This window comes from Benincasa hispida, chromosome 6 (genome assembly GCF_027475165.1).
Source record: "Benincasa hispida cultivar pf3 chromosome 6, pf3_genome.v1.1, whole genome shotgun sequence".
Lineage (NCBI taxonomy): Eukaryota > Viridiplantae > Streptophyta > Magnoliopsida > Cucurbitales > Cucurbitaceae > Benincasa > Benincasa hispida.
The window spans coordinates 3,012,945-3,085,033 of NC_143483.1; the positions used below are offsets into that span (position 1 = coordinate 3,012,945).

Here is a 72,089-nt window from a genome sequence, read left to right on the forward strand (position 1 = left end):
CATAACTTAACAGTTTTTACTTGTTAAATGTAATTTCTTCTTGGCATCCAAAAATGAAAACTTAATGAATACTTGATATGTTTTGCTTGTCAAGTTTGTATGTGTTTTTTTATAAAAAAATTTGTACTATTAGAAATTACCTATATACACTACAAGAAATCATATTTTTTCCGATGCTTAAAAGTGCCAAAAAATGGTGGAAAACGTGTCGAAGTCGTTGGAAGTTTGGTCAGGAGAAATTCATCAGGAGTAGAACTTCCGACGCCGAAAACAAACCGTTGGGAGTTGTTTAACAACTCCAGATGCCTAATATATGGCGTCGGGAGTTATACGAACTCCCGACAGGTAATATACGTCGTCGAGAGTTCTTGTAACTCCCGACTGTCCCTTCCTTGTGTCGGGAGTTCCTATAACTCCCGACAGGTTTAGGTGTCAGGAGAGCCTCTTTTTCTTGTAGTGATAGTTGCTCCTATTTTGAGGTCCAACAATCACATTCATATATATAAGACAAACAATATTCATCAACCAAATAAACGACATTTTCAATCTTGTGAACTATATAAACAAATAATATATATTCACAATTTTATGTCTACAACATTACTAAACTAACATTTATATGAATAATTCTGAAATTACAATTCTATATTAATACTTTTAATATTATAGCACTAACAACCTCATGAATAATTTAAACATTACGAACAATCTCTCCCAACAAGTGCATAAAACTCATTTGGACACAATGCACTTAATAACATAAAACGAGTTATAATGCTTAATCTTGAAACAAAAGAGAAACATTTTAGCTATATTTTTTTTCTAATATTCTGGGATTAAATGCACTTAGTCCACAAACAAAAAAAAAAAAAATCATTCCAAACATTTTAGCTATGACCAATGGTTGAATAACAAAATAAAGAAAAAGGGGTTTAAAATGGAGTTGTTTGGTACTGCTAACCTCACTAGACAAGTTATCCAACAAGAAGAAGATATTGTTGTCCCTTCCATTGTCTCATAGGCCTTTCATCAAACACCTTGAGGCCTTTCGTTTAAGTAATCATAATCAAATCTTGTTCACTATGCTCCCGCCTCCACAAGAATAATGTAGCTCACCTTGAACTTATTGCTTTTAGCACTTACATATATTGAAATAACATATCAAAAATCCTAACATATAGATTGAAATAATTTAAAAATTACTAAAATTAAGCACCACAACCTACAATGTCCTAAAAACTTGAGAAAAAAACAAATGCAAGTTTGGATTATTCACAATTTTGTGCTAGAATCTTTCATTTTGAACTTTCGTTTTTCAAAACCAATCAGTACACAACAGTAAATAAAACATCATCAATTGTCATCTTAAAGTCGATGATCGTCTAAAGAAGAAAATAAGGTGAAAAAACGAAAATTCATGAAGCTGTAAAAACAAATCATATTTCGTCGCTTCCCAATGCAAAATTTGCTAAAAGGTCAAAAAGACGGAGAGAATCGAACTTGCAGCAAATGTAGGTAATCTTGTTAAGCACAACTATATTTTTACAAAAAAAAAAAATTATAATCAACATTGAATGGAGAATCCATTTGTTTTATTGTAAAACTGAGTCAATAGAAGGCCCCAAAATTGGTAAAGAAATAATAGAAACAACGATATGATGCGAAATACAGTAGAAAGCAAGTGAAGAAAAAAACTTTTGGAATATCTTCACCATTGACATCCACTTCAAGATTGCAACAGATTTTTATTGCCCAAAACAAAGAAAAACTCAACGGTACCCCTAACTTAAAACAAAAAGTTTCTCGTATCGAAATTAGGTTGTTTTGGATTTGGTTTTTCTGTAACCAAAAGAGGAGTGAATAAGAAGAAGAAGATGAATAACAAAATGCGTTGAGATAGGTTTTTGGTGTTGTTTCAGGTGTTGGGGGCGCGTTCCCCAATTTTTCATCTCTTTAATATATGAAATCCTAAAACAAATAAACCACAAATTACTTAATCTTTATAAAGTGTCAAGTAAAAACGAAATGAAAAAAATCCAATAATTTCTTCCAACCTCAGTTTTTTTAAATGAAACCCTAAAACAAAAAAAATCACAATTTACTTCACATTCATAAAGAATCAAATAAAAACGAAATGACAAAAAAATCAAAAATTTCTACCAACTTCTGCTTTTTTAAATGAAACTCTAAAACAAATAAACCATAAATTACTTGACGTTTATAAAGCGTCAAGTAAAAACGAAATGAAAAAAATCCAAAAATTTCTATCAACCTCCATTTTATCCATTATTCTTGATGTTTTTCATCAAATTTACATGCGTCAAGTAATAAAAACGTCAAGTACTCAAAAGTTTCATTATTCTTGATTTTTTCATCAAATCCGGAAATTTCTACCAACCTCTGCTTTATAAAAACGTCAAGTACTCAAAAGTTTCATGCGTCAAGTAATGTGATTTTTGTGGTAGTAAACTGCTTCAAGAAACACTTTCTTGATTCAAGAATGGCCGTGGCACATTATGATATTAAGAATTTGATTTGAAAGGAGATTTTTCTTTGTGGAAAGCAAAGGTAAAGGTCATTCTTAGCCAGCAAAAGGCTCTAAAGGCTATCATAAACCCAACCATACTTCCCAAATCAATAACCAAATATGAAATGGAAGAAGTGGAGAGTGCAACCTACAGTAAGTTGTCTTGAATTTAAGTGATGATGTGCTTAGAGAAGTAATTAAGAAAGAAACAACATATTAAATATGGGTGAAGCTAGATGAATTGTATCTGTCAAGGGATTTGCCTAATCGGGCATACTTTAGAGAGAAGCTTTTTTTTTTTTTTAATCTATAAAATGGATTCAAACAAATCATTAAGTGAAAACCTAATTGAATTCAAGAAGCTATCTACTTAATTCAAGAGCTTAGAGGAAAGATAGGTGATGAAACTTAGTAAACTCACCTCTATAAGAATATAAAGAGGTTAAATGACTATCAAATATGGAAGGGAGAAGATCACCACAGATGTTGTATTTCAACAATCAAGACCAAGGAGTTCAAAATTCTAGCTCCAAAGAAAGACCAAAAAAGTGGTGAATGGTTGTTCTCAAAGGGGAAATCCAAACATAATTTGAAAGATGACAAGAAGAAAAAAAGATAAGAGTAAACTCAAGTGTAATTTCTGTCACAAGATTGGCCACATAAAGAAGGATTGTTTTTTCTTTAAGAACAAGAAAACCTAGAAAGAGCAAAAGGAGAAAGAAGTTGAAGAGACTAAGGAACCTAAGGCCGAAGCATCAGTGGCAGAACAGGGGTCTTATATCTTTATTGATGCCCTCACTATTGGGATGTATGCCCTAAAGCCTCATAGTTATTTGTTATTTGAATCAATGGTTGATTAGTTTTCTATGCAATAATCCGTTAAACAAAGATCCAAGATTATCTGATATAACTTAAATATGTATGTGAAGACATAGAGATGGATCATGTTTAAGTGATAATCTAAATGATCTGTAGTATATGGATAAGGTTGGATACCTTATCTTGATAACACTACGTGGTACGACACGCTTTACAATTGTTGTAAAGTGCTACAAATGGTTTGATCCTGATCATTCATGTGGAGACATGTGAGTGGGGGTATCCTATACAAAGAGTTTATATAAGATCAGACCACAAAATGCATAGTCTCTCATTATAAGTTGCTATAAGAGACTTACATTTTGGGAAATTTGTATAGATGGCACATTTTTTGGGCCCAAAATGTCAAATAACCCATTTTAAAAAAATAATATCAATTGACCATCAGCTGACATCATCGCCATACTAGATTACGTAACTTAAATTTCCTGATTTTATGTGATTGCTCGTCAGTATACAAATGATTTGACAATTTTCACAACTGAAGCCTCAAATCAATAATACTTAAACACAATGGTGATTTCTTTAAACTCTAAACTCCATTTCAATGGTAATTACTTTCCTGATTTTCGACAGTGTTTTGTTAAATAGAGTTTTTTCGAATGGGGATTTCCAAGATGGGGCTTTTTCAGAACGGAACAGGTTTTCCATAACAGTGTTTCGTTATTTCGGTGTCTATTTCATTATTTTTGCTGTGTTATTTCTGGAAAGGTAGGAATTGAGTGTTACAAAATTTTGTATTGGGAGAGTGAGAGCGAGAGCGATAGAGTAAGAGCGAGAGATCGTTGAGGTTTAGAGTTTTGAGAGATTTAAATCGAAGATGGGAGCAAGAAAAGAAAGAGAGCGAGAGATAGAACGGGAGCGAGAAAGAGTGTGAGTAAGAGAGAGCGAGCATTCAATTGCTTGTACAACTTAATGACAAATGTTCTCTTGCTTTGTAGGATGATAGAAAACTGTCTACTTATTTGATATGGAGGTGATTGAGATGAGAATGAAAGTCCGTATGTTGAAGGCGAGCTGACAAGAATCATTGTGCCTGTTACATTGAAGTATGAAGAACTTAAATCTCACATTCACAGGGTTACAAATGTCAATTTTTAGAGTTTGATCTTATAATGAGAGTTAAATATAAGTTTGAATATGACGCCCCTCCACAATACATAAGAAACGATGATGATGTTCGCTTTTTTCTTTTCTAGAAAGAGCATAGTAGACTTCAATCATCTATAACGCTAAAATCAAATCATGATGAAAATATTATAATGGGGTTAAAAAATGTGAGTTATGATGACACAACTGTCGACAGACAATACGAGGAATCATATGAATTTCGTCGAGAAGAGGATGATATTCCATTGTCTACCAACACTGTACCATCAAAATTATCATTAAACAACGATCGCACTAATCCAACAGGATTGAATTCAATGAGTTATGGTGATACAGAATTAGGTGGTACTTCAGTTGTTGGTAATAAGAGATCATCTAGACTATATTATATGGATAGTGGTCATCCAGAGTAATGTTATGGTCCTTCGGTGGATGGTAATAAGCAACCAGCATGATTGAATGAAATGGATCATGATCGTAGAGATATGTATTATTCTACAACAGCTTCAGTGGTTCCACCATTTATGTTTTCAAGTCATATGGGAGAGTTGATTATGCCTGGTACCTCTTCATCTGAGATAGATGTTGAATTTGGTCAACTATTTTTTTAGTAAAAAGGACTTGAAAGTGCGATTATCTATTTTGTCCATCAATAAAAATTTTAAATTTAGGGTCAAGAAGTCAACCAAATCTTTGTTCATTGTAAAATGTATTGGGAAGACTTGTAAGTGGAGCCTTCGTGCAGTGAAAATGAAAGTGTGTGATATATTCAAGATCACAAAGTACTCATGTTCGTTCGCACATATGTTCCATCAAAATTCTAAATCATGACCGTAGACAATCAACTGCTAAGTTTACAGGCATAAGATGTACTTATAAACATCTTCATATCGTTGAGGATATGAGGGGAGATTACTGCATGAACATAAGTTATGATAAAGCATGGTGTGCAAGGGAAGCCCGCATATGATCTCACTAGAAGTACTCTAGAGTACTCATACGTCATACTACATGTTTATAGGGAAGCGTTAAAAATAGAGAATTCAGGTACAGTGTTTGAGATCGAACTTAAAGATGATGTACATTTCAAGTATATGTTTATGACATTAGGGACTTGTATTAGAGGTTTCGAAAGCTATCGGCCTGTGATAATTATTGATTGGTCGACTTGAAAGGAAAGGACAAAGGGACCACGTTAGTTGTAGTTTCTATGGATGGGAATAACCAATTATACCCACTAGCATAGTGGACAATGAAACTGATCGATCATGGAAATGGTTTATGTCAAATTTGAAATACACTATCAGAGAACCCGATAATCTGGGATTTGTGTCCAATCGAATGGTATGTATTAGCAATGCTATTTGTGCAGTTTTTCCCACATCATTTCATGGATTGTGTACATGGAACATAGAAATTATTCTTGAAATACTTTAAGGATAGTACGATCGTTAGGATGTTTATGTTGGGGTTGATGCCCTAAAGTCTCGTGTCATGTAGTTTGTAAACAGTTTGTACGAATGCGGTGTTGTATAATACATGATATGTTACATTACATCTTGTTTTTTGCTCAGTTGCATGTTTTATTTGCTTTACCACAAACCAACAAACATAAAATCCCTGGTTACCTTTATGTGACTCAAAAATGTATATGGTGACATAAAAGTGGATCATGTCTTGAGTGATAACCAAAAAGATCTGTAGTATATGCATATAGGAGGAAAACCTTATCCTGGTAATACTACGAATGCGGCCCGCTTTGTGGAATGATCACAAGTGTTGTGACTTGTCACTGATGTTCTGATCCTAATCATTCATGTTGGGGACATGTGAGCGGGGGCCTCGTGTACAAAGAGTTTGTATAAGATCTGACCATGAAGTGTTAACGTCTCGTTATATAACACCGTTCATGATAGAGACTTCACTTCACTAGGATAACCATAGGTAACATGACCTCAATCCTGAGTGAGTTGGGAACTCCTGCCATCGAGGATTAAATTGGCTAATAAAAGGTTAAAGTGTAGCAAATCTATCTATAAGGGACCTTTTGTCTAAAGTGGGTTCTATCTAGGCTTGGGTATTTAAGTTGACAGAAACGTAACACCCCTACCTGGGAACTTACCTAGAAAGGTGAATTAGATAGATTTGATGCATGCATGCAAGTTAAGGACAGTTCATTAAAGTGTTTAAATGCAATTACTTGAACTTGTTCATTTTTCATAGACAAACATTGTTTATGAGCAAAGATTAAAAAGTCGACTTATACTAAAATCAGTAGCCGGATTATCTAGGTTAATAAACCCCTAGGTAGAACATTCAGATGAAGGTACTTGGGGCATAGGATGTTTCACTTAAACCTTTCACGTTTCTTCTAAATAGTCGACTCCGTGAGATCTACCCTCAGCCTCGCGACACCTTTGGCGTGTCCCCCCTAACAGATGGTGTTTGGGTAGGTCAATTTCAAGGTAGATGGAGAGAGTGTTCATAGTAAGTGGGAGTAGGAAGTGCAATAGCATATCTCTCAGTCTCCTTCATTAGGTTGAATAAAGTTACTGCGCATCGCCTCGAGGCACCCTGGGAGTGTCTTCCTAAAGGATGACATTTTTGCGCGTTTCTTTATTTGATCTCCTGTAAAAGGATAAGGTAACTTAGTCTCTTGTCCTAATCTGCTTCTTCCCTACGATGGGCTCATTAGAGCAGGATTCTGGCATCGAAAGCAAGGGGTCACACTTACACAGAATTGTTAAAGGTTAACAGTTCTGGACCGAAAAATGGTGGCTGTTAGGTTTAGTTCCAAGAGTTAGTTCTGCCTAATGGTTGAAAATGTCTCATCCCAGTGAAGGGAAAACTGATCACCCTACCAGTGACGTTTGTCCTACCTCACTGGGGCATCATTGCAAAATAGAAGCCTATAACTTAGGGTACTTGAAACTGTTTTGAATAATTTATGGGTTTAAAAGTAGTTCAGCAAAATGGGGAAAAATAAGTAAATAAAAATGACATAGAAGAGCCCAAATTCCAAATGAATGAATCAAGTTATTGAAGATTTTAAATAAATCCCGAAATTCAAAACTCCCCGTTGTCCAATAAAGATCTAAAATCCTTAATAATAAACCAAAATCCCCTACGCGATTAGTTACAAATTCCCTCGGTTGGGTAGGTAGAGAATACCTAGGTGCACGAGACAACTCTCTCTAAGGAACTCGGCAAAATAGCCCCGTAACTTCGGGAGAAGGGGTGCCTCCTCACAAAGGGGTCCGCAGTGACCAGGCCCGGGCGACTGTTTACCAAAAACACAGGTCTCCGCAAAGTCGTAAGACCATGTATGGGGGCTGGCGCCTGCCCAGTGCTGGAAAGTCAAGGAAGTTGGTGACCTGATGACAGGGGAGTCAGCGATCGAAGCCCCGGTGAACGGCGGCCGTAACTATAACGTCGTATTTTCAGCAATTTTTTCAAAATGGCAACAGCCACGTTGGCATTGTTAAGCACTGAAAAACTTACTAGCGATAATTTCGCAACATGGAAACACATGATCACGAAGATCCTGATCATCGAGGATCTCATGTTCGCTCTCACGAAGGCTTTTCCTCTTATTCCAGCTCCTAATGCCGCTTAAAATGTTCAGGATGCATACGAGCGATGGACAAGGGCGAGTGAGAAGGCCCGAGCCTACATCTTGGCAAGTCTTTCTAAAGTCTTGGCCAAGAAACATGAGCTTATGGTCTCAGCATGTGAGATCATGGAGTCTCTATGGGGGATGTTTGGACAACCGTCTAAGCAACTTATGCATGAGGCTTTTAAATACATATTCAACTCCAAAATAGAAAAAGGCACCTCTGTTCGTGAACATGTGCTTAACATAATGGTCCATTTTAATGTGGCGGAGTTGAATGGGTCTACCATCAATGAAGGCAACCAAGTTAGCATAATCCGACATTCTTTGCCGGAGAGCTTCCTACACATTGATAGCAATATGATTTTTAACAAAGTGAAATAGAATCTTACAACTCTCCTCAACGAGTTGTAGACCTACCAATCTTTACTAAAAAGTAAGGAGAGGAAGAAGGATGAAGCAAACACGACATTCCATAGAGGTTCGACCTCAGGAATGAAGTATGCACCTTCTACTTCTAACTTTGGAAAGAGGAAGAAGAAGAAGGGTGGTAAGACAAAAGGGAAGACACCTGCTAACCCACTGCCTGCGGCATCAAGGAGGCGTCCACCGGTTGAAAAGGGAAAATGTTTCCACTACAACCAAGATAAACACTTGAAGAGGAACTGTCCTCGGTATTTGAAAGAGAAGAAAGCAGCCAAGGCTAAGGCCATCGCCGATAAAGGTAAATGTTATTTACTTTTACTTGAAACTTGTTTAGTAGAGAATGATGATTTAGCCTGGATAATTGATTCGGGCACCACTAACTATATTTGTTTTTCTTTTTAGGGGATTAGATCTTAGCGACAGCTAGAGGCTGGTGAGATGACAATGCGAGTAGGCACCAGACACGTCGTCTCAGCTGTGGCAGTGGGAGGGCTCCAGTTAACTTTACAGAATAGGTTTCTAGTTTTAAATGATGTATATATTATTCCCGAACTGAAAAGGAACCTCATTTCTATAAAGTGTTTATTGCAATGTAAATATACTGTCTCTTTTAATGTGGATAATGTGTTTATTCATAAAGATGGTATTTTTATTTGCATAACAAATCTGGAATCGAATTTATTTGTACTAAGGCATTTAGCCATTAATTCCCTCTATAATACTGAATTGTTTAGAACTGTCGTAACTCAATCAAAATGTTGACGAAACTCTCCACAATAAAATGCCCAACTTTTGCATCTTCATTTAGGGCATATGAATCTCAATAAGATTGAGAGATTGGTGAAGAATGGACTTCTAAGTGAGTTAGAAGAAAATTCTTTACTAGTGTGCAAATCATGCCTTGAGGGTAAGAAGGCTAAACGACCTTTTATTGGCAAAGGTTATAGAGCAGAGGAGCCTCTAGAGTTAGTACATTCTGACCTTTGTGGTCCTATGAATGTGCGAGCCCGAGGTGGCTATGAGTATTTTCTCAGTTTTACTGATGATTACTCAAGGTACGGGTATGTTTATCTTATGCAACGGAAATCTAAATCATTTGAAAAGTTCGAAGAGTTTAAGGCTGAAGTTGAAAAAGTATTGGATAAACGGATTAAAACACTTCAATCGGATCAAGGTGGAGAGTTTTTGGACTTGGCATTCCAGGACTATTTGATAGAACATGGAATCGTTTTCCAACTCTCAGTGCTGGGTACACCTCAGCAAAATGGTGTAGCGGAGAGGAGAAATAGGACCTTGTTAGACATGGTTCGCTCAATGATGAGTTACGCTTCCTTACCAGACTCATTTTGGGGTTTTACAGTGGAGACTGCGGTATATATACTCAACTATGTTTCCTCCAAAAGTGTTTCATGAACACCTCTGGAGTTGTGGAACGAGTGTAAAACTAGTTTACCTCACTTCCACATTTGGGTTTGCCCTACACATGTGCTTGAGGCTAAACCCAAGAAGTTAGAACCACGGTTGAGGTTATGCCTCTTTGTAGGCTAGTTCTAAGGTACACGAGGGGGTTATTTTTGTGATCTGATGGAAAATAAGGTGTTTGTTTCAACAAATGTTACTTTCCTGGAAGAGGATCATATAAGGAAGCACAGCCCACGAAGCAAAGTTGTGTTGCGTAAGCTTTCCAATGAAACTACTGAACCTTCAACAAGAGTTGTTGAAGAGCCTATTACATCAGCAAGAGTTGTTGATGGGAGTTCATCTAATAGGTCGGTTCCACCTCAAGAGTTGAGGGAACCTCGACATAGTGGGAGGGTTATGAACCCACCCATTCGCTATCTGGGTTTCATTAAAATCCTTGCTATGGTAGAAGATGACAACGTTGAGGATCTGTTGTCTTTTCGGAAAGCAATAGTGGATGTTGACCGAGATGAATGGGTCAAGGCCATGGATCTCGAGATGGAGCCGATGTACTTCAACTCAGTATGGGATCTTGTAGATCAGCTTGATGGGGTAAGACCTATAGGTTGTAAATGGATCTACAAGTGCAAACGGGGTGCTGATGGGAAGATACAAACCTTCAAGGCTTAACTTATGGCAAAGGGTTATACCCAGGTAGAGAGAGTCGACTATGAGGAGACTTCTCACCTATTGCCATGTTAAAGTCGATTTGCATCCTCCTGTCCATTGCAGCTTATTATAATTATGAGATCTGGAAAATGGACGTCAAGACGGCCTTTCTGAATGGAAATCTTGAGGAGACCATTTACATGGTGCAACTCAAGGGATTCATAGCCCAAGGTCAAGAGCATAAGGTTTGCAAACTAAATTGGTCCATCCATAGACTGAAACAGGCGTCTCGATCTTGGAACATACAGTTTAATATTACGATCAAGTCGTACGACTTTGACCAAAACGTTGATAAACCATGTGTTTACAAGAACATCATCAACGCTTCACTATTCTTCTTATTGTTGTACATAGACGATATCCTACTCATTGGGAATAATGTAGGTCTATTGACTGCAGTTAAGAACTGGCTAGCGATTCAATTCTAAATGAAAGAATTAGGAGAAGCTCAGTTTGTTCTAGGTATACAGATCTTTGGGATCGTAAAAACAAAGTGCTAGTACTGTCTCAAGCATCGTACATTGACAATATGTTGCTCAAGTACTCGGTGTAGGACTCCAAGAGGGGCCTACTATTGTTCAGGCATGGAGTCACTTTGTCTAAGGACATGTGTCCTAAGATGCCTCAAGAGGTTGAAGAGATGAGATGGGTCCCATATGCGTCTGCCAGTGGCAGTTTGATGTACGTGATGCTTTGCACTTGTCCAGACATCTGCCCCGCAGTGGTAACAGTAAGTAGGTATCAGTCTAACCTAGGTCAGGGTCACTGGATCGTAGTGAAGAACATCCTCAAGTATCTTCGAAGAATGAGGGACTACATGCTCGTTTATGGTTCTAAGGATTTGATCCTTATAGGATACAAGGATTTTGACTTTCATACTGATAAAGACTCTCGCAATTCCACATCAGGGTCAATCTTTACTCTTAACGGAGGAGCTATAGTGTGGCGAAATAATAAGCAGGGGTGCATCACAAACTCCACTATGGAGGCGGAGCATGTAGCGACTTGTAAAGCTACTAAGTAGGTCGTCTGGCTTAGGAAGTTCTTGACAGAACTGGAAGTTGTTCCAGATATGTCTAGGCCCATTACCCTATATTGTGATAATAGTGGGGCAGTGACAAACTCCAAAGAGTCGAGGAGTCACAGGTACTGCAAACATATAGAGCGGAAATATCATTTGATCTGCGAGATAGTGCATCAAGGGGAAGTGATCGTCACGAAGATCGCTTCGGAGTACAATGTTGCTGACCCGTTTACAAAGTCTCTCATGGCTATAATGTTTTAGGGTTACCTACGGAGCATGGGTCTATAGCATCGCCCACAGCTGAACTAGGACGTAATTATAAGCGTCTTCATATCGTTAAGGATATGAAGGGAGATTATGGTATGAACATAAGTTATGATAAAGCGTGGTGTGCAAGGGAAGCTCATATATGATCTCACTAGAAGTACTCTCGAATACTCATACGTCATACTACTTGCTTATGGGGAAATGTTAAAAATAGAGAATTCGGGTACAGTATTTGAGATAAAACTTAAAGATGATGTACATTTAAAGTATATATTTATGACATTAGGGCCTTGTATTAGAGGTTTCAAAAGTTGTCGACCTATGATAATTGTTGATGGGTCGACTTGAAAGGAAAGTACAAAGGGACCATGTTAGTTGCAGTTTCTATGGATGGTAACAATCAATTATACCCACTGGCATATGGAATAGTGGACAATGAAACCGATCGATCCTGAAAATGGATTATGTCGAATTTGAAATACACTAGCGGAGAACCCGATAATCTGGGATTTGTGTCCAATCGAATGGTATGTATTGGCAATGCTATTCGTGCAGTCTTTCCCACAACATTTCATGGATTGTGCACGTGGAACATAGAACATAGTCTTGAAACACTTTAAAGACAGTACGGTCGTTGGGATGTTTATGTTGAGGTTGATGCCCTAAAGGCTCGTGTCCTGTAGTTTGTAAACAGTTTGTACGAACACTTGTGTTGTATAATATATGATACTTTACTTCACAACTTGTTTTTTGCTTAGTTGCATGTTTTATTTGCTTTACCATAAACAAATAGACTCAAGCATGTATGTGGTGACATAAAAGTGGATCATGTCTTGAGTGATAACAAAAATGGTATGTAGTATATGGATATAGGAGGGAAACCTTATCCTAGTAACGCTACAGATGTGGCCCGCTTTGTGGAATGGTCACAAGTGTTGTGACTTGTCACAGATGGTCTGATCCTGATCATTCATGTTGGGAACATGCGAGCAGGGGCCTCGTATACATAAAGTTTGTATAAGACCTGACCACAAAGTGTTAATGTCTCGTTATATAACACCGATCATGACAGAGACTTCACTTCACTAGGATGACCATAGGTAACATGACCTCAATCCTGAGTGATGTATCGTCTAGCACAACACTTTACCGTACAATCACCTACCGCGTCGCTTAATTTCGCGCATTTGCTAGACGATCGCCTAGCTCATCATGTACCACCACTTATTTACTACACGATCGTCTAATGCACGCATCTCCAATGCCCAGCGCCCAAATACACTCGTAAGACCCTTGGCTGTTGCAAGCCTTATTAATGCATCATGCCTTTCAACTCATGCATTCATCCTTAATACCAACACATAGTTTATCCTTGCTTTCAACACTTAGCCTCTACAAGCCTTGGTTGCAATACACGCAACCTCATGCGTCCACACTTCTCCATCAATGTATTCCTACACTTTGCTTCTATACTTAGCCAATTTTCACTTGTTATATTATCTAAAACTCACCCTTGACTAAGTATTTCTAACAGTTAGATTTTTCTTCCTCCATCTTCCTACTTTCATAATTTTACTTAACAAGCTTGTTACTCACTTATGTAGGAAAATGGAGTACGAGGTTTAGATTCGCGCACAAAAAAGGCCCCTCAGGGGCCATTTGGGGCACCAAACGAGCCCCGTTCGCAAAAATGTCTGACACACGACTTATTTTCATAGTTCTTAACCCTCCGTTTCATTTTTGCGCTTTTTCGTAACATAAGGTTCGCGCACAAAAATTGGGCCCCGTGGCAGCCTCGCGACACACCAGCGGGGCCTGATGACACCCTAGCAGTGCCTGATGACACCCAAGCAAGGCCCCGCGACAGACCCGCGGGGCCCCGGGGGCCATTTGGGGCACCAAACGAGCTTCATTCGCAAAACCGTCTAGCACACGCTTTTTTATCATTATTTTGAACCCCTAGGTCCGTGTTCGTTCTTTTTTTGCTCCGGAAGGTTCACGCATAAGAAACGGACCACCTAGGCAGCCCGTAGGGTCCCGAGGGCAGTTTGGGGCACCAAATGAGCTCCGTTCACAAAACCGTCTGACATATGGCTTTTTTTCATAGTTCTTTACTTTTGGTTCCGTTTTCATGCATTTTCGCGTCGAAAGGTTCGGGCACAAAAAGTGGGCTCCGGTGCCCCGGGGGCCGTTTGGGGCATCAAACGAGCTCCGTTCCCAAAACCGTCTGGCACACGGCTTTTTTTTATAGTTCTTAACCCTGGGTTCATTTTCGCACATTTTCGTGATGGAAGGTTCGCGCAAAAAAATTGGGTCCTATGGCCGCCCCGCGACACACCAACGATGCCCTCCAACACCCCTGCGGGGCTCTTGTGGCCGTTCAGGGTACCAAATGAGCTCTGTTCGCAAAACCATCTGGCACACACCTTTTGTTTCATAGTTCTTAACCCCTGGGTCCGTTTTTGCGCATTTTCTCGCCGGAAGGTTCGGGGAAAAAAGTGGGCCTCAGGATCCCAGGGGCCGTTTGGGCACCAAACGAGCTCAGTTCGCAAAATTGTTTGTCATACGACTATTTTTTATCATTCTTAACCCCTCGGTCCGTTTTCGAGCTTTTTCAATCCGGAAGGTTCGTGCACAAAAAATGGCCCTCTGGGCAGCCCGCGAGGCCTCGGGGGCCGTTTAGAGCACCAAACGAGCTCTGTTCGCAAAACCGTCTAGCACACGGATTTTTTCAGAGTTCTTAACCCCTGGTTCTGGCTTTGTACATTTTTGTGCCGAAAGGTTCGTGTACAAAAAGTGGACCCCGGAGCCCCGGGGATCGTTTGGGACACCAAATGAGCTTCGTCCCCAAAACCGTCTAGCACACGACTCTTTTTTATAATTCCTAACTCATGGGTCCGTTTTCGTGCTTTTTCATGATGGAAGGTCCGCGCACAAAAATTAGGCATCGTGGCAGCCCCGCGACACCCTAGCGGGGACTGGTAACACCCCAACAGTTCCTCGCAACAACCCCGCGGGACCTCACAACACGTTCATGGGGCCTCGGGGGCCGATTGGGGCACTAAACGAGCTTCGTTCGCAAAATTATATGGCACACGCCTTTTTTTCATAGTTCTTAACCTCTGGTTCCCTTTTTGCGCATTTTTCCGACGAAAAGTTCAGGTACAAAAAGTGGACCCCGAAGCCCGGGGTTCGTTTGGGGCACCAAACGAGCTCCGTTTACAAAATTATCTGGCACATGACTTTTTTTCATCATTCTTAACCCCTGGGTTCGTTTTTGCGCTTTTTCGCTCCGAAAGGTTCGCGCACAAAAAACGGCCCCCCGAGGCAGCCCACGAGGCCCCGGTGGCCGTTTGGGTCACCAAACGACGTCCGTTCACAAAACTATCTGGACTTTTTTTCATAGTTTTTAACCCCTGGTTCTATTTTCGTTCATTTTCGCGCCAATGGTTCTGGCACAAAAAGTGGGCCCGGGGCCCCGAGGGCCGTTTGGGCATCAAATGAGCTTCGTTCACAAAACCGTCTAGCACAGACTTTTTTTCATCATTTTTAACCCCTAGGTCCGTTTTCGCGTTTTTTGATCCGGAAGGTTTGTATACAAAAAACGGCCCCCCAAGGCAGCCCATGAGGCCCTAGGGGCCATTTGGGGCACCAAACGAGCTCTGTTCACAAAACCGTCTGGCACACGGCTTTTTTCATAGTTCTTAACCCCTAGTTCCATTTTCGCACATTTTCACGCCGGAAGGTTCTGGCACAAAAAGTAGGTCACGAGGGCCGTTGGGGCACCAAACGAGCTACGTTCGCAAAACCGTCTGGCACACGAATTTTTTTTCATCATTCTTAAACACTGGGTCTGGTTTCGCATTTTTTCGCTCCGAACGTTTTGCACACAAAAAACGGCCCTCTAGGGCAGCCCATGAGGCCCCGAGGGCCGTTTGGGGTATCAAACGAGGTCCATTCACAAAATCATCTGGCACACACTTTTTTTTCATAGTTCTTAACCCCTCTTTCCATTTTTTGCGCATTTTCGCGTCGGATGGTTCGGGCACAAAAAGTGGGCCCTGGGGCCTCGAAGGCCGTTCGGGCATCAAACGAGCTTCGTTTGTAAAACCGTCTGGCACACGACTTTTTTTTCATCATTCTTAACCCCTTGGTCCGTTTTTGCGCTTTTTCGCTCCGAAAGGTTTGCACACAAAAAACGGCCCCCCAGAGTAGCTCACAGGGCCCTGGGGGCCGTTTGGGGCACTGAACGAGCTCAGTTCGCAAAACCGTCTAGCACATGGCTTTTTTTCATAGTTCTTAACCCCTTGTTTCGTTTTCACGTATTTTCGCGTCGGAAGGTTCGGGCAGAAAAAGTAGGCCCCGGGGCCCCTGAGACCGTTTGGAGCACTAATCGAGCTCCTTTCCTAAAATCGTCTAGCACACAACTTTTTTTCATAGTTCTTAACCCCCTCGGTCTGTTTTCAGCTATAGGTTGTGGTATCCTATTGAGAATAGGTGTATTAATAGCAGAAATGTGGTTTTTCATAAAAATGAGATTTTTATGATGACTGAATAACAACCTATTGTTATGCCTAAACATAGTAGTACAAGATTTGAGGTGAAGCTCTCAAATGACCTTGGAACTTCTTCTTCTCAACCAAATGTAGAATTTGAAGAACAAGAGTCTATTGAAGTTGAGGAAGAAGAAGTGTCTAATGAGCAAGAATACCTACAGAACTATTATTTAGAAAGAGACAAAGAAACAAGAACTATAAGAACCCCTATTGGATATGTTGAATTAGATTATGCTAGTGTTGATTTGAGTGCTGTTATTTCTCTAAGAAATAATGAACCTACAAGCTTTGAAATAACTACTAATAGTCTTAAAGCTAGACAATGGATTGAGGTCATAAATGAAGAGTTGAGGTTTCTCAATCTAAACGACACTTGGAAGCTCGTGTCCTTTCCTAAACGGTACACATCTATATCATGTAAGTAGATCTACAAGTTCAAAGAAGAGATACCAGGAGTCCAAAAGTCTAGGTTCAAGGCAAGACTTGTATCTAAAGTGTTTACACCAAAAGAAGGCATAAACTATATTGAAACGTTCTCACCACTGGTACAACAAACATTAGTTAGGCTATTTCTTTCCTTAGTTGTTCTAAAGGACTTTGAGTTAGACCAACTGGATGTTAAGATTACAACTTATTTCAGAGACAATTCCTTTAAGCCGAGAGTGTGAAAGCTATTGACACTTTCTAGTAGAATGTCCTAATTTCTTGAAGAAATAGGATAAAGGATACATCTTAGCAATGTATGATGATGAGTCTGAAGATAGTAGTGACTTAGAGGAAGATGTCAAAGCACTTGTCAGTAACATCTCATATGACACCTCGCCTTTTGAGATTTCTGAGTATGATGTATATGCAAAAAAAATTCACGACGCTACCAAACATGGGTCTACCAATTCCTCATCCCAAGCTCTTTTTATCACATGGCAAGATGATTAGAAAATCCTTGATGTGTAAAAAGAAAGAATTAAGATTTTGATGTCTCAGACATTTGTCTACTATTACAAATTTAAGGCGAGAATTTAATCAAGAGCTGAGAAAGACTCTGTATATAAAAATGTCAAAATGGTGAACACTGGTACTAAGTCTTTGGACAAAATATTGACAACAGAAAAGATATCAGGTGATAATTATGGGCTAGGTTTTCCTAAAGGTGAAAGTCAAGGTAATAAACAATCTTAGTTCAAAAAGAAGCAAAAGATTGAGTTTGTTAGAGCTCATAATCAAGAGTCTTGTGGCTTTATAGGTACATCTTCCAACAATTTAGCATGGAAAGCCAACAAAGTGTACACACTAAAATGGATTTATCACTATTGTGAAAAAGTAGGTCATTGATAGCACAAAAAATGTACTGTCTAGCTCCGCTTTATTTTGGATTTTTCTAGAATTTTATGTGTTTATTAAGTTAGTTTGTAGGTTTTGAGCATTCAAAAGGTATAATGGAGCATATGGAGTCATTGGAATTTAATTTGAAGCAATTCAAAGTTAATTTGAGCATTCAGACTTCAAAGGAAAAAAATTACCAAAACGCCCCTGCGCTGGAGCAGTGCAACCATCTACCAAGCAGAGAGCTACGCTCAAAAGCAGATGGAATGCATCGTTGGACTGTCGCAATGCCCACTTTATGCCCTTACGTTACATTGCAAGGCAGTAGTTGAAGATTGAAAAGAGTGTTGCAATGCTGTCATCAGTGTCGCAATGCTGCAAACTTGGACGGAGAAAACACAAGTGTCTCATCATGAAGAGCGTAACCCATAGAGTAACAATGTTGCAATCTTATGCTATGATTTTTAAAAGCCAGCATAGTTGCACTGTGCTTGGCGTAGTTACACTCAACTGATTTTATAAATAGGATTTCTGTCATCTAGGTTAGAAGAGTTCCACCATTCTAATGACTTCAGCCGATTCAACACCTATTTCTCTCCTCTTTTATTCTCTTTTAGTCTGAAGATGTATCAAAAGGATACCTTGGCGTTTCTATGAATATTATGGGCTAAGGCAATTGTTTTAAGCTTGGATTTTGGGATTTTTCTACCTACTTGATGTATTTGTGAGTTTTCGAACTAGTTTATTGTAACTATCGGATTTGATTCGGTTATTGAGTGTTTATGATTATATTATTGGATGCTTGAAAATTTTATAATTATCGCTTTTGATTGACATTTGATATGTGAAATTTAATCTTGTGTTACTGACATTTATGATTATATCAAAACAATAGTTCAGAATCGTTTAGTAGAGTGAACAGTAACTTGTTTAGTGCATGATTGTATGTTGTGACCTTGCTCGAGACGATCAAGTGCTATGTTAGAGGTGTTTGTTAGCTCTAAAAAGGAGCTAATATTCTATCCTTAATTCCGCTATTATTAAATAATTCTTATGCATAATGTGTCAATTTTGTAGCTGAGTCGATCCCAAGGAGTAAAGAATTCATTCAAAAGCAAAATGGGCCAAAAAGGAATAAAAATGAGAGTTAGATGCATCAAGTTGAAAGAAGTCAAAAAGATTATAAGTCTGCGATGAAAGGCAGCATTGCAACCCTCTCTTGACCCTCACGTGACGCTGAAAGACAGTACGCACCACTTTTGGGACATTAACGCAGCGTTTCAATGCCTCTCCAATGCTTCCATCCCTCAATTCTTTTCACTATTGCCTTCAATTTCTCACACATTGTGTGTAGATTTTGAAGACGATGCAAGACTAGGTAACCCTTCTATCTTTGGAATAGTAGTTTAATTCAAATTCTTAAGGATTTTAAATTGATTAGTTTGAACTCTATGAACTCTTAGGTGTGATTTTTGTTTATCTTGAATAGAGTTGATAAAGTTGAACTGATAAATCAAGTTTATTAGATTCTTACATGCAAAATTTGCACGACATCTTTGCATAAGTGTAGAATAGGTTGCAAAAATTAGGAATCCTTCTACTGGCTAAGACTTTTTCTGAATTCACACTTGTGTAATCTAATTTAATTTCGCCTAGTTAATCATACTATGAATATAGGCTTTCCAATTCATAGAGTGTCACAATAAAGTAATCCTATTCTTAATGCAAATTAATGTTAAACATGAATATTGCTTAGAATGAAGTGTTTAAGACTAGTTTAGGGTCAATTAGATTAAAACCCTTAATTGACTAATGGGGCTATTATGTTTCATTAATATGTTGTGGAGTTCAATGAGTTTGCATTGCATTTTATTTCTGATGAAAAAATTGGAATGTAATGAACTATTCCCAAGGGCCTTTTTATTGATAACATCAACCCAATTTCACGCTTTGTTTTCGTCTCAAATTTGATATATTTCACACACTATCTTTTCAATTGTTTATTTCACAAAAAACACCCCATTGCTTGGAATTCTTCAATTGGCTTTGCTTGTTTGTAGTTTCCCTGTGGACTCGACACCGTACTTACTGCTTGTACTACCCTTTTCGTATAGTGTTTAGGCTCGGAGAACAAATATTATTTGCTTAGTCAAAAGATTGTAGGTGATAACAATTCTAATTTTGGCTAACAGTATTGGTGTTATAAAGAGACTAATCATTGAGCGACCCGGTCTTATACAAACTCTTTGTATAGGATACTTCCACTCACATGTCTCCACATGAACAATCAGGATCAGATCATTTGTAACACTTTCCAACTATTAAAACAATTACAAAGTGGGTGGTATGCATAGTATCACTAGGATAAGGTACCCAACATTATCCATATACTACACATCATTTAGATTATTACTTAAACATAATCCACCTGTATGTCAACCAAATACATATTTAAGTTACATAAAATAATTTTGGATCTTCGTTTATTGGATTGAGTCAATGTACAAATAAAATAACACTTATTTTATTGATAACAATTCACTAATAAAAGTTTACAAACTATGAGAATCAAGAGATTTAGGACACCAATCCCAACATGGACATGACACCCTCCTAAATTGGATCACTTGAAGATATTTGGGAGTGTAGGGTATTTGCATCAAAACCAAGGTAAGCTAAAACCAAAGGTTGTAAAATGTATGTTTTTGGGCTTCACACCAGGGGTTAAAGGCTATAGGTTGTGATATCCTATTGAGAATAGATGTATTAATAGCAGAAATGTTGTTTTTCATAAAAATGAGATGTTTATGATGTCCTAAGAGCAACCTATTGTTATGCCTAAACATAGTAGTACAAGATTTGGGGTGAAAATCTCAAATGACCTTGGAACTTCTTCTTCTCAACAAAATTTAGAAATTGAAGAACAAAAGTCTATTGAAGTTGAGAAAGTAGAAGTCACTAATGAGCAAGAAGACCTACAAAACTATTCTTTAACAAGAACTATAAGAACCCCTGTTGGATATGTTGAATTAGATTATGCTAGTGTTGCTTTGAGTGCTACTATTTCTCTAAGCAATAATGAACCTACAGGCTTTGAAATAACTACTAATAATCTTGAAGCTGTAATGGATTAAGGCCATGAATGAAGAGATTAGGTCTCTCAATCTAAATGACACTTGAAAGCTTGTGTCCTTACCTAAAGGGTACACATCTATATCATGTAAGTAGATCTACAAATTCGATGAAGAGATACCAGGAGTCCAAAAGTCTAGGTTCAAGGCAAGACTTGCAGTTAAAGGGTTCACACCGAAAGAAGGCATAAACTACAATGAAACGTTCTCACCACTAGTACAACAAACATTAATTAGACTATTTCTTTCCTTAGTTGTTCAAAAGGACTTTGAGTTAGACCAATTGGATGTTAAGACTACAACTTATTTCAGAGACAATTCCTTTAAGCCATAAAGATTCCTTAATAGCTTCAGCTAATGCAATATATTCAAATTTAGTTGTAAATAAAGAAACTCCGAACTATAAAGTAGATTTCCAACTTACGGTACAACAAATTAGTTTAAACACAAAACCAATCAAAGATATACGTTTATCAATATCAGCAACATAATTGGAATTTTGTAATTCATTACACATAACACCTTGAAAGGAAGTGACAAAATAATTCCTACAAAGTGAGTAGACAAAATAAAAGATTCACCAAGTTTTCCAGATTAAAGTAATGAGAACAAAATTCGAGAGCCAAGTGAGTCTCAATCCCATCCATATGCAAAGCCTCATTTCATCCGCCAACAAAAACAATTGCAAAATACATACATATATATATATATATATATAAACAATTTGGTTTTTTTTTTTTGGAACTCCCCTAAGCCAATAAAGTATATATACATGCATGTATAAATTAATGACATAACAAAGAACGAAGAAGTGTGAAAATTAGTAATAATAATACATATACTTATTTGCCAGGCATGTTGGATCTTGAGTAAAAAGAAGTAGCTAAATTTGGCCTAATGTTGGTGTAAATTCTTCCGACTTCTCTGCAATATTGTATCAAAGAATTCTTGTTCCACTTCATCTAGTCTCTTCAATGTTTCTTTCCATACAACCAACTCCTTATTATGCAAGTACGAACCAATGGTTTTCAAAGCTAATGGAAGTCTTCCAACCTTTTCCACAATTTCATTACAAAGTTCTTTTTTATCAAAAGGCCTATCTTCAAATGCATACCTACAAAACAGTGAGTAAGCACTCTCATGAGAAAGTAACTCCACGTTGTATTCTTTCACTTCATCACTATAATTGAGTTGATCAAGAACATCTCTATTTCTACTCGTAATAACAACTCTGCTCCCGGCTCCAAACCAATCCGGACTTCCAGCTAACTTTTGAATTTGCCTTGTTTCATCAACTCCATCAAGGACAATAAGAACCTTTCTATTACTCATGTGATGCTTAATCAGTCGTGCCCCGTGATCTTCATCACATATTTTAGTTTCTTCTGATAGAAGTTCAGAAAACATTTCATGCTGAAGTGGGACCAAACTGTTTTGCTTTGAAGAAAGGTAAAGAAAACAACCACTCTCAAATTCAGCTATAATTGTTTTGTAAACAACTTCAGCAATGCTTGTTTTTCCTATGCCACTTGATCCAAATATCCCCCCAAAAAGTATGTCATTGGGCCTTTCTAAGTCCAGGAGATTACACACTTCCACCACTTGATTCTCAATTCCAACAAAACTAGTTTCGTAAGAAAGTACCAACTTATGATTAGACTGCTTCCACATATAGTTCCAAAAAAAGCCATTTTCATTGCTGCAAGATCAAAGTATTTCGAAGTTAATTATCAGTTGGATGCTTGAAGAATTCAATCAAATATACCATTATGAATCAAAGAAATAATGGAAAAGGTTATGCTTTGTTGAAAGATTGATATAACTAAATTTATTATCACCCATTAGCTTAAGTTTTTGGGTTAGTCGATGATTTAACATGGTAACAGTCTAACAGAGCAGGAGATCTTGTATTCAAACCCTTGTAATAATGTCATTTCCTCCCTATTTAATATCTATTGAAAATTCTATGTACTCTACCTGTAATCTTCATCATCTTCGTCTAGGAAATTGTCAGAATTTGTCAAGAGAGGAGCATTAGATGGTGAAGATGATAAGGTGATTGCAGGAGAACCTGTAAATGAAATAAAACTATCAAATAAGGTAGAGGAATTGGAAACACCCAAAAATGAAAAATAAATAAAAAAAAGAAAGAAAAACATGAATCAGGATAGACACTTTGCCTTGAGAAATTCTTAACATGTCCAAGGACTTTTCTCCTCCCACATATCGTAAACTTGGTGGAAGCTTGGGTACTTGCTTTAGCTTGTGGCAATCATTCAAGTACAATGCTTTAAGGTTAATAAGTTGTTCGATGCTTTCTGACAGCCTTTCAAAATGGTTGCTGCTGAGATCTAGAATTCCCAATGAGGAAAAGAGTTCAAGATCATTAGGAATGTCTTCATCCACAAGATTACAATCACTTAAATTTAAATCTTCAAGTGACCGAAAAGATTGTGTTGGCAAACTAGCCAAAGAATGCCAGATATTGCTTTTCAGCCTTTCACAGTTCAAAATTCTTAGATTTTCCAAGAACGGAATTACACTTATGGATGTTCCCCCAACGTCAAGCTCCTCAAGAGGCTTTATATTCCCCAAACTTGGTGGAATTTGGTCCAAGTTTTTGCAGCCATTCAGAATGAGAGTTTTAAGTGAACTCAGGCTACCAATTTCAGTTGAAAGACTAGAAAGTCTAATACAATTCTTTAGGTTCAATAAAACCAAGGCAATTAGATACGTAATGGAGGGAGAAACTTGATTTATGGAAGTCCCATCAATGTGTAGCTCAATCAAATATTCCATGCAACATCCAAACTCTGGAAAAAACTCAAGACCAGAGTTAGAAAGACGTAAGGTCTTGAGCCTTTTGCAAGTGATAGGAAATAAAAACCTTGTAAAATGGACACAGCCCTCCATATCCAATAAAACAAGACGTTTGAGACTATTGATTGACGAATGAACTTCTTGTAGTCTTCCACAATTACGTAAAATCAATCGTCGAAGATTTCGAACCTCTGAAAAATCAGGAGTCTCAACCAAATACTTTGAATCACTCGCATCGATCTCCTTCAAATTCCCAAATTTCTGTTACAGAACAATCAATTGCATTACATCTACTTTGTTAGACATTAATTTTGTAATGAGGACATATAATCATCCATAGAATGAACTAAATTTTATTGTGTATAGCTCAAATAAGATGCAGTTTTTGTTATGACAGAAACAAACCGACAAGAAAAACCTAAAAAACTAGAAGAAATTGACTCATAAATTTACGTAGATCACTAACGGTGTGTTAGTGACATCTACGGGGAGGAAAAGCCAGGTTTATTATCTTTGAGAAGAAGAAAATTATGGAATAAAGGACCATATGAAAAGAAACCAAAGCTATAGGGTCCTTTTATACTACTTGGAGCCCATTACTTTCCTACCCCTTCTAGAAGTAGGAATAAACTCTTATTGCTTTTAGATAGCGAAACTCGTGACTTTCTTATTCATTTCAATGTGGGACAACAGATTTAAGGAGTCTCAACACAAATGATACATTTGGCATATGATGCATAATTTAGAGACAAATAATACATTAATTAGCATTTATATATATATATATATATGTAGATGCTAACCTTCGTTCCATTCCAAAGTCGTTCAACATTACTACCAGGCAAGTGTAATTCAAGCAGAGGTAACGGTTGAAAAGTTGATGGCAAATACTTTGAAGGATAGCCTGGCCAGTTGAGCAATGTCAATTTGTTTGACAGACATTCAATATCCTCAGAAATTTGCACATTGTTTATTTGTAAAATTTTTAGCTCAGTCATATCTGCAAATGACTTGGCCTCCAATACTAATTCTTCTTCCTCCTCTAAGTCCATCATTATTCCTTGAATGCATTTTAAATCCTAGCAAACCAAAACATAATACTAACAATAATTACAACGGCCCAAAACAATAGTACATATATTGGATCAAAAAGTACACAAGTTCTTACATAGTTTTCATGAAAAACACGACTAGCATCTTCTCGTAGCCAAATCCTGGTTTGTTGATGAGTTCCCAGCTTGCGGCGCACAAGTTCTTGGGCCATACAAAGAATCAAGATATGGATTTGTATATGCTCATTTGAAATATCAATAAGACATGTATCTGCCAACAATTGCAATTGAGCATCGGGTGAGTTATAACCAAAGCCTTGAAGTATTTCAGTCACTCTGTCCACCTTCTCTCCATTGAGGAAACATGCCAAATCCAAAAAAATCTGTTGGCTCTCTGCTTCTAATCCTTCATAACTTGACTTTAATACATCAGAGAAAATATTATCAAAAACTAGTTTATGATAACCCTTCAATTTATCTTCCCATACATCTATACCTTGACCATACAAAGAAGATGCTATTTTGATCACAGCTAATGGGAGTGTTCCAACCTTTTCGATTATCTCATTAGAAAGTTCCTGAAAATTGTCATCAGGAGGGTGTTTTCGTCGAAATGCATGCTTGCAGAAGAGGGAGAAGGCACTGGTATGAGAAAGTAATTCTACATTGTATTCTTGCACTTTGTATTTGAAGTTGATTTGACGAAGAATATGTTTATTTCTGGTTGTAACAATGATTCGACTCTTTGCAGGGAACCAATCAGGGCTTCCAGCTAACATTTCCAATTGACTTTTTTCGGTTATCCCATCGAAAACGAGAAGCACCTTTTGACATGATCTCAAATTATGCTTAATCCTTTCAACTCCAACATTCTCATCACAAATTTTGATGTCTTGTAGGAAAAAAAGTTGTGAAAGTAGTTGTTGCTGCAATGAGACTATATTGCTTCCAGAAATGTGAAGAAAGCAACAATTATTGCTAAATGTAGTTGCAAATTTGTCATAAAGAAGTTTGGCGATGGTTGTCTTACCAATACCTCCCATCCCTACTATCCCTATCAAACGTGCTGGTTCTTCGTCTGAGCCTATGCCAAGGAGCATTTCCATTGTTCTTAATCGATGTTCCATTTCAAATAAATAACTATTTTTGGCTTCCAACTTAAGATTAAGCAACTTATCAAATATCATCCTTCTGATTTTTCTAGTGTCGGACAACCTGCAGCATGTGCAAACTCCAAATATCAACTTAAGATTAAGTAACTAATCAAATATCAACTTATCAAATAATTTTCTACTTACAAATTTAATGGTTGTAGAACAACTCCAGAGAGAGAGCAAATTTGTGACATAGCGTCCCTCCATCCATAGACCTCCTTCCAGTTTTTGTTTTTTGGGCCATTACGAATGAAATCTCGAAGTGCTTGACCAAAAAAATATTTACAACCAAATAAAACATTACTAGTCTTATCAATACAAAACAGAGGAAGAACCTGGTATGTGGTTTTGTGTATCTTAACCAACTCTCTCAAACACAACTTGGAAGAAGCATATCCCTTTGATAGAACAACTATGCAAGTCTTTGATCCTTCAATTGCTTTCACAATCTTATCACTCACCTTATCCTCATCATGATTATCATGATCATCATCCATAAACACCTTCATTCCCCATCCACGCAGGTTCTCGTATAATTCCTTTCTAAAACGTCTGTAATTTTCGTCTTCTTCGTCTCTGTTGAAACTAATGAAAACATCAAAAACCATCTGAGACTTAGGATTAGATGATGAACCAGCCATGCCTTCTACAAACACAATCTCTCCATCCAACTCTATTTCAAAGACACAAAAGGAAATATGAAAAAGGATAAGATTAAGAATATAGTGTTTTGGACTTTCAAAACTCCCCAATATTATTAAAATGAATAATCATAGACAACTTCAACATCACTCAACACTTTAATTATCAATTTGTTTCAAAGATAGTCTAATTTTCTTGTGTTCACATCTAAATGGCTTAAATAAATTGACATATTTTGTGCTGTATTTGAAAAAAAAAAAAAAACCCAATTTACCATTCATTATTATGAAATTATCAGTCATGGACTTAATTTGAATCCTCAATTCATTTTTTTCATAAGAATTATTTTTCTGCTACATTATCATCAATTTATAATGGTTCACTTTGTTCTATTGGTAACAATTCTGATTGAATGTTGATACACTATTGGTACACTCGGAATTGAATTTTGAAAGTATTTTATTAGATTAGTTACTTGTTTATCTTAAGAAAACCCTTATCAAAAGAGTGGGGGTTTGGTTTGATTTGTTTTGGTAGGGATAGATATATAATTATGTTAATTTTTGAGAATTAATTTTCAATTTTGGCATATAATTTAGGGAAAAATTTAGGTGCAACCATCTTCTATGTATTCTGTACCCAAAGTTTTTTTCATTTTTTTTTATGTGGTAAAGAAAAGGAGAACATGTAGTTAGGTGTAATCTAGACTACACCTAATCATTGCTCAATAATATAACATTGTATTCTTTTTGTACTAACAAATAATTGAAGGTTCATGGATTGTCCGTTGGGATAGGTCTGTCGGGATACCTTATCCCGATAGTTTATTCGTTGGCGTCAGCATAGACTGTCTATGCCGATGCTATTTAAGTTCATGGATTTGCCGACGCTGAATGCATGGCATCGACATAGACCCTTCACGCCAACGACATTCATATGCATCGACAAGATGCTTTTCTAATGCTTACATTTGTATGCATCAGGATATGTTGTTTTTACAGACGTTGACCTTTTGTCGACACTTAACATATAGCGTCATGATAGATGACCTTTACCTATACCTATGTAGTCTGGGTAAGTCTGACAATGTTGTTTATGTTGCATCGTATGCATTTGTTATCTGTGAGAGAATTCAAGTCAAGGTGAAGACTTATTGGGATGCCTTCAATCCTAATCATAATTAGTTTAGGAGATGTTTAATTATTTATTTAATTCTTTTCCTTTTCCGCCTTAGGTTTAGAGAAGCGCAATACATAAACACTCTAACTCTTGAGACATTATTCGTTATGTATTTTTTGTAACACTCTTTCTAATAAAATCATTTTCCCTATGTCCCATAGACGTAACTAACATATTGTTAGTGACCTACATAAATTTGTATGTCAATCTTCTCTTTTCTTTTTATATTCTTTAATTGTCGATTCGGTAACATTCATATAAATAAAAGTAAACATTGCACGACATTGACTTTAAAAGTTGTATTTTAAATACAAGCACTTCTTAAATTTTGTCTTTTAATTGGACCAAGTCTGAAAATTCCAGCTACTACCAATTAATTATAAGCATCGACATCATGACCTTGTCGGATGAAATAGTCTATAGCTTACTATTATTATTATTACTATCATATCATTATCACTATCACTATTATAATTATTGGTGGTGGCTGGAGAGATAAGGTATAGTTTACTTGGGTCTCAGCCTTATTGTCTTTGTGAATTATAGAAGGAAGGTACTGATATTCCTCAATTATTTTTCATTTCCTTCTTCAGGTTGTTCTACCTGCCATTTATTGAAGCTTCATCATCAAATTCATTGATTGAAGATGAGTTTTGATATTTTCATAAGTTTTAGAGGCAAAGATACTCGTAACACGTTCACGGGGCATTTGTACAAGGAGTTGGTTGAATTAGGAATATCCACTTTTATGGATGATAAGAAACTCTTGATTGGAGACAGTCTTAGTGAAAAACTTATTAGAGCAATTGAAAAATCATGGTCTTTCATCGTTGTTTTATCAGAAAACTATGCTTCTTCAAAGTGGTGCTTGAGAGAATTGGTGAAGATAATCGATTGTATGGCTGTACAGAAGCATCGAGTCATTCCCGTATTTTACCACGTTAATCCTCGTGACGTTCGACATCAATTAGGATGCTTCAAAAAAAGCTTCCGCAAACACGAAGAAATTCTTCAAGAACTCAACAATATGGAAAGAGATAAATACATGAAGGAGGTTCAACAATGGCGGAGAGCTTTGACAAAAGTCGGTGATCTCTCTGGAGTAGTTGTAACGAAAGATAGGTGATGTAATTTCAACGTATCATCTTCTGTTTAGGATCTGTTTGGATCGATTAATTTTTTTTTTAAGAAAATCATTTGCGGATTTTCGAAAATAGAAAAATAAGGACAACTATGCATACAAGATGGCAAAACTTAATCTTCTTTTATTATTGAAGTCTATAATTGTCTACTAGTGATAGAAATTGATAGAAGTCTATTATTGATATCATATGATAGATGTTGATAGAAGTCAATGAGTGTCTATCCGTGTTTTTTTTTTTTTTTTGTTATTTTTGTAAATAATTTGACATTTTTTCTATCTGTGAAAATTTTTCAAAATCATTTTTATTTGAACTTTTTCAATAAAAAAAGTTTAAAATACACTTTGAAAAGGTTTCAAGAACTCTATTTTGATTGGTTACCAAATATTTCAATTTTTTTTTTTCTAAAATTACTTATGTTCAAAATTAAACATTTATAAAGTTAAACCAAATATACCCTTAGTTCATCTTATATAAATAGCTCCAGATCCACATTTAAAAGGCGATTTTGAAATTTAATCGAGTGATAGAGTGAGACGTATCTTTGTAATTTAGCCTTTGAACATGCTGAATAAAGAATTTGAGCTACTCGTTTGCACAGTGGATGTAGACTCTTTTCAAATCATTGGTGTCAATCTTCTTTCTGGAACATTTCTTCTGTATTTCTTTTGTTTGTTTGATAATTTTTCATCACACAAAATAGTAAAGTTTAGTTGAGACTCGTGGCATTGTAAGCTGGTAACAAGTGTATGCATGTGTTACGTGCATTTTTAACATGAACTTTAAAATTTGTGTCTAATAAGTTACTTAACCAATTTGAAAATGTTAATAAACTCCTAAAATATAAATTTTAATTGACAATATTACCCTTTGATGTTATATGATTGAATATGCAGCGTTGAAGTGGCTAGCATTGGCAAAATCACAAAGCAATTGCTTGATATTTTGAATCATCAAATGTTAGTAGCTTCAGACAAGGTGGATAGGTTAGTTGATATGGAACGTCGGTTATCCAAGATGGATGAGCTAATTGATTTGGAATCGAATGATGTACGTTTTGTAGGGATAACAGGGATGGGTGGAATTGGTAAAACAACCATCGCTGAAGTTTTTTACGATAAAGTTGCAAATAAGTTTGGAAAAAATCATTGTTTTCTTCGCATTTATGAACGCACTTTAGTCTCACTTCAACAGCAACTTCTTTCCCAACTTCTTCGAACAAAGGACATTGTGATAAACAATGAGAATGAAGGAGCAAGAATGATTGAAAGTTATTTGAAAGGTAAAAAGGTTTTTATTGCTCTTGATGGGGTGAAAGAAATAAGTCAACTAGAAATGTTAGTTGGAAGTCCCATTTGGTTTGGTCAAGGGTCCAAAATCATCATTACAACTAGAAACAGAGATGTTCTTCGTCAACCTAATTACAGAGATATAATGGTAGAATACAATGTGGAGTTTCTTGATTATGAAAGTGCCATGTCACTCTTTTGCAAACATGCCTTTGGATCTGAGTTTCCCAATAGGAATTTTGAGGATTTGTCTAAGGAGATTGTAGAAAGGGTTAAAGGACATCCACAAGCTTTGATACAAATTGGATTGTCTTTGTATGATAAAGGTATAGATATATGGAAGGAAGAATTGAAGAGTCTTGAGAAAGATTACATGAATAAACATCTATTCAAGACATTAAAGATAAGTTTTGATGATCTAGGAAAGACAAGCCAAGAAGTTTTTCTTGATTTGGCATGTTTCTTCAATGGGAAGAAGAAAGAGAAAGTGATTGAAATACTTAAGAGTTTTGATTATAGACCTCATAGCGAATTAAAATTATTGGAAGATAGATGTCTTATTGAAGTTAGACGTGACAACACAATATTTATGCCTAATTGCATTCAAGCTATGGGTCAAGAAATTGAACGTGGAGCTGATAAACGAAGTAGGATTTGGCTTCCAAAAGACGCCATTGATGCATTTGATCAACGACATGTAAGACTAAAATATGTATATTGATTTTCTTTTTTTAAAAAGATATATAAGTTAATTTCTTTCCCTTTTTTTGTTTTGAATAATATTTTTTTATTTCCAGAGAGTAAGGGACATTAAAGGCATAGTGTTGGAAATGGAAGAGAAGCAAGATGAAGTAGAGTTGGAGGGTAAGGTTTTTGAAGATATGACATGTTTAAAAATATTGCAAATTAGCAATGTGAAGGTGATTGGAGACTTCACACATCTCTCAAAACAACTGCGATTGCTCAATTGGCATAGTTATCCCTCAGAATGTTTGCCATTACGTTTTGACTCGAGATATTTATTTCAACTTCTCTTGCCTCTTAGTCAAACTAGGCAACTTTGGAATGGACAAAAGGTTAGTACATCCAAAAATTACTGAAAAAAACCATTTCTTAAATGTTCACGATCAAATACTACTTTGGTCTATATACTTTTGACTTAGTTCATTTAGGTTATTATACTTTTTCTTAAAACAAGTTACTAGAAGAGAAAGGGTCAAGACGTGCACTGGGACAGTAAAAATTGTCATTTGGGAATTTATACTTTGAAAATATTCATTTTTTTATCCTTAATCTATTAAAAAGTAACCGTTTCTGTATTTTTATTTTTTTCAACAATCAAAATTGTCATTTTCAAGGTCCAAATGAATCAAAGTCGGAAGTATCAAGACCAAAATGAACGCAAAAATACAAAGACCAAAGTAGTACTCAAATCTAATGTAATTGTATTGTTAAGAAGTAGTAATATCTCAAAAGATGCACCTGAGCTATGTTTTGGTGACAGGGATTTGAGAAATTGAAGCTTATCAATGTTAGTGATTCAAAGAATTTGCGAGAGACTCCTAATTTTACAAAGGTTCCAAATCTTGAAAGTTTGGTTCTAAGTAATTGTACAAGATTGTGGAAGATTGATTCTTCTATTAGTCGTCTCAATCGTTTGACATTGTTGGATCTAACATGTTGTATTAATCTCAAAAGCCTTCCATCAATTCAAAGCTGCAAGAGCCTCACAACATTAAATTTGGCTGGCTCAGGTCTTGAGTGTCTCGATCAAAAAGGTATTTACTAATTTTTACTAATTTTACATTGTGGTAAATTGAATTATTCCTTTTATCCAACATCTAGGTTTAAATTTTTGGTAAATTACACTTTTAATCTTTGAAGTTGAGTTGAGTCCTTAAATTTTAAAATTGCACAAAAAAATCGTCAACATATCTCAAGAAAAAATGTTGGACGATTTTGGTCCCTCAATCAATATTTCGGTTAACAACTATCAAGATTAGGCTAAGGTGGAATCGTGTTAAACTATAATAATAATAATAATTTGAAAAATCTCAAAAGAAAGGATTTTGAAGTGCGTAAATTATGAATAAGTATTTCAAAAGAAATGATTTAGAAAGTTCTAATCCGTTCTTTAGGCTCTAATGAATTTGAGAATTCCTTTATATATGGATGTACTCAGAGAAATATATGCCTTAAGATATTATAGATCCAAAAAGAACCTAAACTAATCCATTTTCTTCATGGATCCCAGTTATATAAATATGAGGAATATTCTCACATGGTAAGCTATGAAAGAAACATGTTTAGAAAGTTATGAAACTTTTGAGAAATTTAGAATGATTGAAGAAAAATCAGTTTGTGAGTATTGAGAGAGTGAAAAAGTTCTCTACCAAAAGTGTCCATATGTATACTTAACAATACTTTCTTTCTTTCAATAATTGTCTCTATTCTTTTTGTATCAATTTCTTCGACAATATATAACATCTATTATGATAATTTCCTACGATTATTCCTTTTCTTTCTAATATTATCAACTTCATTTTATAATATGTTTTGGTAACCAGGTTTGGAGCACTTTCAAAACGTCTTCCAACTTGTAAGCACCTATTTACTCTTATCCGCTATTTATTGTTTAAAATTAATTTGATAATTAAAACGTAATTATTGTGGTAGTAGAAAGAAAGATGATAGTAGTTGATTTAGTAGATGTAGTTCCATCGTTCAAGATATTACTAATCTTCTTTATAAGTTGTAGATTCAAATAATCTCCAATTTCTTATTTTAGTAGTAATCTAAAGAACGAATGATAGTTTTCTTCTTTTTCTCAAAATAGGTTCTAACATTAAGGTAGAGGGAATTATGATATATGCATAAAAGGAATATCTTGTAGAGGTTGTGTTGTTAAACAATAAGTTCAGATGAGTTTAGGTTGAGGCGGGAGTTTGATAGGAAATTGATCTTTTAAAATGTATTTATTGATAAAGTGTGATAACACGATTGAACAACATAACAGCTAAACGATGAACATGTACTTTACTAGACGATGAATGTCAATCAACAACTACACGTGTAAGTGATCGCTTACAAACACTAAACGATCGTTTACATTCACTACACAATCGCTTACAATCTCTACACGATCGCTTACTATCACTACACGATCGCTTACTATCACTATGTGATCGCTTACAAACACTACGCAGTAGCTTACCACAACTACACGATTGCTGAGACTCTTCTACACGATCGCTTAGTAGATGAAGTAGGCGATGAATGGTACTCCTCCGTTGTTTCTACACGGACAGACTAACCCGAACCCCACCCTCGAGAGCTCACTTCCCTCACTCAAGATATTCATTTCTTCAATACCTTATCTTTCTGTTTCTTTCTTCTTTTAAATCAGAACTTCTCCAACAGAATTGAAAGTCGTTTAACTGTGGTCCCCAACCTCCTTAACCGACGCAATTGTCAATTTTCTCATATTACCCCTATTCTCCCTTCTTTGATATTGCAGTACAATTGGAGGCCTATCATTATCTCGCTCATCCACCTTTACCTTGTCCTCAAGGTAAAATTCTGGGAACTAATTCTGAAAATCATCCAACACCTCCCAAATCACCTCATGCTTTGGCAGCCCTTTCCATTTCATCAAAACCTCACGCCCCCGATGCGACAACCAAGGTCGAGAGCCCAATACAGCCTCTGGTTCAAGTAACCAGGAATGATTTTCATTGACTAAAGGATCTACAGATGACTTCCTTTCTGGCTGTCCAATCAACTTGTTGAGTTGCGAAACATGAAAAACTGGATGGATTGACACTGTTGATGGAAGCTCTAATTTGTAAGCTACCAATCCCACCCTGTCAATAACTTAATATGGGCCATAATACTTGGGAGACAATTTGACATATCGCTTTTGTTGAACCGAGATCCGGCGATAGGGACGTAACTTCAGCCATACCCACTCTCCGACTTGAAATTCTATATCCTTTCGCTTCCTATCCACAAATTTCTTCATTTTCTCTTGAGCCACCCTTAAATGCTCCTTAAGTACACATAGTGCAGCATCCTTGTCTCGTATTTGTTGGTCCAATTTGCATTCATAGTGCAATGATGACCGAAAATTAAATCGCTTTGTCATATTGTCGTCATACAACTAGTCAGGTTACTGACGACGTACGTCTATGTATGTTTATGTATGCGCTTTGCGACAATAATATTATGTGATACTACGTTCTAAATGATGTATGTGGTGATGCTTAAATATTTTTATAGTATGTGTTCGTATAATGTGTGTCACAAGTTTTCTTACGCTGTAAACAAGTATAATTCCAACGCAAGTTTCTCAAAGTGCTCTGAGGTCGAACACGAGGATTGTTGTGATTAATGCGATACTAATGTGGTATATGTGACCAGTTAAACATAAAGATTAATGAATTGGGTTTGCAAAAATGTAAAATGCAGTAAAGAGTAAATTGCAGTAAATAGTAAAATTCGATGGTAGATAAAATGCGGTGATAAGTAAATTGCGGTGATAAAATAAATGAATAAACAATTAAATATATAGGGTGAGGACTGCTGTGAAGATGTGCAAAAATATCTGATGAATGTGGTGGCAAGTCTTGTGAAATATGTCAGAAAGAGAATGGGTTGAGGGAAAGGACATCGTAAATTCGTCAATCTTGTTGAGGACGCAACTAAGGTTCCGCTTTCCCTTGGCTTATACCTTTCAGTGATCAGCCACGTTCCCATATGTCTATGGTGAAACAGGGATGAACGTGATAAACGCAAGGTTGTTTCAATCTCTGGAAATACTTCTCACTTTAGTTATCGCATTCTTCCCCTTAGGATTAGTTACACATGATGAATGTATGGAAACGAACAGAGAGATGATGATAAATCTGATAATGATATTAAAATCTAGAGATCAACGTTTGTTACAGATAGTGAATGAAAGATTAGAGATGAACACAGTAGATGAATAGAAAATAAGAACAAATATGGAAAGAGTGTCATTATCTTGAAACGGATCCCAATTGGAGACGATTAGCTTGCCGATGTGTGGTAGAAATGGAGTGGGATGCTTCCCTCTCAGGCTTGCATTCCAGGTAGAAGTGACCTTTGGCATAGAGCTTCTTCTTCGGGAATAGAAATAGTTTCTTGCTCCAAAGACTTACCTCTCAGTCTTGTCTCATCTTTCTCCCAGATTTTCTCTAAATTGTCTCTTCAGACCAGCCTTCTTTCTTCAAATTTGATGAATCTATTTATAGACCTTGGCTTCTTCTGCATTAGTGGTCCCGCTCTAAAAAACTGATAATTCCTGCCATGGCATAGTGGAAACGTCCGCTCTGCTCTACATTCAATTTGTCAGAATCGTACAACAGAAATGCTATACAATGTTAGAAGTCCTTGCGAATTCGTTGCTCTTTACATCTTCGATCGATCGCCGCATGCAGTGTAATTGTTTTGATCTTTTATTGATCACTGCATGCGGTGGAAATGCGTTGATCGTTTGAGTCCATGATCGATCGTCGCATGCGTTGCAATTGCGTTGTTCTTTTTCGTTCTTGATCGATTGTCGCCTGCAATATGGATGCATTGTTCATTTTTGTCCTCGAGTGATTATCGCATGCGGTGACTTGTTTTCTACAAAAGAAAGACTTGGACATTCCATTTTGCCATCACAATGGGGTTAGCGGGTGTGATTACGACACTTTACAATTTTCGCGTTTCTAAGCCAATTTCTATACGGTCGACGCAACTTTTCCTTCTTTTTACTGCATAATCTAAATAAAACAGTATAAATAACTTGTATTTCTACAAGTTATCATACTCCTAAATTTAGATATATGCTTGTCTTCAAGCATGTCCTCGACTAAGGCAATTCAACTCATTTTCTATCCTAACTTTGCGTTGATCGGCTACTCCGGATGCTCACCTCTACATAATTTCTCAAACCTACAAGTTCCTTCTGTCCTTTGACATTTCTTCAACATGCTCTACTCTATTCTTGTCTAAGACAAACCTCTGCCCAAAGTTCTCTTCTTGTTTTGAAAAGAATGTTTTACCTCTTATTGTGGAAACAACGAAGTGCGTCTTTTATACGGTGGCTTGGTTTACGTCATTCTATAGAGAACGTTGATCATGGTTACACCCTTCCTTTTGGCTTGCTCCCACGGGTGTCATGCAAGCATCCAACTTCGGTTGTGTACCAAGCTCAACTTCAACTCTTGATCCTCATCCAAGTTTTACTTTTGCTTGTCAGTGGAGTTGTCTTTCTTATTCTTATTTTCTCTCTGTTTCTTCTTCTTTTTTTTTTTTTTTTTGTTTGTATTGCATTGATCCTGGTAACCTACCTTCGTTTTGGCTTGCTCCCACGGGTGTCATGCGAGCATCTAGGTTCCTTTCACGACTCAACTCTTATCAGGTTTGGATTTTCCCTTGTGCTGACAGTAGAGTTTTTTTTTTTTTTTTTTTTTTTTTTTTTTTTTTTTTATGATGATGAACGCATTTGCCTGATATGACCGCATCTGCTCAGACCTTCCCCACCCCCAAATTTGAAGATGCGCAAGGTCCTCATTGCGTTGTTTTGGATAGAAAAGACAAAACACTTAGTAAACATTTTGAAAAGAATGTTTGAGCAGAATCTTGTAATAGAGAAGGTAAAGTAGAGCTATTGCGATGAATTGTCTAAGTGTTAGGCAGAAAATGCACTGTATAAAGAAATTTTGCTAAGGGTATGTATACTACTCATCATGGCAGTACAAATAAACAACGCAAAAGAAAAGAAAAGAATTACCGCAATAAATTGACAAAGGATGATAAAAGTAAAGAGGCCAACGTATAAGGAAAGAATGATTACTTAGTTGTATAAAATTTGTCTAAGTACACAAAGAATTATAATTATCGTAACACAAAATTGTTAGTATGTACAAAAGAATACAAGGTATAGCTATCTATAACAAATGAATGGCCGCAAAAAAATGCAAAATTGTGGAGAAGGTGGTACACCCCTAAATTTAGAGTTGCAGTGGGGGCTCTCGGTGAGGAGGATGTTACAAAGGAGCTCTTTATGGCGGTTCATGAAATTGCAGAGGTTGCTGTAGAAGTGGAGGCACCATGGGACCATGTAGATATGCAGTTAAGAAATTGAAGTACTCATGGTTGTGCTCGGCCATCTGTCGTAGATTTAGGCGAATGGTAAAAATGTTGCGTTGAATATTGATCATCGCCTGTTGCAACATTGTGTTGCTCTCTCACAACTTCGTTAATGAATGGCAGAAGAAGGTGAGCTCTTGAGATAAGAAGACCCGCATATCTTCTAAGGTAGCAGCAAGGGATGAGGTGGTAGGTTGCGCCATCGATGTTTCACCAGCATCGGTTTGAGATTGAGTGGAAGGGCCTGCTCCTAAACCGTGTGGGTCATCAACATGTGGCGATGGGGGTGAAAAGTGAGGTGGAGATGGATGGCGGGGGGACGCTACTAGGGATTGGAGTCGGGGGTAAGGAGGAGGTTTGTGAATTTTTCGAGAAGAGGAGAAAGGGGCTCATTTTGCGGGCTTGGTGGGCGAATGATTAAAGAAAAAAGGGTCCAAGGGTAAATTAGTTTGCTTCTGCGACAAACTGCCTTGGACGATTTCCTTTCTTTTATCATTGTGGCGCTACTTCTTTGGTCCTTGTGGTTGTAGTGCATTTAAATCAATGAGGGGCCTTTTTCTTGGAAGCTAGGGGCAATGCGGTGAATCCTTGAGAAGCATTCTCGAGATCTTCGTGTGCTTCAGGCATGGGCTCTTCGTCATGAACTTCAGGCATGGGCTTTTCGTCAATGCCCTCGCCTACAGATAAGCGTAGGCTTGAAATTGTCCATGGGAAGAAGTATTGACCTCTTACACGGCCAACAAAACCGAATCTACTTCGCAATGAGCTGGCCCACATCGATCGGAATGTCGCGCGCTATGCAGTATGCGGCCATAACTCGATCCCTTGAAATTGTTTTGTCATGTGTTGTTGGGATGAGTCACCTTTTCACCAAATAGACCCAAAGTCGTGCTTCTGGCAGTAGCCTGTTGGAGGCGAGGGTCCTTATGCCTATTAATGACACCGACCACTTGGTGCCCGATTGCGTTAATACTTTTAGCGCATCCTCCATATGCTCTTCTTCAGGATCATCAATCAGCTTGTTACCCGGTGCTTCCGGGAAAGTCTTCAACTGACAAAGCTCATTGATGTCCTTTGCACTGAACGACACTACCCTCCCTTCGATGATCACCGCATCTTCGGTGTCATGGAGCTGGCCATGGTAGAAGGCCTTCACTACCGTAGAATTACGATGGATGGACACTGACAGAAATTTTCCCACCCATGTTCCACCACAATGCTGGTGATAAGATCTGGTAATGGCATCGACGCAGGAAAGAAGCCCATTTCCATCCACAGATCGTCATTTTCCTTTTTGGTTGCTAGGTGCCTCCTAGTCGATGCAAGCGCGTTGCTCTCCACTTTCGCTTTGCCCTTTTCTTGAGCAAATGCAAGGCGGGATTTTTGTCTTTGTTTGTGTTCCCTCGCCTTGCGTTGCTCCTATTTTTTCTTTTCCCATTCTTCCACTTCTTTTCTCTTCCTCTCTATGAAGCGCTAAACATTTGCTTTGTGGCGTCTCTCCTTTTCCTCCTTCTCCTTCTTTTCCACTTCTTCTTCTTCTCTCATTTCTTTTTCAAATTGCTCTGAGGCAAGCATAATGCGCTGCTCATCCTCGATCCTTCTTCTTTCTTCTTCTTCCACCCTTGCATTGTCATGGTGAACCGCCTCATCGTGAAGTTTTCTGGCCAAATCGCCTGATGCGATGATTTGGTTCGCACATGACATTTTCTCTATCTTCTCCTCTAATTCTCTTTTGCTATGCGTTGAAAGAATGATGGGTCACTTGTGGACCCTTGTGGCGCATTCTCCTTACGACATCGCATCAGAGAGGTGACGCCAGGGTCTTCTCTATCTTCAGATGTAACTAATTTGGTACGTGGCGATGAAGCTAGTAGTTGCGTCGATGTTCTAGCTTGCGCTGACATCCCCTCTTCCACCCTTGCAGTGGTTGATTCTCCGTCAAAATCTAAACTTTTCTCCCGTTTTCTCCTTTCTTCCTCTTTCTTAAAGCGCTTCTCTTCTTGCCTGCATTGTTTTCTTTCACTTCTCTTCTTTTCTTTCTTCTCCTTTTTTAGTCGGGCGACTTCATCGTCTTCCGCCCGTTTTTCTTCACTTTTTCTCTTCTTCTTCTCATCATCCATCCCCGGTTGCTTCTTCGCCTCTACAACCTCCAAAACAATCCTGATGGGTTCCTCATTGGAGTCTGTTGGGACAGTCTCCTTAGGATCCGAAACGGCCAGGGCCATTCTCCGCGAAGCCACTGCCAACTCCTCCCCTGACGGTAGGAGCTGGTTCATAACTCCGGCTTCTGGTAACCCCCCTCTCATTCTAAATCGCTCAAAATACTCCCAAATACCTCCTTATCGTCTTTCAATTTTAGTTCGTTTTCTGTCGAAGGTACTAGGAGTGCCACCTCAGGTCTGGTGGTAGGGGAACTCTCCGTGCTCGGCCCCTCTCGGTTGTTGATGTTTCTCTACTTGCAATCCCAATCGCTCAATGCTCTTCGCTAACGACACCAAATTCTCCTCTATGGTTGGTAATTTCTGCATTTCGACTCTGAGTCCAGATATCTCCTGGCCTAGTAACTCTAGCTTTTCCTCAATTAGTTTATGAGCCATGCTTGCTAGTGCGTGGGAAATGGAGTAAATAAATATGCGTTTATCGTTCGTTCTCCATGCGTCGCTGGTCATACGTTGGGCTATGGGATATGCAATATGCATCTAAAAATCTATGCGATGACCATGCGTTCCTGCCACAAGTTTTCTTACTCTCTCGCCAAGTATAACGAGATTGCAAGTTTCTCGGGGTGATCCGATGTTTAACTTAGGGACTCATAGCTAAATTTCATGGAGTAATGTGTTGCGGCGAAGAATAAAAGAATATTGAAGTTAAGAGTTATGCGCTACTCCTACTCCTAACTAAACAGATTAAGCAACGGAAGTATGACTATGAGAGGTAGAGACACGACAACTGTTAATGCGTAATAAGATGTATGGGAAAATAGATAAAATGGCGGGGAAGACTTCACCGCATCAATAAGCTTGATCGCAAGGATAACCCCAGCCAATGTAAGCTATGCGATTATGCTATACACACTTGACGAAGATGCATGCGATGTATATGCAATAGTGTCGAGAGGACATATGTCTAAGTCTCTATTTTTGCTCACGTGCTCCCACACATAAACGAGATGACCGCATACCACCATATCCTGCTTCTGGACGCATACGATGTGACTACATACTTTCATATCCTATCTATAAGGTGCATATGCAGTGTAATAGCAATCTGACCCTCTTCTTAAGCTTCTATTCTTGCTTATGCATTCCAATCTGACTCTCTCAAGCCTAGATTTGGTTTTTAGACTACTCTCTCAAGTATGCCTAATTGATGAATGATGCACTCATAAGACAAGGTAATCACATAAAGCATGGTTGACATAAGATTATTCTTATCCCTAGGGACACTGCTTACTTTGTTTAATGCGCTCAACTACTTACCCTCTCGGGCCGTTAGTCGCTGTTGATTCTTCTCATAGACAAGCGTTTCCATAGCCTAACATTAAGTAAATAGGATTTTCTCACAATACCCATGCAACCCACACCTCTTGGTGGTTTGCTACATGCTTCATATGCCTATGCCGTATGATTAAGTATGCGATACTCTAGCAATCTTACTTATTTGGGCAATGAATGTAAAGGATGATAAGAAGAGATAAACGAAGACAGAATCAAAGAAGATAAAGAAATGTATTGATCACAACATGTATTAATCTCTTAAGCCACAATGTAATACAATACAGAGATAGAAGAGGTATGGAGGGCCAGATGGGCAATGTCTTGCTTCCATCAGATGTGTGTCAAGGCTGCCGGTGGTGCCATGGATGGGCAGAGGAGTAGTCTCTCTCAAGATCTATCTCCGACGGAGCTCCGGTTGTCACTTGGAATGGTTGAAGGGATGAAGAACTCTCAAGAATATCTTCTCACGCTTTCGTCTGAATCACAAGTATCTGCCCTAAGGCAGAAGCTCAGATGAATTGAAGTTGGGCTCTAAGACTTCTATTTATAGTGCCCGATTTCCGACAGCATTAATGGTTCTTCTCTGAATTTCTGCTGCTAAGGGCGTGATGGACCTGCTCTGAATCTTTGCTACTAATGGCATGGTAGGTGAAATGTCAACATCAACTTTTGATACTCCCGAGGTATGCATTCGTGCTTATTTTCTGAAGTATCATCGCCTTCCACCAACCTTGCATTCATCCCTCTATTACGGTTATTACTCTATAGCCACAACCTCTATGCGATGGACGCATGCAGTTAATGGCCGTAACATCCATGCGTCGAACGTATGCGATCGCCTCTACGATGGTGAGATTCGCCACATGCGATCGATTCCTACAATAGCTACAAAGGTAGATAATTGGACGCACAATAACACATAATAGTGGGTTAGCCGAGATTTTCATTGCTGACCAACGTAAGCTCACTTTCTAATGAATTCTTAGTACAATAACTGCATATTCTACTTAACAGCCCTCATAATTCTAAATAAAAGGCCTATAATAACATACATTTCTGTCCGTCATCACCTTCCCAGGTTGTTGCTTTGATACCAATTTGATAGGAAACTAATATTTTAAAATGTATTTATTGATAAAGTGTGATGGCACGATCGTATAACATAACAGCTAAACGATGAACATGTACTTTACTAGACGATGAATGTCAATCTACAACTACACGATCGCTTACACTTGCTATGCGATCACTTACAAATACTAAATGATTGTTTATATTCACTACACGATCGTTTACAATCTCTACACGATTGCATACTATCACTACATGATCGCTTACAAACACTATGTGATCGCTTACCGTAACTATACGATCACTAGGGCTCTTCTACACGATCACTTAGTAGATGAAGTAGGCGATGAATGGTACTCCTCCGCTGTTTCTACACGAACAGACTAACTCGAACTTCCACCTTCGAGAGCTCACTTCCCTCACTCAAGATATTCAGTTCTTCAATGTCTTCTCTTTTCGTTTCTTTCTTCTTTTAAATCAGAGTTTCTCCCAATAGAATCGAAAGTCATTTAACTATGGTCCCCAACCTCCTTAACCGACGCAACTGTCAATTTTCCATATTACCCCTATTCTTCTTTCCATTTTCTCTGATTTCATTCCATATTTTTCATCAATACATTTTACTTCCCTTCTTCGATCATGCAATCTCTAAAACTATACTCCCTTTCATCAAAGATATATATAAGCTATAGCGAAAAGAAAGAAGAATAATGGAAAACCAAGGGACCTTAGAGTTTAAACATTTTAACAAGGTTGTACGTTAGTAGTTGAGCAGTAGTTAGTATATCATGTAAGTTTAATACTAAAAAAGAAAGATACGTTAAGAACTTTTGTCATAGTTTTGAGGACCATGAGTAGGAGGGAAAAGAAATAAAACATGTGATGAAGACTTTGTTGATCAATTTTGCTATTCAAATTAGTCTATTTGTTGTGACAAATTATGAAGGTTCTCAATGATCGAAGATGATATTACTTTGTTGATTGGTCCTTATTTTCTTTGACAATTCATCCTCCCGCTTTGATCGAGAGTAGATTTTGATTTTGAAACATTATAAGAGATTTTGATATTGAAACTTTGTAGTATTTTGTTGCATTTTATACTTTAACCTAAAGGTTTTTCACCATATTTGGTTGGTTTGAGTATTAATAAGAGAAGTGGACATATGAGAATAACAAAGAGAAATTCTATATTGGAAAAACAATTGAGGGTATCTATGTGTTATTTTCAAATTTTTTCCTTTACTATAGATAATTAGTTTAAAGAAATTGACTTTTTGAGTGTTGATTTTTCTTATATTTCTATTTTGCATGCTAAAAAATGAGAGAGCTTCTTACATTTGTTTAAAATTCTAATATTTAAGAACTTGAGAGAAAGAAACAGAAGAAGTTTTAGAGACTGGAAAATGAAAGAAGGGGATAAGACAATACGAAGAAGTAAGAGAAACAGATGATTGATGGGAAAATCTGAGACCATAGATTGAAGCAGAGAGAGAAAAAAAAATGAAAGAGGTGATTTATAGGAGTCCAGATAAATGATTTCCTTCCATATATTATATAGATGTAAGGGCATTTAATTTTTATTTTTATTTTTTTTGAAGGTTACGGGTATATATTAATGCAACTTTTTAAATTTAGAGTAGTTTTTAATGAGGTTCTAATAGTATCATCCATAAACTAACGAAAAGTTGTAAAAAAGATGAGTTGTTTTTAAATATAGAAAAATAAATTAAAATATTTATAAAATATGGTAAAATTTTAGAACTATCAATGATAGACGTTGATAGATACTGATAGACTTTTATCATTAGTAAATATTTTCAACAGTTTTACTATTTGAAATAATTTCCTTTTAAAGATAGCAATGAATTAAACTTTTGAAAGTTTAATGGTATTTTTTAAATAAAAAAAACAAATAGTACATTTGCCCTCCAAGGCTAACAACAGGGTTTTTATTTGCACTATTTTTAAAAGACAAATGAACCAAAATATTTATAAAATATAACAAAATTTTAAAATTATGAATGATAGATGCGGATAGACATTGATAGATACCAGTGTCTATCAGAAACATTGATAGACATCAGTGTCTATTAAAGATATTGATAGACACTGATAGATGTTTATCAGTGTCTATCAATGTCTATCATTCATAGTTCTAAAATTTTGTTATATCTTGTAAATATTTTCAACCGTTTTACCATTTGAAATATTTTTTTCTTTTTCTTTTTTGATGTTTAAGGGTATTTTTAAAAGTTTTGAAAGTTTAGAGTTATTTTTAAGCAAAATACAAATTTTAAGGATACTTTTCTATAATTTAGCCTAAATTTTTACTAATATAATTGTTTTTATGTTTGGTCCATACTCCATAGTATGATATAATTGCTAATTGATATATCAATAGTTTCAGGCAAAACGAAGGTCAACAAGAATTCCTAGCATGGAAAATCTCCGAGAATGACTTTTTGTAAGTAATAAAAATTGTCTTGATATAATTATTTGGATTATATATAGATGTCCATCGATTACATATTCCCAAATATCTTTACTACAATGCTCAATGTTTTCGTATCTGGTTGATTTCATCAATTCAATTTTAACTTTAGTTTTCATCTTCGTTTACTTAATTTGGTTTAAGTTGGAAGATTGTGTCGTTGATTCGAGTTAATTACTGGAATTAGATTAGGATTTACATTTCACTAGTAATTCCTTAATGGGATTGGATTGAAATTAATTTAACTATTTTTTTTTTGGTTAATTTACAATTTTGATGAATTTTGGGGAGAAATTTGGGCTTGAGATGGGCTAAAGTTGGGGTTAGTTTTTTAAAAAAGGACCATTCAAAATATAGGAATCATGATAAAAATATTAGTAAATATAACACGATGTAAAAAAAAAAAAAAAAAAGATTATAGATATAACAAATTTAGATCAAAATCTCGAAGTCTATTCATAATATACTATAACGTTGGTAGAAGTCTATGAGCAATTACCCGCCCCCGATTACCCTAACTAACCTAAGACACAAGAAGCTAGTCAGCTAATCTAAGCAACCTAGTTGGAGCAGATTTCGTAGCCTAAATCCAGACCAAATATGTAGTAGTGGTAGTAACAAGTTGAACACTGGAAACCTTTGAATTTCTCCATCAAGCAGTTTATATAGCTCGAAGTAAGCGAGGGAAGGGGGATTTGAAGTTTATTGGTTGCAAGAGAAATTAAATTATATAAAATTAAAGCAAGTAAAGTTGAGAGAAAAGTGTGAATAAAGCCTAGTTTGGGTTATTACGGAGCGATTTTTTGGCTATAAAGTAAATTGCGAAGAAAAAAAGTAAATTGAAAATCCCGCCAAAACGCGATGTTTTCACTTTTATGAAAATTTTTTCTAAGTTTGGCTATAAAAATGTGCCATGGTAGTTGATTTGCGGTGGATGTAATGCCACCGCAAGATTGATGATATGATATATATGTGTTATGCGTTGTCTTAATCACGCTACCAGATAATATATGCAATACTACAAAATTCACTGTAGAATGCGTTCATGTAGTTTATGCGTGTCACAAATTTCTTGCGATGAAACCACGTATAATTCCACCGCAAGTTTCTCAGAGTGATCCGATGTCGAACACGGGGATTTGCGATGCTAATGTGACAATGATGTGACATATGTGACCGCAATCAAAATAATATTGTGATGAGCTGAAAAGTAAAATGCGATGATAAATAAATAAATAGGTAAAGAGTAAAATGCGATTATAAATGAACAAACAAGTAAATAAATCTGAAGTTGTGCAAGGTGTGTGTGAGAGAATGCGATCGCAAGTCTTGTGGATAGAATAAGAGTGAGAACGGGTTTGGGGAAAGAACATCACAAGTTTGTCAATCCTGTTGAGGATGCAACTAAGGTTCCGTCTTCCCTTGGCTTACACCTCTCGGTCATCGCCTGCGTCACCATATCTCTATGTTGATTAGGGATGAACGTTTGTGAACGCAAGGTTGTTTTCATTCCTACAAATACTTCTTGCTTTGGTTAACACATTTTATCAACCTTCTTTTGAGAGATGGATTAGGATCTTCACTTCTGTTTTCACAAGTGAAGATGCCATTGAGCATACGTTAACTAAACTTAGCTGACTTCTTCAACATGGATTGACTTACTCGCTCAATCCTTCCCTCCCACCCTGGAGGTCTAGTTGCTCATGGTGAGAGAAATGGAAGATGAATACGTTAGGGTGAACAGAGAGATGAAGATGCACATGATAATAATATTAACTGGTAAAGATAAAGCATTTGTTACAGAGATATGAATGAAAGATAGGAAAATGAACAACAATCGATGAACGGAAAATAAGAACAAATGAGAGCAACGTGTCAATGTCTTGGCACGGATCCCGATCGGAGCTATTTTGCTTGTCGGCGTGATGGAGGAATGAGGCGGAGAACTTCCTTCTCAGAAGAGTTCTCGATGGAAGAATGACCCTTGCACAGAGCTTGTTTTCATCTCTTTTTCCTTGTGTTTCTTCTCTTCCTCCTCTTGAGTGTTGATGTTGCTATTTATCGACCTTAGCACCTCTCGCGCCAGTGGTCCCACTCTGAAAAGTTACATTTTCCTGTTGAGGCTTGGTGGGAATGTCCTCTCTACTCCACGTTCAATTTGTTAGGTCGTACATCAGAAAAGCTGTATAATTTCAGAAATCCCCGAGAATGCATTGCTCTTTTTGTCCACGAGCAATCATCGCATGCGGTGATACATAATCCCAGAGAATGCGTTGCTCTTTTTGTCCACGAGCAATCATCGCATGCGGTGATACAAAATCCTCGAAAATGCATTGCTCTTTTTGTCCACGAGCAATCGTCACATGCAACGTTTTACCTACAAAACAAAGATTTGGACATCCTTTTTACCATCGCAATGTGGTTAGCGGGTGTGTTTCCGATACTTTTACAATCTTTGCGTTTCTAAGCCAATTTTAATATGTTTGACACAACTTTTCCTTCCTATTGTCGTATATTCTAAGTAAGAAGATATAAAAAACTTGTATTTCTACAAGTTATCACACCCCTAAATTTAGATATATTCTTGTCCTCAAGCATATCCTCTAATAAGGCAATTAAGCTCAAGTCTCGTCCTTGCTTTCCGCCGATCGGCTACTCAGAATGCTATTCCTATACATAATTTCTCAAAATCACTAGTTTCTTCTATCGTTTGAACATTTTTTCAGCATGCTCTACTTTAGTCTTACCTTAGACAAACCTCTGCTCAAAGTTCCCTTCTTGTTTTGAAAAGATGTTTTTTTTTTCTTTTTCTAAAACAAAAACGAAATGTGCCTTTTATGTTATAGCCTGGTTTGCGTCTTACCATAGAGATCATTGATCATGGTTACACTCTTCGTTTTGGCTTGCTCCGACGGGTGTCATGCGAACATCCAACTTCGGTTGTGTACCAAGCTCAACTTCAACTCTTGTCCCTTGGCCAAGTTTTTACTTTAGCTATTCAGTGGAGTTGTCTCTTTTCTTTTTTTTTTCTTTCTTTTTTTTTGTATTGCGTCGATCCTGGTAACCTACCTTCGTTTTGGCTTGCTCCCACGGATGTCATGCAAACATCCAACTACGAGCAGGTTCCTTTCACTACTTAACTCTTATCAAGTTGGGATTTTCCCCTTGCGCTGATAGCAGAGTTTTTTTTTTTTTAAGATGAACGCATTTACTTAAAGATGAACACATTTACTTGAAGATGAATGCATCTGCTTGATTGTATCTGCTCAGACCATTTCCGCCCCCAAATTTAGAGGGTCGCAAGGTCCTCATTGCGTCGTTTTGGACAGAAAAGGTAAAACACTTAGTCAAAAGTTTGAAAAGAATGTTTGAGTAGAGTCTTGTGCGAGAGAAAGTAAAGTTGAAACTATTACGATGAATTGTCTAAGTGTTAGGTAGAAAATACGATATATCAAACAGATTTCGATATGCTTTTACAGTAGTTTCTTGTTTGATAGCCAAGAATCTACCATAAATCCATCCCTCTCTTAAAGATCAGAATCACACTAACATCCTTCGCTTAAGATCTTTCCAATCTTTGAACGACTCTCTACCTTACTTAGACCGATGCCAGTCTAATGCGGCACCGTCGAAACTCACAACCGCCACCGTCATCTTCTCGGATTCAGTCAATTTATGAATCTGAAAATAGCGATCTACTTTGAGTAGCCACACATTTGGATCACTTCCACTAAACACCAACATTTCTATTTTCTTTAATTTACTTCGATCGCAAGTCGTTTCTTCACCCGCTACTTAACTGAACTATTCGTTCCACACACATTATTGTTATTCGACCCTTCTGCCTCTTTCGTCACTTTCGTTTTTCCCTTCACCATTTCCGTAATATACGAAATGAGTATTTGTTAATGTTTCTCTGCTTGCAATCCCAGTTGCTCAATGCTCTTTGCTAACGACACCAAATTCTTCTCTATGGTTGGTAATTTTTGCATTTCAACTCTGAGTCCAGATATCTCCTGATCTAGTAACTCCAGTTTTTCCTCAAATCGTTTCTAAGTCATGGCTGCCCAGGATGTTGCTTTAATACCAATTTGATAGGAAACTGATCTTTTAACATGTCTTTATTGATAAAGTGTGATGGCACGATTGTATAACATAACAACTAAAAGATGAACTTGTACTTTACTAGACGATGAATATCAATAAACAACTACATGATTGCTTACACTTGCTACACAATCACTTATAAACACTAAACGATTGTTTACGTTCACTACACGATCGCTTACAATCTCTACATGATCGCATACTATCACTACACGATTGCTGGACTCTTCTACACGATCGCTTAGTAGATGAAGTAGGCGATGGATGGTACTCCTCTGCTATTTCTACACAAACAGACTAACCCAAACTCCCACCCTCGAGAACTCACTTCGCTCACTCAAGATATTCAGTTCTTCAATGCCTTCTCTTCCATTTCTTTCTTCTTTTAAATCATAACTTCTCCCAATAGAATTGAAAGTCATTTAGCTGTGGTCCCCAACCTCCTTAATTGACGCAACTGCCAATTTTTCCATATTACCCCTATTCTTCCTTCTTTGATATTGCAGTACAATTGGAGGCCTATTAGAGTTTTGATGGACGGGAGATAATTTGGGATAGAAGTAGGATTTTGTAAGTTATGGACTCTTAGAAATCCTCTATATTATAAATGGTTCATAACCATTCGTACGCAATCTAAAATATATCCCTGGCCTATTGAAAATTGCATTATCTTGACCTTTAATAAAAGGGATGGTTGTAATTATAGTAATCAAACGCAAAATATTAAGTACATATAACACAATACAAAATAATAATAATAATAATTGTAGATATAGCAAAGTTTAAATAGTCTATCGGTGATAGACTATAACACTAATAGATCTATCAATGATAGACCATATGATTAGTAGAAGTCAATCAATAATATACCTAATAATTGATAGAATTTGTTGTTTTTCAATTTTTTAAAATGATGTTGTATAGTTAGTTATTATTATTAAAAATTATATCAAATGCAATTACTCTTAATAAAAAAAAATGTTAAAACATATCCTTATTGTAAGAATATGTACAAAAACTACCTTGATACACGACATCATCTCTCTCACCTTTTATTTTCTCTCTTCCTTTATTATTTATGGCTTAACGCTTCTCTATTTTCTCTCATTTCATTCCTTATTTTTTCTTCAATACATTTTACTTCCCTTCGTCGATCATGCAATCTTTAAACCTATACTCCCTTCCATCAAAGATATATATAAGCTATAGCAAAACGAAAGAAGAATAATGGAAAACCAAGGGACCTTAGAGTTTGAACATTTTAACAAGGTTATACATTAGTAGTTGAGCAATAGTTAGTACATCATGTAAGTTTAATACTAAAAAGGAAAGATACGTTAAGAACTTTCGTCATAGTTTTGAGGACCATGAGTAGGAGGGAAAAGAAATAAAACATGTGACGAAGACTTTGTTGATCAATTTTTCTATTCAAATTAGTCTGTTTGTTGTGACAAATTTTGAAGGTTTTCAATGATCGAAGATGATATTACTTTGTTGATTGGTTCGGGGTTAGAAGATTGGTACCAAGTGTATAGGGATGACCTTGTGAAAACGAGGATCTTAACCCGAGGATAAAAGAGGTTTTTGAGTCTTTCAAGATATTGCGTGATATAGAAAGCACCGTACCCAAAAGGATATAAAAATATCTGAAGGAGCATGGTGACCCCAAGGAGTACGACATTGAGGAACTATTGTCTTTGACAATTCATCCTTCCGCTTTGATTGGAGAGTAGATTTTGATTTTGAAACTTTGTAGAAGATTTTGATATTGAAACTTTGTAGTATTTTGTTGCATTTTATACTTAAGCTAAAGTTTTGCACCATATTTGGTTGGTTTGAGTATTAATAAGAGAAGTGGACATATGAGAATAACAAAGAGAAAATTTATATTGCAAAAACAATTAAGGGTATATATGTGTTATTTTCAAATTGGTTTTTCCTCAACTATAGATAATTAGTTCAAAGAAATTGACTTTTTGGGTGTTGATTTTTCTTATATTTCTATTTTGCATGCTAAAAAATGAGAGAGCTTCTTAAATTTGCTTAAGATTATAATATTTAAGAAGTTGAGAGAAAGAAACAGAAGAAGTTTTAGAGACTGAAAAATGAAGGAAGGGGATAAGACAATACGAAGAAGTTAGAGAAAAAGATGATTAATGGGAAAATCATAGGGCAGAGAGAAAAAAAAGTGAGAGAGATGTAATTTATAGGAGTCGAGATTAATGGTTTCCTTCCATATATTATATAGTGAGGGCATTGAGTTTTTTATTTTTTATTTTTGAAGGTTACGGGTATATATTAATGCAACTTTTAAAATTTAGAGTATTTTTTCATATTTTAGAATTATCAATGATAAACGTTGATAGATACTGATATACTTCTATCAGTGTCTATTAGTGATATTGATAGACACTGATAAATGTCTATGAGTGTCTATCAACATCTATCATTGATAATTCAAAAAATTTGCTATATTTTGTAAATATTTTCAACAATTTTACCATTTGAAATAATTTCCCTTTAGAGATGGCAATAAATTAAACTTTTGAAAGTTTAAAGGTATTTTTGAAATAAAAAAACAAATAGTACAGTTGTCATCCGAGACTAAGAACAAGGTTTTTATTTGAACTGTTTTTAAATATCAACCAAATATTTACAAGATATAACAAAATTTTAGAATTATCAATGGTAGACGTTGATACTGATAGACTTCTATCAGTATCTATCAATATCACTGATAGTGATAGACACTGATATCTATCAATGTCTATCAACGTCTATCATTGATAGTTATGAAATTTTGTTATATCTTGTAAATATTTTCAACAGTTTTACCATTCGAAATAATGTTTCCTTTTTTTTTCTTTTTTTTTTTTTAATTTTCTTTTTTGAGGTTTAAGGGTATTTTCAAAAGTTTTGAAAGTTTGGGGTTATTTTTTAAAGAAAATACAAAATTTAAGGATATTTTTCTATAATTTAGCCTAAAATTTTTACTAATATAATTGTTTTTATGTTTGTCCGTATTCTATAGTATGATATAATTGCCAATTGCTATATCAATAGTTTCAGGCAAAACGGAGATCAACAAGAATTCCTAGCATGGAAAATCTCTGAGAATGACTTTTTGTAAGTAGTAATAAAAATTGTCTTGATATAATTATTTGAATTATATATAAATGTCCATCGATTAAATATTCCCAAATATCTTTAATATAATACTCAATGTTTTCATATCTGGTTGATTTCATCAATTCAATTTTAATTTTAGATTTCATCTTCGTTTACTTAATTTTGTTTAAGTTGGAAGATTGTGTTGTTGATTCGAGTTAATTACTGGAATTAGATTAAGATTTACATTTCACTAGTAATTCTTTAATTGGATTGGATTGAAATAATTTAACTATTTTTTTTTTGGTTAATTCTACAATTTTGATGAATTTTGGGGAGAAATTTGGGCTTGAGATGGGCTAAAGTTGGGGTTAGTTTTTTAAAAAAGGACAATTCAAAATATAGGAATCATGCTAAAAATATTAGTAAATATAATACGATGCAAAAAAAAAAAAAAAATCCAAATATAACAAAATTTAGATCAAAGTCTCAAAGTCTATTCCTGATATACTATAACGTTGGTAGAAGTCTATGAGCAATAAAGTCTATGACACACCCGCCCCTGATTACCCTAACTAACCTAAGACACAAGAAGCCAACATTAGATGCCAGGTAATCTAAGGAACCTAGTCGGAGCGGATTTCGTCGGCTAAATCTGGACCAAATATGTAATAGTGGTAGCAATAGGTTGAACACTGGAAACCTTTCAATTTCTCTATCAAGCAGTTTATATAGTTCGAAGTAACCGGGGGAAGGGGGATTTGAAGTTCATTGGTTGCAAGAGAAATTAAATTGTATAAAATTAAAGCAAGTAAATTTGAGAGAAATGTGTTAAGAAAGCCTAGCTTGGATTATCACGAAGCGAGTTTTTGGCTGTAGAGTAAATTGCGAAGAAAACAAGTAAATTGCAAATCCCGCCCAAACACGATTTTTTTACTTTTATGACAATTTTTTCATTCTCTCCTCTCAATTTTGCTATAGAGATATGTCATAGTAGTGTTGGGGTGTATGCCCTAAAACCTCGTAGTTTTATGTTAGTTGAATCAATGGTTGATTAATTTTATATTACTTGTGTAATAATCCATTAGCCTAAGATTCGATGTTATCTTATGTAACTTAAACATGTATGTGGAGACATACATGTGGATCATGTTTAAGTGATAACCTAAATGGTCTGTAGTATATGGATAAGGCTTAGTGCCTTATCCTAGTAACACTACTGATACGACCCTCTTTGTAGTTGTTATAATTATTGCAAAGTACTAAAAATGTTCTGATCCTGATTATTCTTGTGGAGACATGTGAGCAATGGTATCTTATATAAAAGAGTTTGTATAAAGACCAAACCTCAAAATGTTAAGTCTCTCTTTATAACGTCGTTGGTAAGAGACTTACATTTGATCAGGATGACCATAGGTTACATGACCTTAATCCCAAGTGAATAGTGAACTCCTGCCTATGAGGGCTATCCTTTGAGTTGTATGGGTGAAAGTGGCCAAATTCGCCGACTTAATAAGCCTACCATTTAGGGGATTCGTCTGATTGGGGAGCTGGGAACATAGTTATATAAGAAGGAATTCACTCCTTTCCTATAGTTAAGGTAAAAAGATAAATTGCTCCCTTAATGGCTGATTCCAGGGCTTGAATAATGAGACGTCTCACCCTCTCTTGGCTCGAGAAGGGTTCGGTCATAGTTGGACTATGATTAATTGTTCATTAGAGGGATCAGTGGTACTTAAAGAGTTAGATGTTACTACAGGGGTTAAATGGTAATTTGACCCAGTTGTACTCATGAGAAATTTGTGAAGGGTGAACTGTTAATTGGTTATATCCAACAGACACCGAAATATATCTATAGTGTAAAGAGTTCAATTGTTAGTCTTTAGTAGAGTGGCTGACAGTTAATGAATGTTGATTAATTTGATTAAAAGAGTTTAATCAATTAATTTCGTATCATTGAAGCTTCAATCTATAGATCATGGTCCCCTCGTTAGCTTAATGAGAACTTATGAGGATCAAATTAATTTGGATTTAATTTGAATTGTTCGAATTAATTAAAGAAAATTAATTGTATAAGATACAATTAAATAATGTATATTGATACATTATAGAATTTTATGAGAGAAATAAATATTTGAACTATAACTCCCTCACCCATTACTTTTGATCATACAATCTCACCAAAAAGACTGAAGAAAAAAATGGAGGGGGTCTCTCTCGTTTTCTCTCTTTCTTCTCATGCTCTCTGTGTTATGTAGATGAGTTTACAGAGAAGAAAATCTCTTTTAATACTCTTCTTCCCTTTCCTCTTACGAAAATTAAGTGCAAGTCCACACCTCTGCACGATTCTCATCCCTGAGAATAACAGAAAAGATCCCGTGGTGGTGTCCGATTACAATGTTCGTGAGATTGGGAGAAGACGACCCGAATTGGAGGAATGTGAAGAATTGGTCTTCAACGGGTATGTGATATCTTATCTTTTTTCTCCATTTTCACAGTAGTTGCATCCTTAATTAGTATGCATATTGTGTTTTGTTTCTCTGAATTTTATGATTATGTGTAAATTAAAATTGGGAAACGATCTCACTTCCGTCCAGGATTTTCATAGATCATCATGTGGTATCAGAGCAACGTTGTTTGTTCCAAAATTTTAAATTTCTAGAATTAAAATTCAGTTGATGGTGAGATTCTGCAAAAATAATATGTTTATTTTGATGAATGTATGGGTCTATGCAATCTATGGATGTTTTTTGGGATTGGACTGTTTAGATTTACTATTTTCCTTACAAATTGGTTTGTAAAGGCCTGGCATAATTGAGTAGTAGAGTCTCTATTTGTTTTTTCCTGTGTCTTTCTGCGTTTTCCAATGAAAATCTAGAGAAAACGAGGCCCAATTTGCAGTAGAAACGAAGGACTTCGCACCGTATAGTATGCAATCTATGGATGTATAGTATCGCAAAGCTGTACCCTAACGTCACGACGCTACGTTGTGACAAACGAAGTTGAACTTCTGTAGCATCGCGACGTTAGTGCAGCGCATCGCGATACTCTGAGATGGACGTGCTGCGGTTCAGGGGATTCAACTGGGTGGTCCGATTCGTTTAGAGCAGTGGTTCGCAGCTTGGTTCAATCTTTTTGGTCTAGTTCAGCTGCAGTTTTTGTAACAATTTAGTTTTTTAATCAATTAAATTAATATAAAAGTTATATTAATTTAATTAATTATTTGGGAGCCCAATCCCAATCCATTTATTTGTTTTTAAATTATGCATTTGATATATGGTTTAATTTTTTTTTATGTCATAATATATGCAATATAAAAAATTCCACCATACGTTATGCATTTAATCATGCATTATAAGTATTATAAATTTTATAATATAATCTCATGATTTAATTTTATAGCATGCTCATACATAATTTAATATAAATGTTATAATATATAAAGCATGCATTAGTGACATTACCATGCATCATTTATATTATAATTGTTATAATATATAGTAAGCATGTTTGGATGAATGTCATTACTAATTTCATTACTTTAGTATATAAATGTTATATATATTGAATAATGAAATTGAAATTTCATGAAGCGTGTCATTAATTTAGGTAATTTATAATTGTTATAATTTTCCTAAGTATGATTTCGAATGTAATGTTTGTGTTTAATTTAGTTCATTTGATTTTATAATTGTTATAATTAAATGAAATTAGAAATTAAAATAAATAATAAAGAGTTACTTACGAACTTAGGTTAAAATCATTTTTTAAATAGTTTAAAATATGATTCATTTAGACCTGTGTTCACAATATTTATAATAAGATTAGAGATAGGTTTAATCTTTTCAATCAGTTTAATAGAATTAAACTAGTTCAAATAAAATATTAAAATTGTGCAAAAGTATCTATAAGGGACTTTTGTCTAAGGCCGGTTCTGTCTAGATTGGGATATTTAAGCTAACAAAAACATAATACCCCTACTTAGGAACTGACTTGGTAGGTGAATTAGAAAATTTTGTTATAAGCATGCAATGGGTGATTAATGTTTATTAAAATATTTATCGAACATAAATCAACAATGTTAAATTATCCAATATAATTGTTATATTCAGCCAAGTTAACAATTCACTTAGATAAATTTATTAGCCTAATTTACCTAAGTAATGGACCCTCATTTGTAAAATACTCAGTGGGAGGAAAATAATATATATGATACTTCGATTTCATTTTCACGTTTCTCCCTAAATAGTTCTCACCGTGAGATCTATGCTCAGCCTCTAGACATCTTTGCTTATGTCCCCCTACGGATGGTATTTGTATAGGTCAATACCAAGGTGAATAGAGATAGTGTTTATAGTAAGTGGGTTAGGAAAGTGTGTCAACACATCCCATGGTCTCTTTCATTGGTTTGTAGTAAACTTTCATACTCGGCATCGAGACACCTTTGATTGTGTTCCCCTATGGATGAGGTTTGCATGAAATTTTACCCAAACTACATAAATGGATAGGATTGCTTGAGTTTTGCATCAATTAGTTTTTCCATACGGTTGGCTCGGGTAGAACTCTATCATCTAAAATGAAGGATTACAATTAAAAGAAATTGTTAAGTAAGTTAATTGTTTCTTGACCAAAATATGGTAACTAGATGTTATAGGAATAAAAAGTTATTCCGGTGTAACATTTGGTTGAGAATGTCTCAATCAAGTGAAGGAATGACTGATTGCCATGCGGTGGCTTTTATTCTTACGCACTTGAGTATCATAGCAATAGAAATATTACATGATTCATATTCAAATTCATGGGTTCATCTTTAAAATTCTTTGATGAATTATAATGGATAATAGATTGCATATCGCTGATTAACATATTTATATTTTATATAATTCAAAGTTATGTTTATTTGTCTAAAAGTTTTAATTACCGATATAAATCAAATGTCTTGATGAATATATTACATTGAAAATTTCATCAACACATAATAGCAAAGTAATTTTGTCTTAATTTAGGAAATGTTTTCAAAAGAATTGTTGTCATTTCATGAAGTGTTCATGAAACTTTGCGTGATAGCTTATTGTAATTGTCTACAATACATATGATGTATCTAGATAAAAACATGACAAAACATATTGTATGTTGGAGTCATAGGAAGTTAAATGATCTAGAAAGTTAAGTATCATCGAGTTTCCAAGAAAATTATAATGACTAAAGTTAATGAGAAAAAAGTTTCCTAATTAGTTTGAGATGTCAGTTGTTGAATGATTTTAGAAATGTCTCAAAAAGAATAAAAATGAGAAAAAGTACATTTAATCTACTAAGTTCATGGGGGAGAATACAGATTCACACTTGATAGTTGAATAATAATTTACTATTAGAATTTTTCTTCATTACAATTAGATTGTAAATTTTGGCAAGTACTTATTTAAGTGGAATAGTTCTACTAATTGACAAAAGGTTGTTCATCTCAGTTAAAGTAATGGGTGGCATGAAAATGTTATTTAGTTTTTTTTAATATGGTGCTTTTATCACCATAAGAAAAATTCTATTTTTTCAAGCTTTATTACTAATATTTCATAGCATGTGAATAGTTAGTGATAAGGCATGTTTAACAAAATTCGTTTTTGAAAACATGTTCAACTTTAATTAAATGTATTTTTGTGCATTAAAATGTAATGATATTTATTATGCTGAGTATAGTACTTTTATCACCATGAGGGACATTCAATTTCCTCAAGGAAAAGTACTAAAATATTTCATAACATATTAATCGTTTTGGTAATTATACATGTTTTCAAAACTTGTTTTGAAAATATGTTCAACATTAAATATACACATTTTTGTGTGTTAAATGTTAACACATTTACTAATCAACAGTGAGAGTGTAACGATTAATAAATCCAGAAATAAAGAAAAATTCTATTCTCCTGAAGGATACATGACTTTGGTTTTTAGAAATGACAGTTAGGGGTAATTCTCTAAGAGTTATAGTTAAATAATTATTATCTGTCAAAAGCCTTGCATCTCATGCATGTGTGCCATTAAACCTTATTAAATAAGTTTACCTAGCTAATGTGAGACTTTCTTTCTTTAACTCAAGTGGTCCTATGTTAGAAAGCATAAGTTTGATTTCACAGATAATCCATTAATATGATTGATGAGTATTTATGAATAAATGTATTTTGTGTTAGCATAAATACTTTATATCTATATTGAATAGATAAACCTTGTAATCATTCATATTAAATTGTCAAGAATATATACATACCGGACTCAATTGAAAGATTGATGATGACTAAGTGGCGGCTATTGTCTTCTTCAACCAAAGCTCCAAATGCCCTAAGTGGGATCTCTCTCTAGACAAGATTCAAGAAAGACTGAGTGCTTATTGCTTTCGTATGTTGGGGACCATAGCCCTAAGGTCTCTTTATATACTATAGTTCAATTAGGGTTCCATTAAACCCTAATTAACTAGAAATAGGTTTTTATCCCTTAAGTCCATACTCAATTAGGAATCTAGGGCCTCAATTAATTAGATCACATAATAGGGCCCAATCTAATAAAACAACCTAATGTGATAAATTATTAATCCACATACATAGCCCATCATTTAATTAAACATATTATTATTTAAATATGTCTAACAATATCTCATTTGGGCTATGTCTGTGTACCTAATATAATTAAATCACATAAACCTTAAGCACGCATAAATAGGTTATTTCAATAATAGAATTCTCCTTTAGTTCAATCTGGTTCATCTCCTGTATTAGCACAGAATCAAGGCGGATTTCGTCACTATCCTTGTAACTAAACCTTCCTTGATCACCAATTCCAATACATTCAATGACATAGATCAAGTATGGATGGATAGCATGGAAACTACATGTAAAGTGATCTAGATCATGCTTGTTTCCAACTAGTCCAAATTCCTTAATGAGATCATTCTAAAAAACTTTATGCTAAATTGCATGCATGATAAATGAGTTTAGATAATAAAACATTAACCATCAACTTTATTATATATATAATATAAACAAAATAAGGTCAAAGAACATCCTTAATAACAAACTCCCACTAAACATGGAATTAGAAAAGTGACTAAAACCCATGTGAGCAACATGCTCATGAAAAACTTTAGGTGGTAAACCTTTAGTCAATGGATCTACCACCATAGAGTTTGTTCCTATGTGTTCTATCAAAATTTGACCTTTACGAACTCTTTCTTTAACAACTAGAAACTTCACGTCTACATGTTTTGACTTCGTATTGCTAGAATACATCACTGTCAACTTATTGTCACAAAATAATTTTAGTGGTCTTTCTATGCCAACCACTATCCGTAGTCCAGTGACAAAATTTTGCAACCATATTTCATGATTGGATGCCTCATAACATGCTATAAACTCCACAACCATGGTAGAAGAAGCCATAAGTGTTTGTTTAACACTTTTCTAGGATACAGCTCCTCCAGCCAACATGAAGATATAGTCGGAAGTGGATTGCAAAGTATCTTGACATCCAACATAATCAGAATTAGAATACCCAATGATCTCCAAAACTTCTGATCTTTGATAAGTGAGCATCTAATCTTTTGTTCTCTGTAAATGCCTCATAACCCGTTTGGCTCCTTTCCAACGATCCATCCCCGAGTTACTCAAATATTTTCTTAACACTCTAACTATGAACGCAATATCTGGATGTGTACATATTTGAGCATACATTAAACTTCCATTGGCCGATGGATAGGGAACCTTCTGCATCTCCTTAGTCTCTAGTGTGGTCTTGGGGCATTGACCTAAATGAAATTTATCACCTTTAGCGATCAGGGTATCTCCCGACGCACAATCTTTCATGCCAAATCTACTCAAGATCTTTTCAATGTAGTTTTTTTGTGACAATCTAAAATACCTTGAGAACGATCTCACAGTATTTCAATTCCTAATACAAATAAGCATCACCAAGATCCTTCATCTCAAAATTTCTTTTGAGAAATCTCTTAGTGTCATGCAATTAACTTACATCATTACTAGCTATGAGTATGCCATTGACATATAACACCAGAAAGATTGATTTACTCCCACTGAACTTGTGATATACACAATCTTCCACATTGTTCACCTTAAAACCAAATGAGGTTATCAGTTCATGGAATTTGTGATACCATTGACGAGATGCTTGCTTGAGACCGTAGATGAATTTCTTTAATTTGCACACCATAGACTTTGAATTGTCAGACACAAAATTTTTTGGCTGCACCATATAAATCTTCTCATCAATGTTTCCATTGAGAAACGCAGTTTTTACATCCATCTGGTGTAGCTCTAAATCAAAGTGAGCTACCAGTGCCATGATTACCCTAAAAGAGTCTTTCGATGAAACCGGAGAGAAAATCTATTTGTAATCAATGCCTTCCTTTTAAGTAAAATCCTTTACAACAAGATGAGCCTTATATCTTTAGATATTGCCATGTGAATCCTTTTGGTTTTAAATATCCATTTACAACCTATGGGTTTCACTCCTGATGGCAGTTCGACAAGTTCCCAAATATCATTGTCTTTCATGGATTTTATTTCCTCTTCCATAGCACTTATCCACTTTTGAGAGTTAGAACTTTGTAAAGCTTGTTGGAAGTTGATTGGATCATCTTCCATTATGCCTACATCATCCCGATGTTCTTAAAAAAATGCAATATAATCATCTGGAATTGCACTTCTTCTCTCTCTAGTAGATCTTCTTAATGGCACTTCTTGAGGTTGTTGTGTTTGAACTTCAGATTTAATAACAAAGACTTCAATGTTGTCTTGTTCTATAATTGGTTCAATAATGAAGTCAGGAATTGGAGCCTGAACATCATTTATAATCACATCAAGAAAAGAAACCAATTCCTCTTCAAAGTCAACTTTTCTCATGTTATCTTCCCCCCAAACTCAACATTCTCAAGGAATCTAGCATTTCTTGTCTCAAACAATGATCTAGAAGTGGGATTATAAAACTTGAAACCCCGAGAATACTCAGAATACCCAACAAAATAGTAGCTAATAGTTCTTGAGTCCAATTTTCTTTCATTAGGCCTATAAGACCTAGCCTCAGCTGGACCACCAGATGTGAAGAGGCCTAATATTAGGATTCTTTCCTATCTACAACTTATAAAGGGGTTTTGGTTACTACTTTACTAGGTACCCTATTAAGAATATATGTTGCAGTCGTTAGTGCCTCACCCTAGAGGGATTCTGATAGAGAAGAATGACTAATTATACTTCTTACCATATCCTTAAGTGTTCTATTTCTCCTTTCTGCTACACCATTCATGCTGGGTTTGCCCGACATAGTGTATTGCGGAGCAATTCCACATTCCTCTAGGTATTTGGCAAAGGGCCCTAGACGTTGTTCACCTGATCCATCATATCTACCATAGTATTCATCACCACGATCAAATTTGATAGCCTTAATTTTCTTTCCAAGTTGAAGTTCAACTTCAGCATTGAAAGACTTCAAAACATCCAAAGATTGAGACTTCTTATGAATTAAATATAGGTACCCATATCTTGAATAGATGTCTATGAACGTAATAAAATATTGTTGTCCATTCCAAGAGGCCGTAGGGAATGGACCACAAATGTGTGTATGTATTAGTTCTAAGACGTTTGAGCATCTGTTGGCACCTAATTTTCTTATGTTCGTCTGTTTTCCCTTAATACATTCCACATAAACGTTGAAGTTACTTAAATTAAGGGAATCAAGAATTCCATCTGACACAAGTCTCTGAATTCTCTGTTTAGAGATGTGACCTAAATTCTTGTGCCATAACATAGCGGAATTCTCATTTAATTTACGCTTTGTACCACATGAATTAGATAACAGGACCATATTAAATGAAGCAAAAGAATCAAGCATATATAGATTATCAATTAAAGAACCGATACTAGTAAGCTTAGAATCTTGAAAAAAACTAACTTTATTGTTTTCAAAAGAACAAGAAAAACCAAATTTTTCCAAACTGAAAAAAGAAACTAAATTTTATCTAAAGGACGGTACAACAAAAGTCTCATTCAGATCCAAATAACAACCAATTTTTAAAAGTAATCTAAAATTTCCAATAGCTTCAACTGGAACTGCTTTGCCATCGCCTACATAGTGAATCTGTCAGCATCACTTGGCGATCCTCTCCTATTGTACTTTGTGATTTGATTGTAGACATTGACTATGAGGAGAGGTGACTTTGTAGGGAAAGAACAAGAGGAGAAGAAGGAGAATTTGAAGAGCTAAGACAGGTAGAAGAAGAACCAACTCAATCAACCATTATGGGAGAAGCAAGGGAGCAAACCTTGTGAGAGCTTGCGAAGTCAAACTACAACCAACAACCATTGTGCATAGTGTATCCAAAGACTACCATTCCTTTTGAACTTAAACTGGGACTTGTGCATCTCTTGCCTACATTTAGAGGATAACTCGACCAGGATCCACGCAAACACACGAAAGAATTTCATATAGTATGTGATGGAATGCACCCACATGGAATAACCCAAGAACAACTTAATCTTAGGGCCTTTCCTTTCTCTTTGAAGGATGAGGCCAAAGATTGATTGTACTATTTGCCGGCGGGATCCATCAATATATGGAATGGTTTGACAAAGAAGTTCTTAGAAAAAAATTTTCCCGCATCTAAGGCACATAATACTGGAAAAGAAATCTATGGCATTAAGCAAGTTGTAGGAGAGTCACTTTATGAATATCGACAAATATATAAACAACTTTGTACTTCATTTCCTCATCATCAAATTTTTTAACAATATCTTATCCAATAATTCTAATCAAGTTTGCTTCCATCGGAGAGGAGCAACATTGATGCTACTACCGGAGGGGCTCTAGCTAACAAGACGCCCACCGAAGTTAGTAACTCATATCCACTATGGCAGAAAATTCTCAAAATTTCAAATCAAGGACTGTCGACCACAAAATTGTTCAATACAAAGAGGTAAGTGAGCTTAGAACTCAAGTCTCTAATCTTGTATCTCTTTTAACACAGGTTCCTCAAGGCGGTCTCCCTCAAGTTAAGATATGTGGAGCATGTGGATTAGCTGAACATACTTCCGAAGTTTCCCACAAGCTCAAGTGAATGCAATAGGAGGCTTCCAAAGGAAGTATGATCCACAAGGGCAAACCTACAATCAAGGGTGGAGAGATCATCCTAACTTCAAGTGGGGATCTCAAGTACAATTTGAAAATCGAAACCAATCTTCCCCATCATCTTCCTCATATATGTATTTAGAGGATGTCGTAAAATCACTAGCTGACCACTCTTTGAAATTTTGATAGGAAGTACATCAACTTCAAAAAGACAACATTCAATTGCAAGAAGAGAGCAAATCACTCCAATAGGACACCAAGTCTTTCAAATAAGAAATAAGACAAGGCTTCACCAATTTGGGGACTCAAATAACCCAACTAGCAATTGTGGTAAGCAAGCTAGAAAGCAAGTCGTCGGAGAAGCTTCCTGCTCAACCCGGTTCAATCCTCTTCAAAGAAGCAAGAAAAGGTAATAAATGAACCCTATGTACCTAAAGCACCATTCCTTAGTAGATTAGCAAGGCCTAAAGGAGAAGATACTGATTTAGAGCTTATTGAGTTGTTAAAAAAGGTACAAATTAGCATCCCTTTGTTTAATGCTATTCAACAAATACCTAGGAATGCTAAATATTTGAAAGATTTATGCACTAAAAAAAAAAAGAATAGGTGCTTCAATAAATGTCATGTCTTACCATGTTTATGAAGTCCTAAAATTAAATGGCCTACAAAAACTAATGTTTGCATACAATTAGCTGATTAGTCATACATACAACCTTTAGGCATAGTTGAGGATGTCTTGTTGAGAGTAGGTGAATTGATTTTTTCCGTTGATTTTTATATCTTGAAAATGGACGAACCTTACACTGCATCTTCTTCTACTATCTTACTAGGAAGACCCTTCATGAAAATTGCAAAAACTAGAATTGATGTAGATAAAGGGTCTTTTTCGGTAGAATTTGATAGAAAAGTAAAATCACTCAACATTTATGATGCCATGAAATTCATGGAGGAGTATTTATCTCTTTGCTCTATTGATTTGCATGATGAGATAACAGATATTGTTGGTTCCATGTTGTATGAAAATTTTGATTTTTTGGTAGCTCCCTCTATAGATTATGGCTTTGATTGGATTTCCCATAATTCTTCTCATGCATCTCTTAATTTTTGCGATCATAATGTTTCAAACAAAAAGCATGTTTCTAAATCTTCTATTGAAATTTGAGAAAATAATCAATCTTCTTAAAAAGATATTGATTTCAATGATTCAAATAAGTTTGGCATGAATAAAGATTCTTCTAAAGAAACAATTGATGATTCATTGAATATTGTTTGTTTGAAAGAAAAACCTTCAACTCATGATTCTAATTATGAATTTATTTGTAATAACAAAACAATAAATAATAAGGCTTCTAACTTTTGCTCTGATTTTAAAGTGCAGTTAAAAGGAATTGAGTCCAAGACCCTCCCATCTTAAAGAGCAAATTCTTGGGTAGTTGTTTCAAGAATCCGAAGAAGAAAGTGCCTAAAAAGACTGAGAATTTTAATGTTCCTTGAAATAGGAAGATTTTTCAAGGTGAACGGGCACATGCTTAAAGTCTACAACGTGTTAGGAATGTCCTAAACTTGCATTTCGTAAATATCATTAACATATTATATTTATCAATAAAAGTATTATTGAGTATTTTATTCAATAAGTTGTTGATATTGCATTCTTTTATAAAAATCTAATAAAAAAACTCATGGCTTGTAACACCCCACGCATTTTTTTTAGTAATAATGTAATTTCAGTAACTTTATTATTTAGAATTTCAGTAATTGTCATTAGTTGGAGGGCATTTTTGGAATTTTAGACTTCAAGTATATGTGCGGGAATTTAATTGTTGGTGTGAAATTATTCAATTTGAAATTCAAATTGAAAATTAATGGTAGGAATTAATTTTCTTTTGAAATGGAAAGGAATTTAATAGTATAAAACGGAAAAGAATTAAATGTAATTATATTTACATCCTCTTTTGTTTTATTATTATTATTATTATTTTTTATAAAAATTCAAACCCCACCCCATTTTTCTTCCTCACGTTCGTGAGCCCGTCCGACGCCGCCCAAAGCTACCGCGTCAATTTCTTCTTCATGACCTCCGTCCACCACTGCTCAAGCGTCGGTCGCTTTTTTCGTCACTGGATCTATCGATTAGAGTAAGATTTGTAATATTTGGGTGCTTTGAATTTGGCCTTAACTATTAATTTTAAAGCTTGGTTTATGTTTAGGCTTGATTAAGGATTCAAGAATTTCACAAAGATTCAATTGCTTTTAGTTCGACCTAATATCAAGGTAAGTAATCTTACTACTGGAATTGCCCACGGGCCAGACATTAGATGTATGCTAGCATGTTAAATGAAGGTTATGGCAGAATGACAGCATGAAAAATTGATAATATAACATGATTAAAGTATGTTCTGTTACGAGATCCGAATTATTTATTTATGCACATAGACACTTGAATGCTAGTATGAGATGGTATGTGCTTCCATGGTTGTATTTGATCTGATGATGTTGAGGTATCATGTATGTTGTAGAACCATGATGTTGAGGTATATGTGTATGTTGTAGAACTATGATGTTGAGGTTTATATGTATGTCATAGATTCGTATAGTGATGATTATGATGTTGAGACTGTGCAAATGTCCTTACTGATTAGTTAGATGCCCATTAGATTTTGTGTTTTTATATGTTGGTATCAGAGCTCATGTTTTGGGTTCTGTAGACTGACTTACTAATCAGTAAGGATATTTGCACAGGCTCAACATCATAATCATCACTGTACGAATCTATGACATACATATAAACCTCAACATCATGGCTCTACAACATACACATATACCTCAACATCATGGTTCTACAACATACATGTATACCTCAACATCATCAGATCAAATACAACCATAGAAGTACATACCATCTCATACTAGTATTCAAGTGTCTATGACTAGTAACTATCACCATAATTCATTACCAACATTAAATAATTATGAATAATAAATGGTGATAGTATGTAACGACCAGTTTATGAATTTCACCATTAGTATGTATTATGATAGAATTAAATGTAATTATGGTGATAGTTACTAGTCATAATATTATTTAGAATGCTATTAACTTGATAAAAAAAAATGAAGGATAAGGTTATGAATTTTAGTGGTAAGTTAATTACATTTAACTTACCTTATTTAATGTGTGGGATTAGTCATAATTAAATGGTGATAGTTACTACTATGTTGGGTTTATGAATTTTGGGTACCCTATTATTTGTTTTAACAATTGCATTTAATAAATGTCTTTTGAACTTCTTTTGTTTAATTAGCATTTATTTCAAATAACTGAGTGGCGTTTTAAATTCTGTGCATGCATTTATTTTAGTAACGACCTTACCTAAGTCCCAGGGGGTCGGGTCGTTACAGTTGGTATCAGAGCCCATGTTTTGGGTTTTGTACACTGACTTACTATGTAAGTCTAGATTGTCCCTGTGACCCATGAACGGATTCCTCGTCATCGCCAGGTACGTCTTATCAATTACAAGTTTTATGATAGTTGTGCATTAAATTATTTGTTTAGCTTAAATGCACCAGTTATGTTCTAATGCTAGGTCAGTGACTCGTTAGAAATTATTATAAGAGGATTATCAAGTACGACACTACAAAAGGAGAAAAATAAAATAGAGTAAATTATGAGGTCACTTGGCACTAGTTAATCTCATGGAAATTATGTTAGAAACGAACAAATATATACCTCAGTTCAGCAATTTTAAAGGTTGATGAAACTATGTAGAGTTATGAGTTATGACAAGTTAGGAATGAAGTTATTTAAATGTTTAAGCCAAAGAATAAAATTGTCAAGACAAGAATTGATCAAAAACTAGTGTTATGTTTTGTGTTGGATAGTGCAATGGGTGGTAGTATAAATACACAGGCCAGTGCTCAAGTATAAGCTTAAAAGTTGTTTTATGAATAAGAAGGAAAATAAGAAGAGTCTATAGATTTATTAAAGGTTTTGAGATATTAAAAACCCAACATTTCGAGAAGAATTTTAGAAATAATTCATAAGTCATAATCATTTGGGTAATACTACAACTTGAACTAGGTAAAGTATGTGTAATGATATAAAGAATTCTTTTGGAATATCTAGCTAGGTAGATGTCATTAAAGGAAGCTAAAATAGTTGGACATGACCTTGGACTTAGAAGGGTTAAAGCAAGGTGTTATTTGTTTAGGTTAAAGGATTATTTTAGTATACCTAGACTAAACCCGGAGCCTTATTGTGTTAAGAAGATCCAAGTTAGACAGATTTGAAGAAACAAAAGTCTTTTGGAGTTTAAACATATGCAAATTTGCAAAGAGGAATTCTACAAGATGGAACTTCTTAGTGAGAGAGATAAGATTTATGGAGGAGTTAAGTAAAATAAATTTAGTAAAGAGATCATGTTCCACGTGAAAAGTGGAAAAAAAAAAAAGAGGTGTCTTGAATTTAGTGGTTTTATCAAAGATAAGTGTGAATGAGAGAAAAGTATCCAAGAAAGTTTACTCTTTTGGAAAGAGAAAGAAATTTAATGTGTTCGAAACTCCTAGTTAAGTATGGTTTGAAGGCTTGATAAGAGGGGTTACAAGGTATTTGTTTTAGTGTAAAAGAAGAATACCTCATTATCATGTGGAACTTTAGGACAATATGTGTTAGATGGAAAGATAGCTTATGTAGGTGATTAGTATGGAACTTTGTTTTAACACAAGAATCTGTTACCAAAATAGAAGATTGAGAAGGGATAAGTTAAAATGGAGTTACTAGTAAGAGAAGATGTTTAATAACTATTGACATGGTATGTTAAGGCTTCATCAGTTAAGAGGTAAATCATTGAGGGCATTAGTAGGATTTAAGGGATTTTGACTTTGTGTGCAAGTGTTGGAAACATGAACTAGCAAGACCATCAATTTGATTGAGAAAAGAAAATAATCCAACTCGAGGTAGACAATAATGGTATATGCACAAAAGTAAGTAAGTTGGATCTTCCAATATAACCATTGGTATAAGGGTTAGACTTGCCAATAAAGTTGAGTTGATAGTAAGAAGTTACTAAAAGTGGGTTTGGAGCATTACAAGATAGTATGTATGCTCTTGCATGGGCAACAAGTTAACTAACTTTAGGGAGTACGAGTAATCCAAGCTAGGACTTATGAATCAAAAAGGTTTTATCGTTAAAAAAAATGACTTCAAGGATCAATTACGGTTATTACGAGGTTATGAAAATGTGTTATCAATTGACTTATGCTTTAGCATCTAGGGACTTCAAAACCTCATTTTCGGGGGGAATTCTGGACTCGTTCGCAGTGGGGTCTAAGTAATGATATGTGATTGGTTCAAGCCTAAAGAATAATATGAAGATGGCTCAAGCAAGTTTTATAGCTCATGACAACACCTCATGATGAGTTTCTCATGAATGTGAAACTTAATTAGACAGAGTTATTCTTAATTAGACAGAGTTATTCTCAGACATGTAGACCCTAGGAAAGACATCACAGTTGACGCTTCTAGAGTAGAAGCAGTTTTCGGTTGACTAGATTTGTTCTGGTACGTATCTTCAGATGACGCATTATATAGTATGACCAGTTTCTTCACTGCACATATGATGTTTTCCCTGTGACATGGTAGGCTCAGATATATGTTTTTAGTATATAAGACTTTCTTAACTTCATGACGTTTTCACAGTTCTCAGCTTGGACGTGTAGAAGTGTTGCTGATTTTCAACATCTTAAGTTTCATAGTTATTTATGGAAGGGGTTGTTACACCTCTGGTATTAGTTTCAGCTATGTCAAACGATGACCCTCGTTTTACATCTAGTTTTTTTTAAGAGTCTCTAGTTAGCATCGAGTACTCGATTGGATTTTGGTACAATTTTCACCCATAGATTGATGGTCAAATAGAATGTCTGAACCAGATATTGGAAGATATGTTGTGCGCTTGTGCAATAGAGTTTTCAGGGAGTTGGGACTCTTACTTGCATTTAATGGAATTCGCATATAATAATAGCTATCAGACTGCCATTGGCACTTTGCCATTTGAGGACCTATACAGGAAGAGTTGTAGGTCCCCTGTGTGTTGGGATGAGGTAGAAGAGAGGAAATTATTAGGACCTGAATTGGTGCAGACCACGAATGAGGCAATACAGAAGATCAGGGCTCGTATGCAAACAGCTCAAAGCAAACAGAAGAGCTATGCCGATGTAAGATATAAGGACCTAGAATTTGAGATTGGTGTGAAAGTGTTCTTTAAAGTGGCACCCATGAAAGGTATTTTGAGGTTTGGCAGAAAGGGAAAGTTGAGTCCGAGATTCATTGGACCTTTCGAGGTCTTGGAGCGAGTTGGCCCCGTAGCTTACCGTTTGGCATTGCCCCCAGCACTGTCTTCAGTTCATAATGTCTTCCATGTTTCGATGCTAAGGAAGTATGTGATAGACCCGTCCTATGTAGTTACCTACGAGCCCTTACAACTGAATGACAACTTGAGTTATGAGGACAAGCCTATAGAGATCCTCGCCAGAGAGGTAAAAACATTACGCCGCTTGGAGATTGCGCTTGGAGAAGCATCAGTTCAAAGAGGCCAATTAGGAGTGAGAGAATGAGATGAGGCCTCAATACCTAGAGCTTTTTCAAGAATGAACTTTCGAGGACGAAAGTTCTTTGAGAAGGGAAGAATGTGACACCCCACACATGTTTTTTAGTAATAATGTAATTTCAGTAACTTTATTATTTGGAATTTCAGTAATTGTCATTAGTTGGAGGGCATTTTTGGAATTTTGGAGTTCAAGTATAAGTGCGGGAATTTAATTGTTGGTGTGATATTATTCAATTTGAAATTCAAATTGAAAATTAATGGCAGGAATTAATTTTCTTTTGAAATGGAAAGGAATTTAATAGTATAAAACGGAAAGGAATTAAATGTAATTATATTTACTTCCTTTTTTGTTTTATTATTATTATTATTATTATTGTTGTTGTTGTTGTGGTTGTTTTTTATAAAAAGTCAAACCCCACCCCCCTTTTCTTCCTCACGTTCGTGAGCCCGTCCGACGCCGCCCAAAGCCACCACGTCAGTTTCTTCTTCATGACCTCCGTCCACCACTGCTCAAACGTCGTTCGCTTTTGCCGTCTTTGGATCAATCGATTTGGGTAAGATTTCTGCTGTTTGGGATTGTTTTCGGTTGATTCTTGAATACTCATTTATTTTTGGCATCAATTGGTTGATACCCATTGTGTTTCAACTTTGGATTCAAGTTTGTGAAGATATTGAGGTGTTGTTTAGTGAAGTTGGAGTTTGTTTTCGTGAGTTTTGGTAAGTTTAATGCTTTGATTACCCTCTTGTGGATTAATTTTGGTTGTTGAAAAATTTTGGTAAGGTCATTTGAAAGTGATTTTTTGACGAAGCTACATATGCATAATTTATTTGAGACATTGGTAGTGAAATATATATTTGATTCAAGCTTTAATCATGTAAGCCGAGTTTCAAATTATGATTAGGGGGTTGATTCAAGGATTTAATTCAAGATGAAGAAGAGTTTGGTTTGCTAATTATTTGGGCTTAAAATGGGAGGTTTGGAAGGTGAATTCGAATTGGACCACACCTTAGGTAAGGTTATCTGGAAATATTTTGTAATATTTAGGTGTTTGGAATTTGGCCGTAACTATTAATTTTAAAGTTTGGTTTATGTTTAGGCTTGATTAAGGATTCAAGAATTTCACAAAGATTCAATTGCTTTTTGGTTCGACCTAATATCAATGTAAGTAATCTTACTACTGGAACTGCCCACGGGCAAGGCATTAGATGTATACTAGCATGTTAAATGAAGATTATAGAAGAATGACAACATGAAATATTGATAATATAACATGATTAAAGTATGTTATGTTACGAGATCTGAATTATTTATTTTTCCACATAGATACTTGAATGCTAGTATGAGATGGTATGCGCTTCCATGGTTGTATTTGATCTGATGATATTGAGGTATACATGTATGTTGTAGAACCATGATGTTTAGGTGAGCCATGATTTTGAGGTTTATATGTATGTCATAGATTCTTACAGTGATGATTATGATGTTGAGACTATGCAAATGTCCTTACTGATTAGTTAGATACCCATTAGATTTTGTGTTTCCCTTGGGATTCACTAGTTTGTGTCTCCTTCGAGATTCACCAGTTTGTGTCTCCTTTGGGATTTACCAATTTCTATCTCCTTCGGGATTCACCAGTTTGTGTCTTCTTCGGGATTCACTAGTTTGTGTCTCCTTCGAGATTCACCAGTTTGTGTTTCCTTTGGGATTCACCAGTTTGTGTTTCCTTCGGGATTCACCAGTTTGTGTTTCCTTCGGGATTCATCAGTTTGTGTTTCCTTCGGGATTCAGCAGTTTGTGTCTCATTCGGGATTCACCAGGGGTAGTGGGCATACTTCACTATAGTAGGATAAGACTCAGTCTCCTTCTTGTTTCATGTGCATATGTGTCCCACGAGGAGTAGAGTAGTTTATATGTTTCACTAGAGGTAGGTATCTAGAGGACATAGATGCCCAGCCTGACCCCAGTGGTCGGGTTACTTACTGAGTATTTTATACTCATTCTTTCTCATGTTTTTGTTTCAGGTAAGGGTAGAGATGCACTGGCGATGGACAAGCGAAATTTGTGATCGACCCATTGGGACTAGTTTTTACGCTTCCGGATCATGAAATTTAGAGTTCTTTTCATGTTTCTCTTAACTTTTAGTTTTGATGTTTAAAACTTACTTTAAGAATCGTTTTTCAGACTCATTTACTATCCTTTATGATTTTTGGGTACCCTACTATTGTTTTAGTATTTGAATTTAATGAAAGTCTTTTGAACTTACCTTATTTAATTAGCATTTATTTCGCCATAACCGAGTGTCGTTTTGAGTTCCATGCGGCCTAACTTAAGTCCTAGGGGGTCGGTTCATTACAACTGTAACGACCCGATCCCCTAGGACATAAGTTAGGTCGTTACTAAAATACATGCATTCATAGAACTTAAAACGACACTGCTTTATGATGAAATAAATGCTAAATAGATAAGGGGGGTTCAAAAGTCTTTTATTAAATGCAAATGGTAAGAACAATAATAGTGTACCCATAAATCATAAAGGTTAATAGATACATATGAAAAACAATTCTTAATAATAAGTTTCAAACATCAAAACTAAACATTAAGAGAAACATGAAAAGAACTCCAAATCTCATAATGCGGAAGCGTAAAAACTAGTCCCAGTGGCT

The 72,089-nt window shown here is 35.7% G+C and overlaps 2 protein-coding genes across 14 annotated transcripts; one reads left to right on the plus strand and one right to left on the minus strand.

Annotated features, from left to right (window-relative positions):
* Positions 1–21,613: 21,613 nt before the first annotated feature.
* LOC120079999 (TMV resistance protein N-like) lies at positions 21,614–26,785 on the minus strand. Its single transcript, XM_039034508.2, is given in 7 exon segments — positions 21,614–21,895; positions 21,898–22,685; positions 22,964–23,057; positions 23,167–24,067; positions 24,610–24,885; positions 24,975–26,073; positions 26,157–26,785. Coding segments are annotated over 7 exon segments (3,681 nt in total). The 5' UTR covers positions 26,654–26,785; the 3' UTR covers positions 21,614–21,869.
* Positions 26,786–28,246: 1,461 nt separating this feature from the next.
* Positions 28,247–54,378, plus strand: LOC120080481 (TMV resistance protein N-like). Of its 13 annotated transcripts, none has more exons than XR_016530127.1 (8): positions 28,247–28,333; positions 28,427–28,955; positions 29,872–30,961; positions 31,062–31,340; positions 31,769–32,042; positions 32,832–32,863; positions 43,355–43,502; positions 44,401–44,602. XR_016530127.1 is itself a non-coding variant. In XM_090314725.1 (7 exons), exons 1-6 carry the CDS (start codon positions 28,480–28,482, stop codon positions 44,449–44,451), a joined length of 2,208 nt encoding a protein of 735 aa, XP_090170851.1. In that variant the 5' UTR covers positions 28,349–28,479; the 3' UTR covers positions 44,452–44,457; positions 51,655–54,378. The 13 variants fall into 13 exon arrangements, 8 of the variants coding, with proteins under 8 accessions (XP_090170851.1, XP_090170853.1, XP_038891075.1 ...); XR_016530129.1 differs by lacking the exons at positions 28,247–28,333; positions 43,355–43,502 and adding exons at positions 51,655–51,717; positions 54,023–54,378 and having other exon boundaries at positions 28,349–28,955; positions 44,395–44,457; XR_016530130.1 differs by lacking the exons at positions 28,247–28,333; positions 43,355–43,502 and adding exons at positions 51,655–51,717; positions 54,023–54,378 and having other exon boundaries at positions 28,349–28,955; positions 44,401–44,457.
* Positions 54,379–72,089: the final 17,711 nt, after the last annotated feature.

Bases quoted from the DNA above. Each gene is read 5' to 3' on its own strand.
- LOC120080481 (XM_090314725.1), top strand. From the start codon at position 28,480: ATGAGTTTTGATATTTTCATAAGTTTTAGAGGCAAAGATACTCGTAAC. The intron at 31,341-31,768 runs GTTAGTACATCC...TTTTGGTGACAG, and splicing joins AACTTTGGAATGGACAAAAG to GGATTTGAGAAATTGAAGCT. The intron at 32,864-44,394 runs GTAAGCACCTAT...ATATATCAATAG, and splicing joins TTCAAAACGTCTTCCAACTT to TTTCAGGCAAAACGAAGGTC.